Source organism: Neofelis nebulosa, chromosome 6, assembly GCF_028018385.1.
Source record: "Neofelis nebulosa isolate mNeoNeb1 chromosome 6, mNeoNeb1.pri, whole genome shotgun sequence".
Classification (NCBI taxonomy): Eukaryota; Metazoa; Chordata; class Mammalia; order Carnivora; family Felidae; genus Neofelis; species Neofelis nebulosa.
The window spans coordinates 125,410,880-125,471,827 of record NC_080787.1 but is presented as its reverse complement, the minus strand read 5'-3'; the positions used below and the strand labels follow the sequence as shown (position 1 = coordinate 125,471,827).

Here is a 60,948-nt window from a genome sequence, read left to right as displayed (position 1 = left end):
AAGCCAGCTTTCAGCTCTCAGACACAACTTTTTCCTTACTTGGAAACCACTTAAATAGGTAGAAATAATAGTGTAAAACAGAACAAACGAGTCAATTAAATTATGCCCCCAACAGAGGGGCAGGAGGTAGCGTGTGGCCTTTGTAATATCACTTCGGTACCCCATTAACTGGGTTTAGTTTTGTGATTCTCAGAGCAGTGTTCTCGTGCTGGAGAAGATACACATTTTCACTTTATCAGCTTCTGTTTTCCTCCATATAGTCACATGATACAATATTATAGTAGAGAGACTTGAGCCCATTAAAAGGCTGCAGAACCAGGAGAGGGGAGAAGGAGGGGGCAGAGAGGAGAGTGTCTTCTGGTCAAGGTTCTTGTGGAGACAGAAGGATGGTGGGGTCCTCAACAGGTCTTGCCTCTGCCTGGAATTACCCACTTCTTGTCTGCCTGTTAACTTCCTCCCCGTCCTTCCTTATCCACCTCCAAAGTCCCGTCCTCTGGTCCCTTCACTGAACTCAGGTGGAGCTCTCCATTCCCCGCCCTGGGTTTCTGCCAAGCATAGTGCCCGCCTTCGGGGTACCCACGTGCTACTACATTGTGACTTGCTTCGTGCTCTGTCTCCCCTAGACGAAGGTGAGAGAGAGAACTGGAAGGTACCCGTATCTTCCCCTATGGCTTCTGGAGATGCTTACGTAACAAACACACCGTGTACTTCTTGGTACTGCGGCCCACCTGGGTGGTTCAGAGTTCCAAAAACACTCGAGAGGATCGTGGAAAATCAGGGAATAATTCCAAAAAGAACAATTTGTTGCCTATGAGGTGAAAATTACCCTGTCGCCTTCTGAAGTATTCTAGAACTACTGGTCTTCAGAATATTGCACACCTCATGTTCATAATTTTGTCAGTTGAACTTAAAGCCTTGAGTCCTCTATTCTCACTGTGCAGGCCCTGGCGCTAGAGCAACCGCTGGGGTGCGGCGGGGGCAGTTGCTGCCAATGGGAGTACACTTGGACGCAGTCCAGGGGACTGGGCTCAGCAGGACGAGCACTGCAGAGCAGGTGGACCAGTCCGCAGGATTCGGGAGCAGGTCACATGCAGAGGTACAGTGAGGCAGGTGGAACCACAAGGGAGTAGAGTCTCTACTGCTAGGCTTGGGTATCGGATTTTAGTCTCCTTAAGGGAAACAGGCAAGAGACGATTGGTCCTGAGTTTCAAGGGAAGGGCATGAAGACCCACTAGGGCTCAGGCCGAAGTGAGGCTGAATGCCGTGTCCTCAGGAAGTGTCTCCCGCTTCACCTGCGCTCTGGTTCCAGAGTCAGGCCTGTGGCTGAGCGGCACGTGGGGATCAATGCTTGCCGTGTAGACAGGAAGGGGCTGCTAGGACAGAGGGAGAAGGGAAGTGAAGGGCCACGGCACCATGCCAAAATGGACCAGGTCAAGCTTGAATGACAAGTGGCACAAAGGTGCACCAGCTAAAAGCTAACTTCATGTCTGCTCTGAAGCTGGGCCGATTTCCGTGAGAAGTTCTGAGAAGCACCAAGTGCGCGTTACAAGTACTGGGGCCAGCTTCTCGCACTATTCTGCTCCTCTGTGTCAGAAAATTCCAGAAAATTCCCCCCTGGTGTCCTTGGAAAGTCCCTTCTGTTTAAAAGATCTCCCTTAGGTAGTCCTCTAATTAGAATCTTTTGGATTATTGCAAACTATACAAAAAGACAAAAACCTTGATTAAGCAATCCACATTAGTCTCCGTTGTTTCTGTCACACAATCAGATCTTTTTCTCAATAGCTTGGGTGAGAGAAATCTCAGTGAAGTGGGGGAGGGGAAGGGAGGGTGATGCATATTTTTGAGCATGACGTGCTTAGGAGAAAGAAGGGTGGGCTTCTAGAAGGTTCGGAAGGAGCAAACAAGACACTGGAAGCTGAGTGGGAGAATCAGGGACACAAGCTAAGAAAAGTCTGTCTGCTCTGTCTCTTTCAAAAAAATAAATACATAAATACATAAAAATAAAAATAAAATAAAATAAACATTAAAAAAATAAAAAAAATAAAAAAAAAAAAAGAAAAGTCTGTCTGGGCTGGGTATTTCCCTGCCAGCTCTCTGCTCCAGGCTCCCTCCCTGGTACTTTGAACTGTGGGGCCACAGCTGGGGTCTGCAGACCCTATCGCTCAGATCCCTTGCCAAGTGGCTTTTTGCCAACGGGAGGCACTAGGAAGAGCCTGGAAGGAGGGGGAGGGAAGAGACGCTCCCTGTCTCCAGGCCCTGTCAGCATCTCTCCAGCGACAGCTCGAGCTGCAGCCCCCAGCTGCCCTTGGCCCAGCCCGCTGTGGCCACGCCACAACCCTGCAGGAGCTCCCTCTACCCACCTCTTCTTGTGTTCCCGGGGCTCAGACATGACATCTGCTCTTTGATGTTAACTATTGTCTGGGCGCTTCAGCCGGACTGACCCTCTCTCGGCCTTCCAACACAATGTAACCATTTCCCTGCATTAGACTTCGAAATACCCACCCTGGTTTCTGGGTTCCGGAATGGACGCTGGCTGCATGTAGTGTTGTATTTGTCCCTGCATGGATGTTTCTATTTATATGTAACCAGGTATCCAACAGAAGCACCTCGAAATGACCCCACGTCAATAACACAAGATAAAAGAAAAGTCACCCGGAAAAGGAACGTTAAGAATTTCAGGCCGAGAAGAAAAATGTTTGCCTTTAAACTTCTTCCCTGCTTCTTACTGGGTGAGGAGAAGGAGCCTCGAGAACGTGGCTAAATTAAATAAGATGAGTTATAATTCCCAAGTTTCTGCAGAGGCTTTGAGCTGCAAATGAGAGAACACCAGGAGCTTGGTCCTTTGTTCATCAGACCATCATCAGAGGTCACCTTTAGATCTGCAGAGAGGCCTGAAGCTTAGGGAAAGAAGAGCCTCTCGCTTTGCATCACTGATTAGCAAGAATTTTGGAGATTATTTAGAGACCAACAAGGGGCGAGCAGGGAAGCGCTAAGGATCTAAGGTTGTGCACAGCCAGGAAACATCCCAAATGACCAATGAATTTAGAATATTGCTATCTCACATTTGACAAAATTTTAACTACAAAAGTGGCATATTGATAAAGGTTCATCACAAAGTATTCATGAAATTTAAAACTGCATGGAGTAAAAAGAGGAAAAAACCCTCACTCCCCCTGCCCTCTCCAACCCCTCAATCAAATAGGCATCCAAGGAGATTATATAGGACATATTATCCACTAGCTCTCTTTTTTCACCTAATTCCACATCCTTTCAATGGCTACATAATATTCCTTACTGTGGGTGTCACAACTAATTACCATATTCGTCAGTTGGTAGACATTTCTATGGTTTTCACAGTTTTTTTTAAAATTTTTTTAATGTTTATTTATTTTTGAGACAGAGAGAGACAGAGCATGAACGGGGGAGGGGCAGAGAGAGAGGGAGACAAAGAATCGGAAGCAGGCTCCAGGCTCTGAGCCATCAGCCCAGAGCCTGACACGGGGCTCGAACTCATAGACCGTGAGATTGTGACCTGAGCCGAAGTTGGACGCTCAACCGACTGAGCCACCCAGGCGCCCCATAGTTTTTAAATGACCATACAAACAGATGTCCTGTGACTCAGCTACTTGCACCAGAGCAAGAAATTCTGTGAGAGAGATTCCTAGGCTTACCAGACTCCAAGTGGGCACATTTAAAATGTTGACGCTTCCGGGGCACCTGGGGGCTCAGCGGGTTAGTCGTCAGACTTCAGCTCAGGTCATGATCTTGCGGTCCGTGAGTTCAAGCCCCTCAGGCTCTGGGCTGACCGCTCAGAGCCTGGAGCCTGCTGCATATTCTGTGCCTCCCTCTCTCTCTGCTCCTCCCTTGCTTGTGCTCTGTCTCTCTGTCTCCCCAAAATAAATAAATATAAAAAAAAATGTTGACAACTGCCTGGTTGCCTTCCCAGGTGTGTTGTAAGCCCTCCCACCCTGGGAGCCCACGGAAGAGTACACGCTGCCCACGGGGGATGTGTACTGTCTCTCACTGGGGAGACAGGGCATCTCTCTGTCCTTCACGTCCTTTGATTAACAGTGTGGCCGAGCACCTCTCATACCTTCATTAGCCAATCGTGTCTTGCATCCCTTTTGCTACGAATTGTTGTTATTTGGTTTTGGTTTTTTTTTTTTTAGCCTTTGCTTATTTTTTTCAATCGGGCTGTTCATTTCCCTCACCAATTTATAGAAATTCTTACACACATCACAGATATGAATCCCTTGTGTGTTACACACACCATGCATATATTTGGCTTGTGTCTTTATTGCCATGGCACATCTGGCTGGTAAGCTGCTGGTTTCGGGATGGAGGAACCGGTCAGAGAGAAGGCAGGCAAGGTCAAGAGAAACAGATGAGTGATGGAGAGAGGGAGTCTGTCTTCAGTTACCTCTGTGGGGTGAGGGCAGTGATGTGTGGAGGAAAAACATGATTAGGAGAAAAACGGATTAATGGTCATTCCTTACTAACTGCAATTTTGGACAAATTGACTTCTTTGAGGCTCAGTTTCTTCTACAATAGAGGGGATTTAATGACACTTACTTTATATAGGGTTGCTGTGGGGAATAAATGAGTACATTCGTGTCAAGGACTTGCTTCAGGGTCCGGCCCTCAGTGTTTGAGCAATAAAGCTTATAGTGTGAATGCAATAAAAGGAGATACACAGATACCTTCTGACATTTCAAAGGGCCATGAACACATAAGCTGATGTTAGTTTACCAGGTTATTATCCCCTTCTCAAAATGTACCGGAAGTCTGTGAAATATTCCAGAACTCTCTTCACTTAGAGTTGGGAGACTGGAAGGCTCCTGAGTGTCAGGACGCCTCCCACATTCTCTGATTGGTAAATGAGGACGTCAGGGCTGGAGGTGAGGACAAGGCAAACTCAGGGTAGGGAGACTCCCTCACCGGTGGGGAGAAAGACAAGAGTTGTCTCCACCATGGCCGGAACAAAGGCACTTCTGACGCTGGAGAACTTCATTAATGGAAAGTTTGTACCTTGTAGCTCATATATCGATTCTTATGATCCGTCCACAGGGGAAGTATACTGCAGGGTGCCAGACAGTGGAAATGAAGAGGTGAGTAGTTCACTTAGGGAGACTGAAATGTACTTGGTGTCTTGATGATTACATGTCACTTACTTTTTTCTAGGAGCAAGGGGAATTGGGAAAAGGTGCCCAGTTGTTAAACATCGGCGGACAGGAAGATTTTAGTTCTGGGAAGGTTTGCTTTGTAATCGGACTCCTAGGATGTAGGTTTCCCCTGCAATCCGAAAAGAGAGCCTTCCTACGACACCTGTGGAAATGGCATAAAGTGCAGAGTCTCCTCCACTTACTGAAAGTTCATGTCATGCAACTTTGCTTTTGGGAAAGAAGTACAGACTATGGTAATGGCTCTTTTCCTAAAAGTGAAAATCCTCTTCGGGTTTCTTTTGGTTAGCGAAAACAGGTGCTAAGGTAAAAGCGAAGCAGTGTCATGTGACCTTTCAAAAGGGGCTACCTGGGACGCCTGGGTGGTTCAGTCGGCTAAGCTTCCGATTTTAGCTCAGGGTGGTCTCACGGTGCGCGGGTTCGAGCCCTACATCGGGCTCTGCGCCGACAGCACGGAGCCGGCCTGGGATTCTCTCTCTCAGCCCCTCCCCCCAATAAATAAATAAATAAACTTAAACAATATTCTTAAAAGAAAGGGGTGATATCTGTCCACGGAACAAAGCCCAGGTGACTCTGCAGAAGCAAGTTATTAGTCTAGGCAGCTTAACACACGGCTGCATTTCTCAGACATTCCTTAATAGGTGTCTACTAGAAACTACTAGTTGTTAAGAATGATCAGTATTACTGTTCCCTTTTCTCTACCAAGTGTTGCCTAAACTTTCTACTGTATTCATGGTTTTCTAAAAAACTTGTTATTTCTGGGGCGCCTGGGTGGCGCAGTCGGTTAAGCGTCCGACTTCAGCCAGGTCACGATCTCGCGGTCTGTGAGTTCGAGCCCCGCGTCAGGCTCTGGGCTGATGGCTCGGAGCCTGGAGCCTGTTTCCGATTCTGTGTCTCCCTCTCTCTCTGCCCCTCCCCCGTTCATGCTCTGTCTCTCTCTGTCCCAAAAATAAATAAAAAACGTTGAAAAAAAAAAATTTAAAAAAAAACAAAAAAAACCTTGTTATTTCTCTAAAAACAAGCAAAAGTAAAAACCCAGGGATTTATTTTAGGTTATCCTTTTTAATGTTTTTAAAATATCTGGTAAAGTAAAACTGATCATTTGAACGGTGAAATGCAAAATCAAATTCCCATATAGTTTTGTGTTTAAATTTAATAGCATCCTTTTTCTTACTCAAAGTGCTTAATGGCACACACGTTAAAATTTTTTTATTGATATTGAATTAATTTTATTTGAGAAATTTTATAAAATGGTGGAGATACATTTGATTAGTTATCACTTATTGTATTGACAATGTAAATGTGTCTGGGGTGATAAATGTGGCTGATGTACCTATGCTCATCTAATGCCTAATGGATTTTATTTCTTAAGGCACAAAGAACTAGATTATTTAAAGGATTAATTGTAACCTTCATATATTAATATATATAAACAAGCCTTCATCTATACTAAGCTATTATTTCTCATTTGTTAATAATATTTTAAATCTGTCTTGCATTAAAAAAAACCTTTAGACTTGTGGATTAAAGTCTGCAAATACTGGCTAATCTATTGGTTAAACTGTAACCCACAATTTTGTTTGTTTCAAATGACCTGGGATAGATGTGGGAAATCCAGCTTTGTGTTTTCCAGTCCTCCTGGTCTCAGGGTGTTTTCTAAACTGAAGTTAAAAACGACAAATAAGACAAGTTCATTTGAAATATTTTCTGCAGCTAACGGCTCATGCCTTTTCAGAAGACAGAATGTACTATGGAAGCCCCTGCTGGTAGACGAATAAACATTTTGGATTTCCCTGCAAATATTCTCTCTGATCCCCATAAGTCCCAGCTTTTTCTGGCTTGAAAACTACGGTCCACATACAACCTACATGCCCGATTTTACGGAAAGTCACTCACAGAAAGTGCTGCTGGTTTTGCTAACAGCAGAATTATCCCCAATATGAGTCGTAACAGCCTACAAATAAGACTTTATCACCGTCCTTTATTCCACAGACGACAGACAGTGAGCTAACATTCTCATCTCTGATGCTTAGATCAGTGGCCACACACACACGTATGGTGGCATTTACATGATAGCTTTGCAGTCATCAGCACAGACTGGGGTCGGACCACCTAACTTCAAAGACCAGCTGCACAACTTAGTGTGTGCGGTCTTGACTTAGAGCTGAACTTCCGTGTTCCTCAGTCGCCTTACCTGTAAAATGGGGATAATAATAACACCTTATAGTGTTGTTCTAAGGATTAAACAGACTGGTAGATGTAAAGCCCTTAGTGTTTGGCAAATAGTAAATGCTTCCTAAGTCTTAGCGTATGCTCATGTTATATCCACATGTACTCTAAGACAACTTAGAAAACATGGCTGTACTTGAGTTCTCTGCGTAGCGAAAAGCTTAGCTTTTACACTGACAAACCTCAGGGAGAGGACGTTTTGTACTGACCACAGCAGGAATGAACCCTCCTCCTGTTGGCGGGCACCCAGGCCTCGGCCGGACGGCAGCTTCTGGTGCCCACATTCTTCCTTCATCGTTTCTGCGGGTCCACATTAGAGATTCAGCTTTTGAAATGAAAACACCATTTTTTTTTCCCAGAAATGTATAATTAAAATGAGACTCATTTTATCCTTTATTCAGCCCCACTGAGAGGGACTCTGTTTGCATAAAGAAAGCAAAGGAGGAATGTACGTCAGGTTTGGGGGGAGAGGGCAGCAGAATTGTCAGATCATGTGACATGAGAAAGATGCTTGTGGTGACCTGAAGCCTGTGGAAAAGGATTCTGAGGCTGGGTCTGAGCCCAGGGGTAGAAGCAAGCTGTGAGTTATTATAGTCTTGTCATGTGTGTGAGAGGGGAGACGGGTGAGACCCAGGCTATGGATTTGCTGTCTCTGGAAAAGATACTGCTTAGACTTTGCTAAGGGGCAGACAAAGGCAGCCCATGACCTGAAGACCCGTTTCACCTTGCATGAATTGGCCTTGCCCGTACCTTCCCCTGTATATTTTTGGATTTGGCTCCAAAACCAGGTCTCCAGACTATCTGTTCAAACACAGATATCCTCCTCCCCAACAGGCCAGTAAAAACTGGGCAGAGCCCGGCAGGGGCAGGGACTGAGGCTGTGCCACAGAAGGCCAGCCATGGTCTCGGGGGCCACAAAGATCTGGGTTTGAATCCTGATACTGCCACTTATTGGCTGTGTGACCTCTGCTAAGTGACTTGAGCGCTCTGTGCCTCAGTTTCCTCATCTGCATAATGGGCATAGCAATAGGCACGGTTTAGAATTTTAGAACAGGTTAGATGAAATAATTTGTGTGTCTAACATTCCTTTATATAGAAAAATTAGTAAATGGCTATTATAATTAGTCATTCAGAGGGGAAAGACAGGTTGTAGATATGATTTCAAGCAAAATTTTAGACTTTCTCAGATGTGTTGGAGCTGGATTAAAAGTTTAGAGATTCTACATGTCTAGATGAGTTTCCCCTCCCTATGATATTAAAAAAATATGTATTTTGACATGATTGAAAACGTGCATCTGTTAAAATTAAAATGGCTTTTATTTTTAATGTTTATTTAATTTTGAGAGAGAGAGAGGGAGAGAGAGCGAGCATGAGCAGGGGAGGGACAGAGAGAAAGAGGGAGACATAGAATCTGAAGCAGGCTCCAGCCCCCGAGCTGTCAGCACAGTGCCTGATGCGGGGCTCGAACTCGCGAACCACGAGATCATGACCTGAGCCGAAGTCGGGTGCTTAACCGTCGGAGCCACCCAGGCGCCCCTCAAACAGCTTCTTTTTAATAATCTGATTGCCACATCTGCACACCTTGGTCAAAACGGATCCCTCTTCTTTGTTTTTGTGGTGCCCTGATTCACCGGTCACAAAAACACCACTTTGCAGGTAACTCAGCACTAGCAAGCGTTGCATATTTGAAATTAGGCTGAAAAAAATTAGGCATGCGTGGAGCTGTGGTTTCTGGATTCCTGGAACCTCAGGAGCAACAGTCCTAAGGTGATTGTCTTCCTGATGCTCCTCAAAGATCGAAGCCGCAGTGGAGGCCGCCAGGGCAGCGTTTCCCGGCTGGTCGGCCAGGAGCCCCCAGGAGCGCTCACAGGTGCTGCACCGGCTGGCGGATCTGCTGGAGAAATCCCTGGAGGACTTGGCCCAGGCGGAATCCAGAGACCAAGGTGAGCGCAGCCGCCTCTTAGCAGTGCTTTATGGCAAGTGCCGTACAGCTACTCAGACGCTGGAGATTCACACCCTCGTTCCGGTTGGGCAGGGGACCTCTTGCCTCTTAACCACAATGGATGGGACTCAGGGCACCTTCTTCCCATCAGGCTAGCCTGCACGACGCTTCTCATGGGAGAGGTAGAGGTGGAAAGCAGAACCACCTGGGAGTCTGGCATCTGGCCCACGTCTGCCCCATTCTGATGGCCACAGCAAGTCAGAGCTGAGCCCAGGTTCCAGGGCAGGGAAGCAAATACATTTTGTCCATTTGGTGGAAGGCACGGTGGAGATGCTTGGCAAAGGGCACGGATATGGGGGGAGAAGAAGAGGAGGGCTGCTCCTGCAATTCTCTAGTCCTAGGCAGAGGGGTTCTAAGCGCGGGTAATTGAAGAGCAGTAACAGTCAAGTTGTTCAGAAAGAGTCCGACAGGTCAGCGTTCCGCTCCCAAAGCAGCTACCGTCCCAGAGGTGTGGATAATGGAGTAAATGCCCATAAATCCTTGCAGGGACGTCTGTTAGGAAAACCCAAGATCTTTTAAAATGGTATGTGTGCTATATATCAGCTTAAACTTAGGAAGCAGCTTGAGTCTAAGCCCTTAAGAAGGAGATGTTTCCTGCTGGTGCTCCTGCTGCGGGGAGTCCCCCGGAATTGCCAAAGAGAATAAAGGAAAAGTCCGGAATCTCTTTTTGTTCAGTCCAGGAGCTAGGTGGTGCATGGGGCACATGGTGAGCGAGCGTCACATGCCAACCCCCGGATGCCATTGGTCGCTCTGTCACGTGCCCATCTGAAGGTCTCTGCCACGTGCTGGGGGACATTTCATGTACAGCGAATGTCTGTCCGAGGGGTTTTATGGTGTCGTGCAGATACAGCTGTCCTAACACCCATTACTCCAACCCCTTTGTAGCCTGCACAAGGCACGGTGATTTTGAATTGAAAGAGCTGATGTGAGCGGAGTGGTAGCATCTGGCGAATTCATGATCGCTATCAATTGTTCAACCCTTCCCCCACCCACAAAGATTATTTGACTCCGTTTTAATCCCCCCCCATCTTATAACGTCACACCTAATTATTTCACAGCTTTTTTTTTTTTTAATTTTTTTCTTCAACGTTTTTTATTTATTTTTGGGACAGAGAGAGACAGAGCATGAACGGGGGAGGGGCAGAGAGAGAGGGAGACACAGAATCGGAAACAGGCTCCAGGCTCCGAGCCATCAGCCCAGAGCCTGACGCGGGGCTCGAACTCACGGACCGCGAGATCGTGACCTGGCTGAAGTCGGACGCTTAACCGACTGCGCCACCCAGGCGCCCCATATTTCACAGCTTTATGAAACCATGATCAGCTGTCCGTGTAGTCAAGGGCTGGGGTCCGGGGCTGGAAGGCACCAAGGCTACGTGAGCGTGAGTTAGGATGCAGGTGCGGTGGTGTCTCCACTACACTGACTGTGCCTCCTGTTGCTGACTTGTTACAGGGAAAACCGTAACGTTGGCAAGAACCATGGACATCCCCCGGTCTGTGCAGAACTTCCGGTTCTTCGCCTCCTCCATCCTGCACCACACATCAGAGTGCACACACATGGACCACGTAGACTGTCTGCACTACACCCTGCGGGCCCCCGTGGGGATCGGTAGGTGCTGCTGGGTGAAAGCCTGCACTGGGTTGGTGCCGAGGGACGCCCCGTCGGTCCTGCAGCACCGATCGAAGGGAACAGACCCAGAAAAAGGAAAGAGCTGATTTCTTCTACTTGGACTGAAAATTAATGGGCCTCAAAAATCTATTTCGAGGTTATTTTTCTTTGTGTCAAATTCCCCACTTATTCCGAAAACATCGTTCCTGGGAAATTACCAGGAAAAGAATAATACCGAGAGGAAATTCACGTACAAAGATTTTCCCCCCATACACCAAAAAAAAAAAAAAAAAAAAAAAAGTTTCTTTCCAGAGAGGCTTGTCCTTAACAGCATGGATTTTGGATATGTGCAGGGTCAGTTTTGTTAACATTTGTATATTTCACGATTCTTATCTGAAAAACTGAGAGAATAGTTTAATTTTATACTTATATATTTTAACATGGATTAAATGAATTAGTAAGTGTAGGGCACTTAGAACAGTGCCAGGTAAGTGAGCCTTGACTGAACGGGCCGGCCGCTTCTTGCTTCCTTTTGGAGGACATATAAATATGAGCAATGTCTCAAAATATCCACTAGATGTCACTGTTCCTCCGAGGAAAAAACCCACCAACCTCCCATATTTATAACATTTTATGACAGGATAAAATAAATTAAAAGGAAAGAAAATGGGATATTTTACCACTGTGATTATTTGAACCCTTTGGAAATCACATTTTGAAGGCATTTAGGAGAAGCTCAAACCTTCCTCTAAGAAGCATGATGATATACAATGCTGAAAAAATACTGTTATCCCCTAAAGAAAAGATTTTCCAATGAGAAATATAATAATATAGAGTGTATGTTTACTTTCACAGCACAGGTTTGAGGGAAGAGTATAAAATAAAATGAATCCATTTACTTATTCATAAGGTAGGTTGTGTGTGTGTGTGTGTGTGTGTGTGTGTGTTTTATGGTTAGAAGCCTACACATGGTTTCAGTATCGCATGGGAACAAATTCTAGATGCTGGTTCTATCACTTGTTTAGCAATCCTATCTGCTCATGATACAGGTGAGAACCTAGAGAGAATTTTTTATTAAAAAATCCCCTGGCTTGCCAAAATGGATTTCGCAGTCTATGCATCAGAATTCATCAGCCTTACTAGTAGGAGGCCCCCACAGGGCACGCTCATTACTGATTTGTTCTTATTTTACAAATGATTCTAAAAAGCTTGAGACTTTATGTCTTAATCCACAACAGATTAGAAACAGTGATGGAAAACCTTAAGTAGGAGCTAGACAGTTTGATGATGAAGGAGAGAGAGGTTTAAAAAAATGTGAACATCGGACTATAAATCTCAAAACTCATCACAGCTGGAACTGTTTAGTGACAAGTGACAGCCTCTTGGTCCTAGAACTTATATTGCTGTTTGTTCATCAATACAATTGTTACGACATCAAGAAAAGAGTAAATTGTATGGATTTATAGTTTGAAGAGGCACAATGGCATATGATACGTTTCAGAATTCTTTTCCTGAAGGTGGCTACCAATAGCAGAATTGGGGATTTTTAGAAGATTAAGCTTCACTTTGATGCAGGAGGGAGGAGCTCCATGTGAAGAAACCCAGTGTGGCCAGCCTGCTTTGAGGGGCATGCCATTGCTGAAGGTGCTTCTGTCCTCTTGCAGCTGGTCTGATCAGCCCCTGGAATTTGCCACTCTACTTGCTGACCTGGAAGGTGGCTCCGGCCATTGCTGCCGGCAACACCGTCATAGCCAAGCCCAGCGAGCTGACGTCAGTGACGGCCTGGATGATGTGCAAACTCCTGGAGACAGCAGGTGATTTAGCTATGGGTCCCGAGAGGCACGGGATCGGCTTTGGGGTTGCGAGTTTTGCGGGCTGCGGCCACCTCCGCGTCGCTGACGTTTGAAAAGTTATTTTGGATGGAAATCCGCTCAGAGCAAGATCGATTCCATCGACATCTTTGCTTGTTGTCTCCCTGAGCTTTTCCCGAGAAACCCCTCTCATCACACTGCTTCCTCTCTTGGCCCCGTGTACCGAGCTGCCGCAGGAACCCTTCCGCCAGCAGGGGGCAGGCAGTACAGAGACTTGTACAATCGGGGAGCCTCAAGCCCGACAGCAGCGGGCCCCAGAGAGTGTCTTCAATGGTCAATTTAAATCTTCTGTTTGGACTACGTGTTAACCTTGATGAAAATAAGGCTACTGTTAGGCACTTTTCTGTATGGTTATAGAGTACCTGCTCAAAATAGCCCATTTTCAAGAGATTTGAATATATATCCCTCAGTTTCCCCAGCACTTGGAGCCACTATGTGGAAGCTGATGCAATATGGTTCCTTGTCCTTTTTTTTTTTTTTTTAATGTTTATTTATTTTAGAGAGAGAAAGAGAGAGAGAGGACACAAGTGGGGGAGGGACACACAGAGAGAGGGAGACACAGAATCCGAAGCAGGCTTCAGGCTCTGAGCTGTCAGCACAGAGCCCAATGCGGGGCTCAGACCCATGAACTGTGAGATCATGACCTGAGCTGAAATCTGACACTCAACCAACTGAGCCACCCAGGTGCCCCTCCTTGCCCTCTTTTTGTGAATAGTGTAATGTTTCGCATTCAAGGTATGTTCCTGGTTACATTCTGGGGTATAACTCAGCATGGGCACAGGGTTAGAGGGGAACCATCGGGAGGCCCCAGCTTGTAACCCACAGGAAAGCCCCTCGCTATTAGGTCCCTCAGCTCAGGTCTCCATACACACTCTGGGCTGGGATGATGGGTGATGGTGGGAAACAGGCTGTGTTTCTGTCAGTCTCCGCTGTGCATACGTCCTTCAAGCCCACAGAGAAGGTAGCTGGGCTCACCCATATCTGTAAAGTAGGTGGTTGGAAAGAGCCCATCCCTCCCCTTCTGGATATCTCATATCTCCAAGCAAAAATATACATATTGGCTTCTAAAGAAGTTGAGCCAGTTCTTGACTCCAAGGTTTAGATGGCAGGTTGAACTGTGGCCTTATGACCCTAGTCTAGCTGCCCATTTCCCTTGTATTGTACAGAGGAATGAGGCCCTCCATCCTCAGTCTTTGAGGTGACATTTATGGATGCCCTAGGCTCCTGGAGGGTGTGTGATAGAAAGATGGTGACCTCTCCTACGCCCCACCTGTCTGTCATTCCTTCCTTACGAGGGATCACATTCTAATGCCCTTCTTTGCAAAACTAAGTGCCTAGTGTCTGCGGGGGTCCAAGGCAGTTCTTCCCTGCCTGTTGACTGTAGGTCCCCCGAGTGAACAGAAGTGGGACCTAGGCTCTGCTGTGATCCATGTCGGGGAGGGAACGCATGGAGGGGGCGTGGGCCACAGAGCTGTGTTCCCAGAACCATGCTCTCTTGAAGTCAACTATGTCTTGATCTAGGATGGTTCCTTTCCCTCAGTACTCTCCCCTTCCATACACCCAGAACCTGGTCTGCATGAGAGGTTTATGTATCCATGTATTTGCACAGCATTGATCTTCTTTCTTGTGAACAAATAAACTGACTATACCAAGGTGGTCCTTCTCTCCTTCCCAGCCTGGGCTGGCTTTGCTGAACTTCCTTCCTCTGGCCCACTGAGAGCATAAGGCTCAAATATCACCTTAAAAAAATTATTTTAGAGAGAAAGAGAGGGCACAAGCAGGGGAGATGGGAAGAGGGAGGGGAAAAAAGAGAATCTTAAGCAGGCTTCATGTGCAACGCGGAGCCCGATGCGGGGCTCGATCCCATGACCCTGGGATCATGACCTGAGCCTACATCAAGAGTTGGATGCTTAACCGAGTAAGCCACACAGGCGCCCCTCAAATTGCACCTGCCTTAAGCCCTCAGTTTCTCCACTGAGACTGTATAAGAGACACTTTTAATGGTGTAAGAAAAAGAAAGCTAAAATGACCTGCTGGTGCGTTCTGGATATTTAAAGAGCCAGTCCTCTAGTCCTGAGCCTTCAAACAGACTTGGCAGATGACCTTCCTGTGAAGTGCAATCATTTAAAAAAGCACGCAGCGAGTAACTCTTTGCAAGTCCTAGAGTATTCGCTTCTTCTTGGGGGCACCAAATGTTTGCCCTCGTTGTTGGAGGGTCTACTGAAAGTGGATTTCTGGCCTTCCTATTTTTTTTTTAATTTTTTTTTAATGTTTATTTATTTCTGAGACAGAGAGAGACAGAGCACGAGCGGGGGAGGGGCAGAGTGAGAGAGGGAGACACAGAATCCGAAGCAGGCTCCAGGCTGTGAGCTGTCAGCACAGAGCCCGACGCGGGGCTCGAACTCACAGACCGTGAGATCATGACCTAAGCTGAAGTCGGTCACTCAACCGACTGAGCCACCCAGGCGCCCCTGGCCTTCCTATTTTTGTTCTGCCCAATTTAAGCTTGTTGCCACCCTGCCACATCCTAGCATGGGAGGGATCTTGTGCCCTTTCTTGTCCATTAGCCACCTACTCTGAGGTTTCTCGAATTGGTATTTGCCGACTTGGCTGCCTTCTTCCTTTGATAACCAGAATATCTTAAGGGTAGAGGGCGGGTGTCTCTAGAAAAATTTCATTACTGCCTCCATCGAATGGCAAATTGGTACTGAGAAATAATGGCCAGTATGTAGCTCTTAACATATTAACACCAGAGCTCAAGGAAACGTAAAGTGTTCGCGCCGTTGTGTAGAAGGCAATTGGCCTGGAAGAAATGAGCCCACTTTCCTGGGTTATAAATGTGTGGTGTTTCTAAGTTTTCTTCACTCTTCGTTAAAATGCTATTGTAAACGTTAGAAGGGATTTGATCCATTTTTGCCTTCAGGATTTATAAAGCCTGACCAACAGCCCACCTTCTCTTGCCCCCAAACTCCAATCAGAAAACATTGGGCAGGGGTGCCTGGGTGGATACGTCAGTTAAGTGTCTGACTTCGATTCAGGTCATGATCTCGTGGGTTCGTGGCTTCGAGCCCCGCGTCGGGCTCTGTGTTGACAGCTCAGAGCCTGGAGCCCGCTTTGCATTCTGCGTCCCTCTCTCTGTGTCTCTCCTCGGCTCATGCTGTCTCGTCTGTCACTCAAAATAAATAAATAAACATTTCAAAAGAAAAAAGAAAGAAAATATTGGGCAAATATTCACATGCCCAGTAATAATTGATGGAGATTAAGACCCCTTCTTGCAAACGATGGGGAACCTGTCCTTGTTTCTCTCCCATCAGCCTCCATGGGGCCCCCCCTCCTGAACCTCCTCTTTGTCCCAATGCAGGGCTCACCTGCATTCACACGGTGTCTGGCCCTGGGTCTGCCCTCTGTGGCAGTGACCTGTGATCCAGGATCGAGCCAGACTAGGTTTCGATAAGTGTGCACATGACTGTAACGGTGGGGCCATTAGAGGTGATGCTTTGTCAGATGCCACGTTGATTCTTCACACCTGTCCCTGAGGCTCACCTGAATGGGGCCTCGTTTGTCCCCTCAAGTGATCTAAGACTCTGGCTCTACGGGAAGGTGTTCGCGATGATAATGGATCATTGATGAGAACTTATTATTTATACTTTAAAAGCATATTCTTGAAGAGATGGTTGTAATCCCATGAAGTATGTTTCTATGAAGGAGAGAATGGCCAACCTGGACGGAAAAAGATCCTAGCAACAGGGTAGTTCAGGAACCTTACACGTTGGAGGTTTTCTGTCTCTGTTGCATTTCAAGGCTGAAGAAATACAGGCAATACATTCAGCTACCTCCAAGCAAACCTAAGAGCTTCCTGGACACATCACAATTGCACACAGATTTTCTTTCTGGGCACTTAAAGCTTTCAAACAAAGTCAAGATATTTGTATTTGGATGATGTATGCTAAGTATTTGTTCATTCATTCACTTAATTGCTTATTAATCTTCCGCACCCGGTTTTGCCTCGTAATGGTTGCCGTTTAACCTCACTTTGCCTCAGTTTGGGTGAGGTGAAGATATTAAATCCTACCTGCATCATCAGTTGTTGGGAGATGGGATGGATGTAAATCACTTGCAGCAATAACTGACCCGCAGTGAATGTGAGCGTTTAGCAGTGTTAATCTATATGGCAAACTAGGCCATGGCACGGGGAACAGAGTGGGGAGCAAAACACAGACACCATTTCTGCCCTTAGTGTGCCTTCCAGTGTTGGATACGTAATAAACAAGAAAAGCCATAAACACATAAAAAAAAAATACACGCAAATGTAGGAAGGTAGGGTCTCATGATAGAAAGATTGGGGCACCCATGTTCGGGTGTCCTTGGTGTTTTACGTCAGTCCAGGAGTGTAATGGTATGTCCATATTATGAGACACAGGACCTTTAACTCAATACTCACCTTCCCAGAGGAGCCTCCCTCATGTCCCTGGGCCAGGATAGTCTAATCTCTTTTTCCCTCTACTTAACGTGTTCACACTGCGTTGTGACTTCTGGATGCCAGCTAAGAGCAGGGCTTCTCTACCTTAGAGGGCCTGACCTGCCTGATGATATCTCTGCGTCCTCAGCCCCTGATGCCTAGTCAATATTATGGAATGAATTAATTAGAATGTTCTCATCTTCAGGGCGACTGGGTGGCTCAGTCAGTTAAGTGTCCCACTCTTGATTTCGGCTCCGGTCAAGATCTCACGGTCTGGGAAATCAAGCCTTGCATGGGGTTCTGTGCTGACAGTGCAGAGACTTCTTGGGGTTCTCTCTCTGCCTCTCCCTATACTGGCTGGCTCTTTCTCTCTCAAAATAAATAAATAAACATTAAAAAAAAGAGAGAGAGAGAGAGAGAATGTTCTACTCTTTGTTTTTCTAAGGCAAAGCGCATGGAGCTTTGTTATTAAACTAGAGGCGGCCATAGACATTTCCTCCCACCCATTCAAGCTATTGAACTTTCCAAGAGAATGTCTGTGTAACAGAAGTTCTCAACATACTGAGAAGAATTAGTGTAACTGTCACTGTGTCCCATCCAGGTGTTCCACCAGGTGTGGTAAATATTGTGTTTGGAACGGGGCCCAAGGTAGGCGAGGCCCTGGTGTCCCATCCAGAGGTACCCCTGATTTCCTTCACGGGGAGCCAGCCCACCGCCGAGCGGATCACTCAGCTGAGTGCTCCCCATTGCAAGAAGCTGTCCCTGGAGCTGGGGGGCAAGAACCCCGCCATCATCTTTGAGGATGCCAACCTGGAGGAGTGCATTCCCACGACCGTCAGGTCCAGCTTTGCCAACCAGGTACGTCCTCTGGGTTGCTCTGTTTGTTTTTATTTGGTTTCGTTTCATTTTTGGTTTGTTTATTTTTAAACTCTGTGACCCTGTCAGACAGGACCTCTTTCATCACAGTACAAAGCCAGGAGTGAGCGGGTCAATCTGGTGCTATTTCAGTGAGAAGAGGTTGTTACATTGTGTTATTCCGCTGACTGTTTTATCTCGATGTCCATCTGTGGTCTTGTACAGTCACAGCTTCTGTTTAGCAAGCTCCTCTTTCTGAGCCACAGCTTTTTGTCAGGTACTGGCCATGGGCAAAATGATTGATTTTTTGTTTCTCCAAGCTTTTCTCTCCCTTAATTCATAGAGTCACTCTCATTCTCTTCTCGCTGTCTCAATGTCCTATCTCCAGTGAACCTTTGCTCCCCCAAAGCATCCTAAATGCACCACACACTTAGAAATAAATGCCTAAACCAGCCTAAAGCACCTTTCTTATGTTGGAGTCATGGGTGTCAGGGAGTCGTGGCAACTTTTCATCTCCTGAAATTGTGTAAGCAGTTGTTTTTCTGGAGGCGACAGTTTTTAGCAAATTCTTCGATGGCATCCCAAAGGGTTAGGAAAACCAGCCCAGACAGACCAGACTGGAAGCATCACGAAGAGGACACCTGTACCTGCTTTGGGGGCACACTTGACCTTCAACAGGTATACAAAAATACTGAATGATTTTCTCCAAAGGGTCTGTTTTTATTTTATTTTTATTTTTATTATTTTTTTTAATGTTTATTTATTTTTGAGAGAGACAGAGTCAGAATGCGAGTGGGTTAGGGGCAGAGAGAGAGGGAGACACAGAAGCAGAAGCAGGCTCCAGGCTCTGAGGTGTCAGCACAGAGCCCGACGCGGGGCTCGAACTCACGAGCTGCGAGATCATGACCTGAGCCGAAGTTGGACGCTCAACCGACTGAGCCACCCAGGTGCCCCTCTCCAAAGGGTCTGTTTTAAAAAAAAAAAAATTAGCAGAGGGCAAAGAATTAATGAAAGAGGACTGTCATAGAAGGATGAGTAGAATGAGATAGATCTTTATTTAACTTGAATAAACTGCAAAGCCTTTTGAACCTTTGTTTCTTTACCTGTAAAATCACGGAAGCAAGAATGATGCCTTCCAGTAGGGTTTTCATGAGTGTCGAGCGAAAAACATTCTTGACGGTGGTTTTTCAGGATCATTACAATTGTAATGATTTCTCTCGAAGTAATTCTTAGAGAAAGTGGTTTGATTACGTATCTCTGTCCGCACCTCTATATACAGATATATCCGTGTGTATAGAGTGTTTCTGAATCAATAGACTTCAATTTCAGATTTGAGAAAATAGACTTGCAATTTTATGATACAGCTATTTTAATCATTAAAACCAACAAGGATCAAAACGAACAATGAAATCGAGCATTTGGGTGGCTTAGTGACAACAGTGCGGTGGGGGGACAAACCGTGGCCTGAGACATAGTTGAGGGGGTGTTCAGTGGCCTCTGCATGGTGGCAAATGCACTCCCAGTGCACAGAAGGACTGTGCAAGAACTCGAAGTGCTCAGACAGCCTTCCTCTTGGGGGGAAGGGGGGGGCGTGTATTTTAAATGCCGGTGGGAAAGGACATGAACCCAACTGGCTAATTCGAGACAACAAATAGACTTTAGGCAAAATAGAGGGGCTGTTTTCTTTTTCCTTGGCCGAGAGATGAGTCCCACCTAGTGAGCACTTCCTCCTCAACTGGACACAACGGGCTCCTTCGAAACATCTCCACTGTGTGTACTCCCCTTTGGAGTGGGGCACACTCATACTTAAGACACGCCGTGGGACTCGGAGGAAACGAACGCGGACTTCAACATCACTCAGACTGAAGTTGAAACTTCCCGTGCCTGGGGGCCTTGGGCCTGTGTTTGGTCAAACTTCATTTCCTAATTCTGAACTGGAAAAGCTAGTACACCACAGGAGTATCATGAGGAAAGCATCCCGCGCTGTGCCTGGCGCACAATGGGCACCCAATCAATAAGATTTCCCTTCTCTTATTTCCTCTCAAGTCATGCCATTAGGGATGCTAATCTCACCTATGCTTTCCCGGCACTAAGTAGTCAGGAAAACCCTGACTGGTTAACCCCTCAGATCTCTTTACCACTCCCTCCCCTGCCTCCCGCACATGGCGGAGGGCACTCGTGTTGGGAGATTTCCCAAGCCAGGTGGGCAGATGGTTCCAACCGTGATCCTGGCTGGCAGAGAGAATTTATTGCTCCCAAACAGTGAGTGTTTAATTTGGACAGTGCATCTTTGCACAACCAGCAAGATAATTGGAAACGTTCTGTTGTTAGGATTGTTGTGGAGGTCAAACAAATATATATGGGACAAAAATAGTTGTTCATGCGTCCGTGTGCTTGTCAAACCTCTATAATGCTTTGATGTGTCTAGAATGGTGTTTGCGAACGATGGCGTGGCGTAGCCAAATGAGAGTAAGGATGACTTTTCATTCAGGCCCCTGTTAGCCCCTCGGCCCAGGACACTCAGTGCCCCTGCTTGGGTGACGATTAGGCGTCTGAGCCTTACCTGTGAGAAGCAGAGCTTCCGGTTTCCCTCCCTCTCCTTTCCCTGCAGCGCTGATCTTCTCCCTGCCATGGGCTCGCCTTCCCAGGGAAGAGCACCACCATCTGCTCTGAGGCTCCATCAAAAACCTGGGAGCCACCCTGACTCTTACCCTTCCTTTTCCTTCTGTCTCAATAACCCATCAACCAGTCTTGTCGGTTCAGTTGTTTTTTTTTTTTTTTTTTATTAATGTTTTTGTTTGCTTTTGGTTTTGCTTTTGGTTTTTGAGGGAGAGACAGAGCATAAATGAGGGAGAGGCAGAGACAGAGGGAGGGAGACAGAGGGAGGCAGAGACACAGAACAAAAGCAGGCTCCAGGCTCTGAGCTGTCAGCACAGCTGTCCAGGCCCTGAGCTCCAGGCGTGGGGCTCAAACTCGTGAACCGAGAGATCACGACCTGAGCTGAAGCTGGACGCTTAACCAACTGAGCCACCCAGGTGCCCCGCAAGGATACATTCTGAAACCCATCTGTTCTGCAGAGCATCTATACCAGTTTCCTTGCGCTTTTGGGGTCCCATGTCCCTTTTCGAGTCTGGGAACGTCAGTGGACGCCTACCACTTCTCTCATGTCCACTGGGCCTGCCCTGGTCCGAGCTACGTCCACTTATCCGGACTTCTGGAATACTCTCTTAATTCTACTCCAATCCTGCTCGCATTCCCTTCCGTTCTATTCTCCACACAGCTGCTGGGAGGATCCTTTCACAACGTGAACCCCATCACATCATCCTGCTGCTTAAAGCTTAAAGGCTTCCACGGTCTTTTCATGATGCCAGGAGCAAGGTGCAAGCTCCTTGTGAGCCTGTGAGACTGCATGATACTGCCTTGCTCCTGACCTCCTGCCCTCATTTCCTACCCTCCCCGACCCCATTCCTGCCTACACTCCCACTCAGCCCTGCTCACGCTGTCTTGCCTTGCCTCGCACACCGCTGTGGTCCTCATGGTGGGACTTTGTCTGGTTTGTCACCATCTCCCGTTGCCTAGACCAGTGCCTGGCCACTGCCAGGTGCTCACAATTGCCGCGTTGACCTATCCACGAAGGAGGGTGTCTTGTCATTGTCCTCACATGTCATTCTTGGCAGGGTGAAATCTGCCTCTGTACCAGCAGAATCTTTGTCCAGAAGAGCATCTATAGTGAATTTTTGAAGAAGTTTGTAGCAGCTACCAGAATGTGGAAAGTTGGCATTCCCTCCGATCCATCGGCCAACATGGGAGCTCTGATAAGTAAAGCTCATTTGGAAAAAGTAAGTACATCTGTGCAATGTGAGTTTGGGCATAAGCTCAGTGTAGGACACAGCACACATCCATGGTTTGAAATGTTGTTAATTACTGCCTTATTCTTCAAACATTCAGACCTGTATAGGAAATGGTCTCTGAAATATTAGATATGAATACACAAATGTAGTCCAAGTTAAAGCAGCATCTACACGGAATGAATGAATCTAGGAAGTCAGCATGGAGATAGAATCAAGAGTGAGGAAGTCAAATTTCAAAACATAAGGGTCACTAATAAGAATGATGTAGACTAAGGGAGGCAGGAGTTTCCATAGATAAAAGTTCCCAGTGGAAAGGATTCTGCCTCTGGCTTACAGCAGATGGAATTCTGGAAGGGCCAGCATGCATGATCCTAATTAGGTGGTTCGTAATTGGTAAGGTGAGTGGTGGTCCATGTGGGAGAAGCCATCGATGGTCTTTGGGTGGTTTGTGGAATTTAGGTCTTTAAGGTCATTTTAACTTATTACCTGATGTGACTCCCAAAAGAAGTCATAGAATTTGGGGGCTAGGGGACCTTGTTTTCAGCTGTGGTGACTGAGGGCCACCAAGGAAGATATGCTCCCATCAGTTAGCCTCTGAGGGACAGGGCCTTTACCTAAGTTTCTGGAAATCTTTGACATTGCACAGATGTGGCAGATTAACTGCATTTTAACTTTGACTTTCACAATATTGTGAAGCAGAGATGCACATAATGGAGGGTGTAGTAGCTTGAGGGTCTCTTCTTATTTCTTCTATTTTCTCCAGGGAAGCAGGAAGCAGGAAGCAGGGTGAGGAGGGGAGAATGTGTGAAATGGTTCTGCGGGAGAGATCCCCATGGCTTCTAGCGTAGCCACAGAAGCTGTGGACAAAGGGCAAGAATCCTAACGTAAACCATGCGTGATCTTTAGTTTGTTTTCAAGACTTGAGCCACTGACAAGGTTTTAGGCCCAGTATGGCCGCCCAGAAATGCCATCTTCTGTGAAACCAAATTATGCTGGCAAGACGGGCATTTATTTAACGTGGCAGTTGGATTTTGTTTTCTTACTATCATTTCAAGGTAGTTACTGAGGTTCCATGAATAACCCTGAGAATAGTGACGGGTACAGTTACCAGTTTTTTCCTGACCGCATTCAAACATAAGCACGTATTTATCTTTCAAACAGAAGTTTTCGAACACTCCCGAATATTTTTACCCTCATGAATGTTTTCTATCTCCGTCAAATAACTAAGAAAAAAAATAAACTTTCTATTTTGGAATAACTTAAGATTTATAGAAAAATCTCGAAGAGAAGGCAGATGGTTTCTATATCCACTCACACAGCTTTCCCTTTGTTACCGTCTTACATGTCCACGGTGCAACTGTCCACACCAAGAAACTGACGTTAGCACATTACCGTTAGCCAAACTGCAGACTTTTCAGCCAACGTCTCTTAATTTTCTCCTCGATCCTTAGAGAAAATAATTTCTTAGCTACTTTCCTTATTAAAATAAAATAAAGTTAATTACTTTGCACTCATCTTAGAAAGTTCCATGACCCTACTGCTTTTAAGGAGAAAGATTTTGTACACACAGTTAAAAAAGTTTTTAAAAAGGGGTCCCTGGGTGGCTCAGTTAAGCGCCCAACTTCGGCTCAGGTCATGATCTTGCAGTCTGTGAGTTTGAGCCCCACGTCGGACTCTGTGTTGACAGCCCAGAGCCTGGAGCCTGCTTCAGATTCTCTCTGCCCCTCCCCCACGCTCTCTCTCTCTCTCTCTCTCTCTCTCTCTCTCTCAAAAATAAACATTTAAAAAATTAAAAAAAAATAGTTTTTTATCGTTGGCCAATTTATTTTATTTTCATTTCTCTAGGGAAGCACACTAAAGATGTTATTCCCGTTACCCCACCACGTATCGATCTGCTGCCGTCTATGGAGTCTCTCTTGTTTGTGGTCCCTCCTTCCTTGTGTAGAGCACCCCTCAGATGGACTTACGTTTCCTCCCCTTGTGAAACCTTAGGGCAATCCTGCGGGGGCTCAGAGGGTTCCTGGATGTCTGCCATCGTCGCTGCTCCACGTGGAGCAAGTGTGCCCAGATGCAAGGAATCACAGCGTCCCTCTCTGACTCTCCCACCAGGTGGACCCTTGACAGGTGCTTTCAGATCACTTCTTGTGCGAAGGCCCTGGGTAACCTCTGCCCTTGACGGGGAGCTCATGGGAGCAGCTAGGGAAGTGTAAATGTGGCCTTTCCGGTGGGACTCTTTTCAGTCCAGTATGCCAAACCCTCCAGGACGGAGGAGGCAGCGGACACGTTCCACTGGTGGGCATCTTTCCTCGCCTCTCACTGGAAAGCTTGGGGGGCTGCGTGCTAAGGAAGGTCTGGCTGCCATCTTTGTTTTCTTCTGCAGTTTGTCTATATCTTCTCCGAATCAAATTAGCCCTGCAGCGTCTGGGGTCTTTGTTCCCTGCAAATTAGCCCTGCAGCGTCTGTGTCCATCTTACTTCTATGTGGCTGTCGCGATAGGTGGCGATTCAGGGACAGAAGAATCCCATTAGAACATGTCGAGGTTGTCCTGTAATGGCAAAGGACTCAGAACCCACAGAGACATAGCATGCTCCTTAGAGGACCTGTGACTTTTCAGGTTCCCAGAGACCCAGGGGATGCATAGGTAGCTGCAGGCGACTCTGTCCTCCCAGGAGTGAAGAAAAGGCTCTTCGCCTATTGCACGGCGTTGCTTTTTGTTTTCACTTTTGTTTTTCTTTTTACCCCCTTGAATTCTTTTCCACTTGACTGTCTGGAGAATCTGGCTATATGCCAGCTTCCCCAAAGCTGCGGGTAATTGGAGACGGAATTGTTGAGTGTTGACAGTGAGGCTGGGGGAAGCTCAGGGGATCCTGGCTGGTGCCCTCCCCCGACAGGGCCAGGCTTCAGGCCTAACAAAGGTCCACTTTGGCAGTTTCCTGTCTTCTTTTGTCAGGTTAAAAAAACCCGACCTGCAGGGTGGGAGCATCTCTGAAGTCTCTTAGCCAGTAAGCATCAGATCGTGTGTTACACCATCTCTTTCTTCACCAACAGCACCGAGAGCAGCTGGCATCCATAAGACTTACTGCGTACCGGACGTCACGCTAAATATTTCACATGCATGATTTTCTCGAATCCTAGGAAGGGGTGGGAATGTTAATCCTATTTTTCAGAGGGGAAACTGAGGCACAGAGCATTTGAAATCTCTCCACGAGTAAGTGGAGGCCCTGGGATTTGAACATTTGGGTTCCCCAGCACTCCCATCTGCCCTCTGTGCTCTGATTTACGTGCAAAGCTACGAAGTAATAACTACTCTCTGTTCTCAAAAAAGTTTCGTAATAATAGTCTATTACATTTTATGGCATATTACCAGTCACAATGTTGTTTTCTCTTTTCAGATTTTACTGAAAATCTCAGTTCCTGAGCTTCTAGTACAGATAGTCTATCATCCAGTAATATTTTCCCCAGAAAATAAATTCAGTTTAGTGTGAGTCATCTTATACATTAAATATCTTGAAAAGTTCACAGTTTGAAAACTGACGCTTTCACGTTTTAGAGCCAAGAACCTCTAAGAGATAGATAATCATGAAATTCTGGGTAGAGGAGACAATCTAAAGCCAGAACGCTCTGAGTTTGAATCACTGAAGAAAGTTCTGGTCCTGCGACCAGCAGGGGCCCCTGGGGACCTTTGCCTCAACTTCTCCTGTTCACGCAGGATGCGACCTTTGGCATGTTTTAGTTAATCTGGGTGGGTTGCTTCAAGAGGAGTAAGAGAATATGGGAAGGAGGAAGGAGAAGTCCAGACCTCATTTAGTCTCCACCCACAAACTAGACTAGGGCTTTTCAGGAAGAACACTGAGATCCCTGCACGGGTTGGGGGGGGGGAACGGTGTAGCAGCTTGGAATGCAGAGCTGCTCCAAATGTTCTATTTTTTGAAAGTGTTTGACTTCATGGCTTATTAAGTGTTCCATAAACTAGAGCGAAACGAATCATAGAACAACATTACCTTTTTATTTTTACAGAGCAAACACATAGCTCTACGTTGAATACAGTTCTACGATGAAATATTAATCTGATACTGGGGCAGAATGCTCAGATAGATAGGTGATAAGTAAGAAGCCAAAGTATGATTTCAACGTACCCAGCCTTTGATGGACCACCTCACTGCTGTTCTACGCTTTTAATTTGGGGGATTACTTTTCTACGGCTTCTATGCTTATCATACCCTTCAGGGGCAGGATAATGTTGTGACCGCAACAACCCTTCCAGACATAACCATATGTATCATTTTATAATGAGTCATTTCTACAACCATTATTAGTAAACATCTGTCATTGTCCCCGAGTCACTGGGTTTACTTATTACATAATTTATTTTCCATTATAGTTAGCTATACTTTATTGCCTAGATATATTTTTAGAATATAATCGGTAATGAGACTAGAAGTTAGAAATTATTTGTTCTGGAAGCCTAGCTACCTTGGCCATTAATGAAATCTTATACACCCTTCAACTTCCCATATTCTGCAGTGGACACAGTCCCTCCCAAAAGTGAGCAACTATTCTTTTGTGTATTTACCGATTATACCAGAGTGTGGATTCTGGCTTTCCTGTTTATTCGTTGTATGGACCATCTACCCTTTTTGATGCTCAATTTTGTCAGCAAAGAGGGGATAATAATACATAGCTAATAGAGTTTTGAGAGAATTAAGTGAGAATGTCTGAAAAGTGTTTATCCATGTGCCCAGCACGTAGACATTAAATAAATGACTCCTCTCCTCTAACGTATGAGGGCTGGATGCCCAAATGATGGTCAGAGCACTTCTGCCCTCAGGCTTAGCAGCTGAGCAATAAGGTAGTCAACTTTAGAGTTCTTTTTTTTTTAACTTTTTTATACATTTATTTATTTTTGATAGAGACAGAGCACAAGTGGGGGAGGGGCAGAGAGAGAAGGAGACACAGAATTGAAGCAGGCTTCAGGCTCCTAGCTGTCGGCACAGAGCCCGATGTGGGGCTCGAATTCACAAACCGTGAGATTGTGACCTGAGCCGAAGTCGGACGCTTAACCGATTGAGCCACCCAGGTGCCCCTCAGCTTTAGAGTTCTTAGCAATGACCTTACACGTTTTATGTAGATGATTCAAAAATATTGAATTTTCTGCTGCTTTGTGTAAAACCAAATGGTAAGGTGCTGCTAATCATGGTTTCTACCCACTTAGGTCAGAAGTTACGTCAAGAAAGCCCGTGCCGAAGGGGCCCGAATTCTGTGTGGTGAAGGGGTGGATACGTTGAGTCTCCCCGCCAAGAATCAAGCAGGATATTTTATGCTTCCCACAGTCATAACAGACATTAAGGATGAATCCTGCTGCATGAAGGAAGAGATATTTGGTCCAGTGACATGTGTCGTCCCCTTCGATAGTGAGGAGGAAGTGATTCAAAGAGCGAACAGTGTTAAGTACGGGTTGGCAGCAACTGTGTGGTCAAGCAACGTGGGCCGTGTCCACCGAGTGGCTAAGAAGCTGCAGTCGGGCTTGGTCTGGACCAACTGCTGGCTCATCAGAGAGCTGAACCTCCCTTTCGGGGGGATGAAGAGTTCCGGGATAGGCAGAGAGGGAGCCAAAGACTCTTACGAATTTTTCACTGAAGTCAAAACAATCACCATTAAGCACTGACCTCGGCCAGCGGAGAAAGCTGTTATGGTCAATGCTCGGCTGTAGAGAATCAGTCATCCAACGTGGTGAGCAGACTCACCAGCATAAATTCTAGCCACATCTTGACTTAGCGGATTTTCTCTACCTTATCCTCAGTAGTTAGTATTTTTATCTGCTGTCAAAGAGATGCTGTCTATTTTCACTGTGGAGTCAAAGAAGAGAAGACTTCTGAACAGGAAGGCACAAAAAGGGAGCCAAGGGATTGTCAGGTTTCCTCTATGTTGTGTCTTCACTTTTTTTTTTTCATTGTTTTGATTGAATTCTTGGTAATTTAGAGACAATCTTTTTTTTTTTTTTGCTTCTTTTTTTTTAATTTGAGAGGGAGAGAGAGAGAGAGAGAGAGAATGAGCACAAGTGGGGGAGAGGGCCAGAGGGAGAAAGAGAGAGAATCTTAAACTGGTTCCATGCTTAGCATGGAGCCTGATGCAGGGCTCAATCCCATGACCCTGGAATCATGACTTGGGCTGAAATCAAGAGTCAGATAGATGCTCAGGCAACTGAACCACCCAGGCACCAACATCAATATCGATGAAGCCAACGTTGATGGTAAGCATAATATGGAATTTGTCAGAGCAGGCTTATATGGTAGGTCCCACTAAATACATCTATATAAGGACAAAGAAAAATAACATAATGACTGCTTTTGGAGGGAATTTGGAACAAGAAGAGGAAATAGTTTGATCCATTTCTAATGTAGTGTCTAATCGATTACAGTTCTTCATGTATGCATCTCATTAGATTTACAACCTACTAATCCTAAAAGAATAAATGTTAAGCAATTTTAGTAGACAGTATGACATATACCTTTTTCTTGAATTGTCCTTTATTCTTCCTTATCCTCATCCTCTTAGGGGTATGGACTTTATACAAAGTAATAAAGGTATTTCTAGTGCCTTTTTTTCTGGATCCCCTAATGATCAGAGGGGAAAACTGAGCTTTACCGAGATTAAAGTAGCATGCTCAAGGTCATACATACGGTAAGGGGCAGAGGAAGGATTCGAACCCAGGGCTGTCAGTCTCCAAAGCCATGATCTTTGACCATCTCACACTTGTCTTGGGTTCTGCTTTGGAAACAGCCACATACTTATGGCTCATGGAAAACATCGCGTTGTCTCCTTTCCATGTCTCCCTCCCTCTGCCCCTCCCTGGCCCCACTAGGCCATGTGACCCAGGAACTCCTCCAGCACAGCCTTTCCTGCACTGACTGAAACCACTTGTTTGCATATCTGACCGCCCAGATAATTGCTGAAAGCCCAGGCGGGTGCCACTGCAGGTGCTACTCTCCACTGAAGTCTCGATCCGAACACAGTGCCTGGCACACAGAAGGTGCTCGAAACAATTTCCAGGAATGCAGTGAAGGTCTTCCTGATACTCTGGGGTGTTTGTTTCATCGTGTAGGGGGGTGGGGGTTGGGTCAGGGCCGGGGGACAGAATAGTCTTTACCATTTTGTGTAGTTTTTGGGCTATGTTGGCGTGTTCACAAATGCTGGAAAACATAAACGCCTTTGAGGTCAAGCGATGGTGTGGGATCATATCTGGTCCCCAGCTTCCACCTCCCCTCGCCTCCCCTTTTCTCACCTGCCCTGTTCTCCAGCTCAGGCCCTGGCGTCTTCATTAGTTAAGTCTAGGACCAATCCCATGAATCAACAGGAAGAATTTCAGCAGCTCCAGTCTCGAAGAACCCACAGTTTTGTTCTTATACCTGGTCTAGCCCAAGCTCACCCTTATTTCTGAGACCTAAGCCACATCTTGATTCCAAATCTTGTCAAGGCTCTGGGTCCTGTATTGTTCAGGGGACTGCCTCTTGCTGACAGACATTCTGGATGTCATTTCCCAGCTTCTGGGTCTCTTTGGATCTCTAGAAGCTGCTTCTGGGCTCATGAGGCAGTCTCATTAATGCATATTTGACCAGATGCTGTTCTCTGTCACTCCAACACGGGCCCAGTTCTCCGTTGTGAACGCCAGTGGCTATGATGTCTTAGCACCCGATGGGCCTTTTTTCATTCGTTCTAGCCTACCACAGGTCAGTTTAGCTCCAAGACCTTCCCCTCCCAGACCATCCTATACTGTCTCAGGCCCCACATCAGTTAAGGGCACCCTTTGGGTCTGTGCTGGCCCCACAACAGAATCCCACCAGAGGGGTGACTCTGCAGCTGTGTGACTGCTGTCTCCCCTGTGTGCTGTGTTCAGAACTGATAATGAAAACACCGGAAGGGGAGGCACAGGGGTTTCAATTATATCTGTTGAGTTTTATTTCTGAGCTGGGTGACGGATGCTTGGGTGTTTGCTACACTATTGCACACACAGGAAATACATACCGAAAAGGGAAAGTGGATCGTGGTGAAGGACAGAGTGGAGCACGCACGGAGGAAGCTGAGGGGACGTAGGGCCACTCCTTCTGGCACGGCCCCAGAGGCTCCTGCTCGCGGAGGTGGCCTGGATGACAGCAGGACATGAGGGGGCAGGAGCAAGGACTTCGAGGAGCCGCACTTCTGAGTGTGCCTAGCTGTGCCTTTGAGTCACTGAGGTCTCTGGTTCACAGGCAGATTCAGATTCAGATGGTCCGGGGTGGGGCCCGATTGCACTTTGAGTGTCAAAGAATCAGAGGGCACTTCAGAAAAGCTCCCACTCTGAGCCTCCTCCCAGGTCTCCTTCCCAGGTCTCAGGAGCAGCTGCCTCCTGGATCTGGCCCCTCCCAGACACAAAGGAGGTGCTCAAACGCCAGTGTAGACCTTCCTGGGAAAGGCCTCCAGCGTGCTTGTTGGCACGGAGCCTGAGACAACTCAGGACCTTCACACACAGCCCAGAGGAGGTACAGGAAAGGCAACACCTAGAGAGAAACCCACCAAAGAATTTCACCATCCGGGTACCGTTCTCCTCCCTTTGATAGGAGGGCACACACTGAACTGACCTCACAGCCTGAAAAGAAGCCTGTCTCTGACCCGCTTACACAGAAATGTAGTTAGTTAATTAACACCAATTAGTTAACACCATTCAGTGACAGGTGTTGGGGTAAATGTTCCGCCAAACCATAAAAAATAACTTTGCCGACTACCTATAATAATCAAACAGCATGCTTTTTATTAAGAGCTATCACCAGTCAATCGAGGATCCTCAAATATCTGGTTAAAGAGAAATACTAAGGTGTGCGAAAGAACAATTAACCGTGGGAGAAACAGATACAAGAAAGAAGATGGGAAACACCGAATTTGTCTCAGAGAGATCTGAGGGCACAGCACATTTGTCCACAGCAGCGGGCTACTACGGACAAGGAGCGGGCAACGGACGTGAAGAGGCCTCGAAGAATTAAACGTTGGCGATAAAATGAAGTAAAATGAAAAATCAATAGAGTTGAATCATTGGTTTGGCTGAAAACTACGTGCCGATCTGGAAGATAAAGTTGAGAAAATTGCTCAGAATAGAGGGCATGACAGAAAGGGAAAAATAGAAGATGGAGCAGAGATCTAGAAAGCTGTCAATGTAATTAGTCCAAGATGAGAGAACAAAGGTAGAGAAGCAAATAAATAATTAAAAAATAACTTTCCGATGAAAAACACTCACCGTGTGCTAAGGACTATTCTGTTGAAATTTAAAAATTCTTAGCATAAGGCTTGCAGAGAGACCTGCCAGGATACCTACAAACCTTCCCCCCCACCAAAAAACAAACAACAACACAACAAACAAACACGCACACAAAAAAAACCAAAAACAAAAATACAAGCATAGGATTGTCATCATGTGCTTTTCATTAATAATACTGACTTTGGGCATACCTGGGTGGCTCAGTGAGTTGAATGTCAGACTTTGGCTCAGGTCCTGATCTCATAGTTCGTGAGTTCAGGCACTGCAAGGGGCTCTCTGCTGTCAGCACCGACTTCAGCTCAGGTCATAATCTTGTAGTTGATGAGTTTGAGCCCCGCATCAGACTCACTGTTGTCAGCACAGAGCCTGGTTCAGATCCTCTATTCCCACCCCACCCCCCGTCTGCCCCTCTCCCACTTGTGCTCTCTCTCTCTCTCTCTCTCTCAAAAAAATAAAATACTGATTTTGGAAGACAGTAGAGCAAGATTTCAAAGTTCTGAGGAAACATTATTTTGAGCCTACATGTTATAGCCAGCTAACCTGTTACTCAAGAATCCAAGCAAAATAAGCTAATGACTCAGAGTGTTTCTCCTGTTTACTCTTCTGGGTGTGACCTGGGATGTAACTTAGGAGAAAGAAAAACAAATCCAACAAACAGAAGAACTGCTGAGGAACAAAATGAAAAGAAATGTCAAATTATCAGCAGTAAAACAGGCCTAGAAAGTAATTGGCCCAAATTAGAACAGAGTAGACCGGAGATGGTAACTGACGAACACTGATTACAAAACATGTGTAACAAGCTGGAAGATCTTAGATATGTAATAATGTCCACGTATGTCTCTTCTCTCCGTTAGAATAAAGGAAATAACAACTATTCAGAAGTGATGATAAGACGAAGTGAACCGAAGTGTGACATGACCTGGAAAAATAGAAAGGGTGTAAATAAAGGGAATCCATTTTTCCCTTATTTTTTGGATGGACATTTTTGTAAATATAAAATTGCATTTACATCTTCATGGGCCTTACATATTGCTGGGTTCTGCCATGAGTGTTTATATGATCTTAATGTTATGAATGTCTCTCACTGGTTTTCAATTTTTAAAGTCAAGCTGTAGACAAAGTACAGAAAACTAACTTAAAATGACAGAACAGAGTACAAAGGTTCCAGCCTGGATCATAGTAATCAGCTGACGAGTCGCACAGAGGAAAGGGTGTGGCCAAGGCTAGGCCGTGGGGATCTACTTTCTTCCTCTTACAGAACAGAGCGTGGGTTGAAGATGCCACAGATTGATGAATCAAGAAGCAAGGATCGAGGCAGATTATTTAAAGGGACGCACGTAACCATTCAAGATCTCAAAATGTTAATGGAATTAATAAAAGTTGGAAGGTGGAATGCAGGTGAACTCAGAGTACAAAGCGTATTAAGTGCACACACCTTTCCTCGTGGGAAGATTATGTATTATTCGAAGTTGATAAGGCCAAAAACACAGGCACACACATACCGATTAGTTCTGTAGTATAGACAGACCTAAAACCAGAACTGTTTAAAAATGGTTGCTTCTCAGTTGAACAAGGACAGGCGAGGGGTTGTTTAGTATAATGGAGAGAGTTTCATGTGAATCATGAGGTACCCTTTGAGTTTATGTTTTTTAACGTGCTATGAACAGTCTTATAAATAATAGCATATATATTTCAAAGCTCTCCCAGTGATGCTTTTTTATGCATGTGGTAATTGGGACGAATGTACTCTATGCTCCAGGGTATCTTAAGCCTCCGGCCCTCTGACCTCTGGTTGCTATAAGAGAGCTGAGATCCCCGGGTATCTGGGAGACGCAGCCTGATTGCAGAGCATCTGGGAAGCCTGCCCCGGGTCAGGTGAGGGGAGGAAGACACCTCCTGGTCTCCTGTGCCCTGTCCCTAGCCTGGCCGGTCTGCTCAGCAGGGGGCTCCAGAGAGTCACCGCCCAGGAGAACCTCCTTCCCCTTGCACCTGTTCTTTCCCTCTGCCTGCACTTGGAGGGTGAGAGGCAGTGCAGGATAACTCACCAGCCTCCGGCCATCCATGCTGGATTTCCCCTAAGCCTGAGCTGGGACTTTAAAAAGAAAACTCCACAGCCTATGGTCCTTCTTGGCTTTGGATTTGCTTCTCTGCTGGGAATTTCCCATGTCCTTTTTTTCAGAGGTTACTGAGGCTGCCTGTGACCTACATTGAAGGGGGACATCCCTAGGATATCCCAGGGACGAGACTGGGGCTTTTCAGATGAGGGTTTCAAACATAGTTTTAGGAAAACGTTTTGTTCGCGGGTGTCTAAAGCAAGCTTTCTGGAAGGTGTCCTTGTGGTCATTAGCCCACCAGGTCCGAGCATTCACATCGTCCGTATCTGCTGCCACGTTAGTCAGCACCCCAATCACTGCTGACTCACCCCAGGGCCTGGGCAAAGCATCAGAGTCACTTCTCTGAGGCTTCTGCCAAAGAAATGATAAGCAGCCTTCTGGGAAGAGCCCAGTTTGCGATCGCGGCCGGCCACCCATCAAGCATCAGGAATTTGCCTGATCTTGCCTGTTAGCGGAGGATATGTCGTCGCCTCACTCCAGTTACACTTTCCCACGCTACACCTCATGGCATTCCTCATCCAATCTTTCTTACCTCAGGAGGAGTCATTCTACTCCAGCCTCGTCTTACAATGGCCATGCCAGTGTGACTCAGTTTCCAACGACGCGCTGAAAACTCCTCCTCGGAATCTTACGGACCCCGGGGGGGTCATTGAATCACAGCAAGGCAGAATTGCCAGGGATCTTGAGGTCACCCTGTGTCGCTCCCCATTTCCCGGTGGACAGTTGAGGCACAAAGAGATTAACTGACTTGCCAAAAATCTTACAGCAAATAGTTCCTCCAAGTGGAACAGGAGGTACAGAAATATACAAGCATCAAAGAGATAGGGGTATTCTGAGGACAATGAAAGATAAATTGCAAATTCTAGTAACTATTTTGGACTTCCTTCCCACAGATAGTAAGCAGCTGGCCTCTATATCCACCGAGGACAAGATAAAGGGGGAAAAAAGGTTCTTAATTACAGTTTGAGTTCATATGTAAAATTAGAAGTGCTTTATTTTGATGTTTTGAGCTCAGAAATAGTGAATGGTGGAAGAGGGTGGAAACCCGTTTTTCGGAGGGCTCCAAGCCCAGGTGGGGCCCCCGTGAGGGGGTGTGAGGAATGAGGTAGGGGAACAGCCCCGGGTTCTGTGTCGCCTTCGTTGGGGGGGGGGGGGTCGCTGCATCCCATGCCAATAGCCCGAGTGGGATTTCAGTGCCCGCATCAAATGTTGTCACTGAGGCATCTCATCAGGGTGTCCATGTGTCAGATCACGAGGTCGGCCGCGGGTAAATAAGCCTCAGGAGGGCACACATTCCTAAATAGGAGAAATCAGACTTTCATGTAACCTCCTTGAGAAAGGAAAGCACGTGAGAATCTTCAAGATAGGTAAAACCTTGAAGCTCAGCATTATTTATCCCTTTGGGGGGCTTTGGAACTATTTCTCTGATGTTTGAAGCGCACCCGCAATACGTGCTTCTTGAGTCCTTTTTGCCTGAATTTGAGGTATCTTCGGGGAAATGCACTCTCTCAGTTTGCAGTAATAACTCACCAGAAAGCAGTTCTGAGGGGTGATTTGTAACTCTCTGGGATCCTGAGGCCACCGGCTCGGACTTGGGCTGTTAGTGGTCCGCAGTCAGACTGAGCTCCATCCTCAGAATGGATATTGCCCTGTTCCCCGGGAAGCAACGCGCAAAGCGCTTACTGAAGCATTTACCCTGAGCTGAGCTCGCTGAACCTGCTCCCCTCCCCTGCTCCCTCCTCTGATATCCTAAATGAAGGGAGAGAGTTCACATCTCCCGGACGGTATTTGCAGAAAATGTACTGCACCCTTTCCTCAGGATGTGTTTAGTGCGTTCTAATCTTTCGAAAGACTAACTCCCTGAACTTAAGGTTAGAAATAATTAGACAAGAAAATCCCTTCTCTTGGTTTCTTGTAACTATCCAAAATGATGAGTAGTGGAAAAATCGCTGGAGGTCAGATCTCTCACTCTTCCTGAACCTTTGCACCGTATTGTTTATAGAAAGAATGTGACATCCCTTGGCATGATAAGGTGAGTGTTGCTATTTCTGCCTTTTGGCTGTTCGTTACGCTTTGCTATCATAAGCAGAGGGGCAGATAGATACTGAAACCTTAAAAAAAAAACTAAAAAAAATGATTACTTGGGACTGTTCGGCATGTTGCTACAGAAAACACCTCTCTTTGTTTTGGCAAATCCATTTCGGAAAAGTGATTTAAATCTTGGCACAAATAGATAGCTTTTTACATCCTATTTTGATTGCCTTAGAGGTCAACCGTACAGTAAGCAACATTTAATTTTTTAAGCTCTGAAGGGTATTAGGTGTCCCAGTCTTCTTTTTCTTTTTTAGTGATTGACATACTTTGATGCTTGTATAAGCATCGTCTCTATGCTTCACATAAAGTGCTCTGAAAATAAGTTCCAACACCCTTCCGTTCTCCAGAGTTCCAGGTCCTTGAAGTTAGGGATTGGTTTTTCATATTAGTCATGCCAACATTTCTTTTATCCCTAGGGCAGATCAGTGCCTTAGACAGAGTGGAGACTGAATACAAGTTTGCTCTTCTGAGCTTAAAAAATATAAAAATCACTGTATGATAATTTGAATAGTCTTGTGTCCTGGGGAAATAGCACGCTTATTTATGAGGACGCCCAAACCAAGTGGTATTAATTATGCTACTCTACTGATCTCTGAGTAGGCACATTCATCCCGTAATCAAGAATACAATGTATACCTGAATCTAATATTATACTGTATGTTAACTAACTGGAATTTAAAGAAGAACTTAAAAACTAAAACAAACAAAAAACCCCCCCAAAACCAAAAAACAGAACACAAAAGCCAGGTGTCCTGGCTTGTCAGACGTACAAAGTCTGAGGTCAGGTTCTTGTTTCTTGGCTGAGGGTTATAGCCCGAGTGGTGAGGGCTCAGGGCTCAGCCTACTACCCAGACAGATGCGACCTGGCCCCGTCCACTGTTCCAGTGTATTCAGAGCTCATTACATGTGACCCCCTTGAACATCACTCCCCAGAAAACTAGACCACAGTGTGTGACTGGAAGGCCACGACTGGGTCATTTATAACCTTGTAACTGCTGGAATACCTTCTAGAATTTTTGTCATGCTCTCCAAAGTGCGTGCCTGGGATCTGCAGGAGTAGAAAATACTTCACAGTTGAAAACTTGAGAGACACAGTAGGTGCCCATAAAGCAATCTAAAAAGAAACAAGTCAGTGGGGAACATGAACTGACATTTTTATAGGAGTTTAAAATCAGAAATGTACTGACTCAAGTGTTTTGGATTAGACTCACTGAAGCAATAAATTCATATCTTATAAAATGACGCCTTCTAGTAGGAGGAGCTGGCCAGTTAATGAGGGGGTGGTGACATGATGTGCCAGGAAAGTCTCTGGGGCCAGTGCTTGGACCATGTCATCTACAACTTCTACCTTTAGTTCTTAAAACCTCTGAAGCCGTCCCTCACTTTTTTTTTTTCTTTTTTCCTACATTGGTTCTATTATGGCAAATGTAAAATTTTCAATTTGATCCGCGCCCAAGAAATAAAAATTAGGTGAACATGTTTTTCATCTTATTTCTGTTAGGGAGGAAAATGTTTCTTCTGCCTTCTTCTGTTCTGTTCCTGGGGCCTGTAAATTAAACTGACAAAGGACAGATTAAGAAGAGGAAAAAGCATAAACATTTTATTTTTAATTTTACATGCATGGGGGTGGTTTCCCTCCCCACAAATGAAAACCCAAAGTAGCAGTTAGACTGGGGTTGGGGGAATTATATACCATTCAAATAAAGGGCAATAGATTGTGGAGAGGTGTCTAAATGAAGGAAAGGGGGTTTGAGCTTCTAGGGGTGAGAAATTACTGGAGGGTAAACATTCTGGAAAAACTAATGCTAGATAAGGGTTATTTAGTAAAGTTTGTTTTTGGAGAGTCACTTAGGTGCTGTCTCCGTTTCCGGTGATAAGGGCGGCTCTTTTCCTGGTATGGGAGAGGGCAGGGGACACCTAAAAAAGGGGAATTCATGTTCTGCTTTTGGATAGATAGGAGGAGGGCAGAGAGCTCTTCCTGTGTCTGTTTTTTCTCAGTTGCTTTCCGTTCAAAATAATCATTATACCAACGTGCTATTTTTTTTTTTTTTGGAAGCTTAAAACAGCACCCCTTTATTGGTTCACAGCTCTACAAGTGTGACTGTGTTCTCTTTGAAGGATAGGGCAAGGCTGAAGTCGAGGCGTCAGCCCAGCTGAGTTCTCCTCTGGAGACTCTGGTGTGGGGACAGGGAACATGTCTCCAAACTCTTTTGTTCTTGGAAAAATTCAGTTCTTTGCAGCTGGATGACTGACTTCACCCTTTCCTTGGCGGCTCTCAGCAACTAGAGGCCACTCACCTTCTTTGCCACATACCCTCTTCCCTCTTCAAGACAGTGAAGGCGCATCAAAATCTTCTTGTGCTTCAGATCTCTGGGTAGCTCTCCTAAAACCAGCCAGAGAAAACTCTGGATTATCCTTGGCTAATCTCCCTGTCTTAAGGCCAACATATTAGAGACTTTAATTACTTCTCCAAAATCCCTTCACAGCAGTACCTAGGTTCCTGTTTGATTGAATAATTGGGATCATCTTAGAGTCCTGCCCACTGTGAGGTCTATGCTTCCTTTCTTGAATCCCAGCATGCCCGTGATTGCAGCCAAAGGGACACTGCGTGACTTCCAAAGTCGTGTTTTTTGGGTGGCATATCCTGATACCCTCCACTGCCTATGTTTTCCACCACTTAAAGGAAAAAACAAACAAACCCACTCACGTCTAAGTGAGGAAATATCGGGATGGTGTGCTTGGGTGAGTATGTTCTGGGAGAAAAACACGTCCAGTGGAAAAGAGATGCTGTGAGTAATTGGGGTTTCTAAACCCCAGGACGATCTTCAAGATTCTATGTCCTCACAGAGCAGCATGAATGAGGATAAATGCAAGTCCTAGGATAAATTTCCCACTTTGGGGGTCCAGGATTAATCTAGAAAAGAAATGAAAAAGCTATGTTCCAGTGGGTATGGTTATCATTTTAAGAAGGTCTGTAGAAAAGGAGCTGATCTAACCCACCAGGAGTCTACCAACTCTTTGATTGGTCTATCCAGATCCAGTGGACAGGAAGTTCAGGTCATGAGTGTAGAATGGAATGGACAGTCTTCATATTTTTCTCAAAGTTTGTTATCTGAAAGGAATCTTTACAATAATAACTTAGAGCCAAGATCTCAAACATTTCATTTTTATTAAATTTTTTTTTAACGTTTATTTATTTTTGGGACAGAGAGAGACAGAGCATGAACAGGGGAGGGGCAGAGAGAGAGAGGGAGACACAGAATCGGAAGCAGGCTCCAGGCTCTGAGCTATCAGCCCAGAGCCCGATGCGGGGCTCGAACTCACGGACCGCGAGATCGTGACCTGAGCTGAAGTCGGATGCTTAACCGACTGAGCCACCCAGGCGCCCCATCAAACATTTCATTTTTAATGTGTCATACGTATAATATTCAACGAGAGCATTTTCAATGCCCATGTATTTGTAGGATCATACGATGGAGAACAAAAAAGCAGATTCTGAGTGCATGTGGCTTCACAGAGCTTCTAAGTGAGGGAGAATGAGAAGAACACCCAAAGAAAGGAGGCAAAATTAAGTAACACACGCTCATATAAGTAAATAACATATGAAACAAGGTGGGAATTACCAGGAGTTGTTATTTCCTTCATGGGGAAATGTTGGGAAGGTCTGAAAAAGCACAGGGTTCAGTGGACTGGTGGGAAAGAGGCAGACTGGAATTCTAGAAAAGGCAATGCATTTCTGAGCATGGAAGGAGCTTTAATAAAAACATTATTGTGGTTGTGTCACCCTTTTCTGGAGGATGATTCCATCCTTCAGGAATAGGTGACTTTCCGAGCACTTGCAAAAGAGAATTGCTCCTAAACAGATACATCTTGTGTCTCTTTGTGGAATCCAAGGTTGCTGTGAGCGAACTGTGTCCAGAGGCCAAGTGCACTGAGATTGGATAACTGAGGCAATTCATTCAGGTCCTGTGAGTCTCTGTTTAATTTGGGAACACTCACTCTCTTCTGTGGAGCTACAGTTACGATGAATTTCACAGCCCTATTTTCTTTTTTCCAGGAATTTCTGATCTCCTGTTAACCTTTAGATTCCCTATTAGATATGTATTTTATAGCATGGACTTTCCCCGCTCAGCTATATTATTCTTGACTGATTTTTGATTGAGTGTAGCTTTCCTGGTTGAAATGATCACATCCCTGAAAGCATATATCTTATAAGAGAAAGTTTCTTTTAACAACTTCTTAAATCCTTTATAGCCTACGTTTGCAAACTGTTACATTTCTCCAGCAGGGTTTACTTTAAAAATGTCAGCATGAGATTTTAAAATGCAAATATTTCTAAAGCTACCACCCACGATTTGAGCTGTGAAACGATGCACATATCTGAACTGGCCAGATTTGGGGGCGCACATGCCATGCCTAAATCCTATCTGATCTTTATCAGGCCTTGCAGACACAGTGGGTTCTCTGCTGGCTGCCTTCTGGTGGATGGGAAGGGCTGCCATTGAGGCTTCCTGGGACTACCCATGGTGGCTCAGAGGGACTTCCTTTACCAAGGTCTGGGCACTGCTGAAGCAACTGGCAAGCAGCTTTAAGCTTAAGAGAAAATGCAAACCCGAGCTGGATTAGCTATCTTCAGCCCCAAATCCTCCCCAGTCGGAAGGACATCAATGAGCTGCACTGGGCAACCATGGGGTGAAACAGAAACCACAGCTCCCGTCTTTGCGTCCAGAGCTTTTCCCGTCCCGGTGACATCTGCTTGCCAAAGTTGAGCAGGTGGGGGTTGATTATTTAAAAACAAAACATTATTAAACTCTTTGGAACCAGACGGCTTGCGGTGACAACTGTCATGGTGAGTGTAGCGCCCATGTGGGCACTTCACCCCAGAGGAGGGATGGGGGGGTGCTCCTTGCTTTGTCTAATTTGCATTCCTTTCCCTCCTCCTTTTCCTTCCCTCTCCTTCTTCTTTTTATTTTTTGGTATGTATTATTAATGTGCCAAGTCCGGATTTTTTTTTAAATATCTGCATCATCAAACATTTTCCGCCTCCCTCTGTCTCCCCCACCCTTAAGTATTTCCCAGATACGGTCAGAACAGCCCGTACTCAGAGTTCATATTATGGGCTCCCTGGCGATCTGTACAGGCATCTCTGTCACTGAGTACTGCTAAGTTAGATGAAGTGTTAAGATTACGGGGATTGTATTAGGTTACAGATTCTGAGACATCATGTGAGGTGGGGTGACGACTAATGTTCCCTGGCACATTTTCTGGGCTTGGCCTCTGCCACCTGTGCAGATTTCAAGGAAATGGCTGAGTGGTTTCGTTCTGGTCAGGTGGCGGGGAATGGGGACATGTTAGGAAACACTCGTCTTCCCTTCAAATCGTGCCATGGAGCAGGAACAGAGGAAAAGTCCAGCTTGGCTAGTCACCCTTAGCATTGACCTGGTGTGTGAGCTAACCAACACTGAAATGCTCTCCTGGTACAATGATCGCAAAGATGGCTGGGAAAATACGGGCTCCTTTTGAGCTAGGTGTTTCCTTCCGCAGGGTTGCTCTGTACTGGGAACAATTGATGCTGTTTCCCTCCCTGCTGCCCTCAGTGCCGTGCGTGGGGTGGGGGAGCCTGGGGCAGGAGACAGGTGCCCCGAGTGCGGAGCAGAGAACTGAAGCCATCTATAACCCTCCCCACTGGAATCCTGGTAGACTTCAGGGAAGGGAAATGCATGAGATCTGGGATCCATCTATATTCGCTGATCTAATCATCAGGGATCCTGGACTCTTGGTTTATGGCTCATGGTGTCCGTCAATCTGCAGACAGTGTGAATGACGTCAGGTTGAAGATGACTTCATTACGGATGCTTCTTGACCAGCCAAGGAAATGCATCTGATGATAATAGTGCTCCTCAAGTAATGAAAATAAAATCCTTCTCTAATCACAAATTATTTTTTACATATGAGTCAGAGTTCACAAATCCTCGTCAACATAACTCGTTTTATTTACTAGTTATAGGATGTGGATGGAGTACGAAGAGTTCTGGATTAGAGGGTAGGCTGGTGACCCTGCTGTGGTTCAGTCTGGGCTCTGGTATGACTGGGGCAGGGCCTGGTTAATTGCAGAAGATGAGAAAGAGCCAGGCCCCTGCACTACATGCCCTCAAAAGGAATAGGGCAGGTGCTGCTGGGCCAGGATGCCCAGGAGAGCTGGGCTGGGAAGTGAGAGTGCCACTGTGACAATAACCACCAGGGGGCAGTCACTGCAAACAGCTGGAAGCCAAAGAGCTCCTGTCCTACCAGGGGCTGAAGTTATACTTGGAAATAGTAGGAGAAGTTCCCGAACGCTGGCAAGCTGGGGGTGGCCTCTGGACATGTTGTTGAAGAGAGTGAGTGCCTGCTGGCACTCACAAGTGGGGCTCTGATTCCCAACAGGAAGATAGGGAAAAGCAAGACAGAACCCTGATGCTAGCCGGTGCTGGGAGCACCAGGAAGGTTACCCAGAGCGGGAGCTGTCACTAGGCCTGCAGACAAAATAGTCTTATCTCAGTGACCTGGTTATCAGCACTGAGGCACAAGGTCAGGGTTAAATGAGCCAGCACGGGGACTTGAGCCTGGAGCTCTTTAATCTCTTATTTTTCAGCGTAGGCGATGCTCAGCCCCGCTGGGCTGTGCCTGTTTATTAAGTTCCAGTGGATGGTCCGGGCGTGCGTGGAAGAAGGGAAGGAAGTGGATGGAGAAATGGGCTGCAGAGGCTGGGACCCAGTCCAAACCAGTCTAACATGGCTGTTGTGAATTCAACGTTAGATATGGTGCATTAAAGCGCTGAAACAGAAATCCATGTGAAAACTATTAGGTAAAATGAGAATGAAAGAACTGAAATTTCCTGAGACAGAGATGCCAGGATGTTTCCAAGCATCTCTGCGCAAACCCTCAGCCCACTGCTGCTCCACTTAGGCAACGCCTATTTATTCTATTTATCTCCTGAAATTAATTTCCGTCACCCTTTCCCTGGGGAAATCTTATCTGCAACCCAGACTAGGTGACATCCTCCTTCTAAGTTTCTCAGAGCACTTAGCTGAGTTAGAATGTTAGAGTTTCGCTTCATTAGTTAATTACCTTTGATCTGTCTCCCACTAGAAGGTGAGTTTTACGAGAATAGAGAATATGTCCTGTTAGCTGCTGGATGCCTAGAACCCAGCCCAGTACTAGGTATATTTCAGGGATTGAACGATTATTTGTTGAATGAATGAACATTTTGAGAGAAATAAGAATTTTTTCTTTTGTAGGTAGGCAATAACAGAAGTATGACTGTCGTATTTGGTATTGGAGAGCACTGATGAAAATAGACCATTCTGTAAACACATATCAATGCCCCCCAAGTCATCTGGGGATACCAGATTGCAGGGAGTTGCAAAGCCTCTGGATACTGACGATTAAGTCCTTATACCATAGGCCCAGGTTTTGACATAAAAACAAGTGAAAATGAAGATCAGTAGATTCTTTAAGGAAATTCGAGTTCATCTATTGGGCAAATACATGGCAGCAAACTCCTAGCTTAGTTTCCGTTCTCCCTACTCCTGTGTTCACAGATCTATGTAAATAAATAATATATACATATAAAAAACACATTTTTTTTAGGGGAAAATAACTCATGCCAACAGCCAGAATGGAGGCGGTGGAAGTGGGGTACCCTTCATTTGGTTCTGATGAATGTTAGAGTTCTTTGATTTCTAGCAGCAGACTCTAATACTGGCTATTGTGCAAATCATAGAACCAAAGGGAAAGCTGAAAGCCTGGGTTTGGGAATAAATATGAATTGAACCATTTCTAGTAGTCAAAACCACTACTTAGTTGTTTTGCTTGGTTATAGGTGTGTTTCAATTTTTTAAATGTTTATTTATGTATTTTGGGAGAGAGAACAAGACAGAGAGGGAGAGAGAGAATCCCAAGCAGATCTATGTTGTCAGTGCAGAGCTCAGTGCAGGGCTCCATCTCATGAAACACGAGATCATGACCCGAATCAAAATCAAGAGTCAGATGCTTAACCGACTGAGCCACTCAGGCACCTGTATAGCTGTGTTTTAAAAAGCCATCCCATTTGTATTCTATTCATCATGTTGCTTAGGTTTCAATTCTAGGAGAATCATGTGCTTGGGTTCGTCCCAGCCCAGAACATCTTAAAGCTTCCAGTAGACTCTACCCAAAGGGAGGAGGAAATTTCTCAAAGGAAAATCAAAGTGCTATTTCCCCAAAGCATGAAGTAAGAGTTCAGAGAAGTGTCAACAGAGGAACGAGTGAACAAAATGTCGTGTATACATACAATGGAATATTATTCAGCTTTAAAATGATTAAAATTCTGATACAATGCGGATGAACCTTGAAAACATGTTAAGTGACATAAGCCAGAGGCAGAATGGCAAATAGTGTGTGATTCTACTTATATGAGGTACCTATGTCTAATTCATAGATACAGAAAGTAGATTAATGGTTGCCAGGGCCCGGGGGTGGGGGTGGGGAGATGAGGAATTCTTGTTTGATGGGGACAGAGTTTCAGTCTGGATGGGGAAAAATTCTGGAAGTGGATGGTGGTGATGTGCACAACAGTGTGAATATAGTTAATGCTACTGAACTGTGCACCTAAAAATGGTTAAAATGATAAATTTTATGGTTTGTCGATTTTGCCACAATAAAATAAAAAGAGTGCAGGATAGTCAACATCAAGCAGTGTCAAGACAGGGAGAATGAAAAGTCACGATCATGGGAAGGAAAGGCCTCCGAGGCACCTGGTGTTGGACCAGAAACCCGGACTCAAGTCCCAGTTCTTCTGTGTAACCTTCAGAGAGTCACCAGCCCTCCCTGAGCCTCCTTTTCTCATTTGTGGATAAAAACCCTGGTCCCATCATCTATCACATAGGAACCGTGTTATCTTGTGAAAGTATTTCTGTGAACTTATAAAACTCTACCCAGAGGACAGCATTACTATCGGAAGGGATGAAAAGCCCGTTGTAAATCCAGATTTCAGTGGCCTGGAGGAGAAGTGGAGACCATCACTTTCTTAGGTTAGTAAGTGTTCTGGAGACAGCATTCCCAGCAGAAGGCAAGGGTTAGGATAAAAATATGAGCAGGATAGGTTAGAATAAAAATACGTATAGGGGCTACAGGATCGAAATGGGTCTGAATTATCCTTCTGTGTTGCTGCTCCATCAAGATTTCCCAGCCCTCCGTGGAAGTCTCAGACATATTAACCAATGAAGCAGCTGGTACTTCCAGTGGAAAGTCTCTAAATGGCTTGACCACGGTGGAGCTGTTAATTGATGTCCATAAAAACCAGGAAGGGGTGTCTGTTGGATTCTTATGACCTATTTCTGGTAGAGGGTTTGGGCAAATAAAAGAATGATTGATTTCAGGCAAAATTCCAAAGATTTGGCTTTAGAAGACAATCGTCAATTTCTATGCCAACCACTTACTTGCTAACGTGAGATGAAAAAAACAGGATTAAACAGGTTTGACTGCAAGATTCCTCTGGTTTTGTTGTTTCTCTAGATCAAAACCTTCAGAGGGAGTCCAGTGGAGTTATAACTTGATCAACTTCAAAGGTTATTGGAAGGAATGGTGGTAGCTTGACAAGTTTTGGGTAGAGTGTTTTGGTCACTCCACAGGCACTTGGCTTCTTCACCCTTGGCTGTATGCAAGGAGGCTCCTTCCAACCACCTGTTGAGTAGGGCGCTTGGGGATTTACCTCTAGAACTTCAGTCCTGAGGAACATATCTCCTCCCAGCACACCTGAGTGTTATCTGGCTTCAATGCCTTTTCACAGCTATGTCCTTGAAGGTCTCATTCTCAAGAATTTCCTTTTTTTGAATTTTGAATTTGAATATATATATATATATATATATATATATATATATTTTCTTTTTTTTTTTTCTATGTGTTGGAAGTAGAAGGGGTACTTCCTACGCATGCTCAGTTTTCCACCTCAACTGAGAAAGGAGTTGGAAATTTCTGTTACTAAGTTCTGATGATTTTGATACTTGGACATCCATGGACCAGGGAAGCCAGACGGTGCTGCCTTTATGGAACCAGGTATCTCCTTGCTCTGGTGATCTCCTGGCAGACAGCTTATGACCATTTAGACTCACTACAGCCTTTTAGGAGGAAAGGACAGGCCCTACTCATTACCACAGGACTAGTCTTTTTAAGGCATTGAAATGTTTGACTGATATTGATTTAAGTGACTTCATTTCCATGCATCCAGTAATAGACCAGAGCTGGGGTTGAAGATTCTGGAAAGACCTATGGTAAAGGGAAAACTATGAATGAGATAGAAAGAAGAGCAGAGGGAAGAATAAGAATGAAGACAAAGAAAAGGCAAAGGAGGGGGAAATTGAATGGTCTAAGAGAAAGAGTAAGAGAGGAAAAGGAGTGGGGGCGGGGATAGGGAGAATACTGCCTTCCTCTGTCCTGTTCTCTCCGGAAAAAAATGAGCTTCCTGCCCTACAGCTGGCGGCTTCCAGCAGGAGCCAAGCTGTGATCACATCTGGAGGTGACAGCTGACAGGTGCATGCACCCTCAGACATGTCCTCTCTAGTGCCTTGTCTTCCTTTGTCAGGCACAAAGTCCAGCTCGGACTCTGGAGCCTGCTTCAGTTTGACCTGAGGGAAGCTCATTTTCAGGGAATACATCACCTGCGAGAGCAACCCGTTGCTATTTTTTCACAATTTCTAGGTATTGACTTTAGGGCAAGGCTGCTATTGCTACATTTGTTTTCCTTTTTTGAGCCGGGGGCGGTGGCATGTTGGGGAAAATTTTCAGCCAACCCACTTGCTGTGTGACAGGGAACATCAGTGAAAATCCAACATGCAAAACAGTTGTAATGAAAGGATTTTGACAATGTTCTTGAACGTTCTTGAAGATCTGAAGAAGCAATCTATCTGACTGACCGACCTCCTGCGTTTCAAATTATCTGCCACACAGGTTTTGCTCCAATGCACAAAATTAATATGGGACCTTGGAATTGTGAGATTGATGAATTCTAATTAGTTCTCTCTTTAAATAGCAATGTTTGCTGTGTGGTGCTACTTAGAAACTTCTATCGCCCCATTCTATTTATAAATTGCTTTTATAAGCATAGGATCTAAAGGCTGAAAGAGACCTTAGAAATGCTGTAATGAAAAGAGCACTTTCCAGTTCTAGCTCTGAGACCCATTTGTGCGTGACCTTGAATAAATCACTTAACTTCTCTGTGTCCGCTTTTCCTTCTCTGTAAAATAAACTGCTTGAACTGACTGAGGTCAGCTTGGTTCTCACATTCCTTTGTGTACCATCCCGCTGCTGCTTCACGGCGAGAAATGGAGGTTCTGAGTTGTAAGCACCCTGGCGGGGGGCTGTCCCCTAATGAGGGGCAGACTCACACCCATCCCGCCACCTGCTCTTCCTGCAGGATGTTCCGCACCCTCTGGGGTGCCTGCCGTCTGGCTTCCATGCCCAGAGAGCCAGAGCGGGCCCACATCAGCTCTAGAAAGTCAACTCAAGGCTGGGTGGGAAATGGGCCTGTTTTCCAGAACTCCCCATGTTGGTTCTGGCTGTATTTCTTCCAAGAGCCTACTATCTGCTCCATAGTGTAAAGCTCCAGTCACTTTAGAGGGAATGAAGCCTTTTCAGTCTGAATACAGATGTTTATCAAACAAATGGATATTTCTCAAGATTCGCTCACCTGTACCTTCAGGCTATTTTTGATCTCCTCAGCTTCTCTTTATAAAGACAGACTGGGCGCATCCAAGTAGGTAGGCCTCGGGCCGTGACTTGCCTTGACTGACACTGACCTCATGACTCAAGCCATACCCTGCCCCAGCTGCTTCTCTTTGCATGTTTTCTATATCCATTCCCACGGTCCATGGCACTAACATCTACCGAGTGGCCCAAGCCAGATACATCTAAGTCAATGTTGCAGGATTTTTTACCACAATACTCTGGATTCGTTGTCTTGCTGCTTTGAAGAATGCAGAGGTGGACATGAAATGAGCAGCAGGCCAAAGTTTATTAGAATATAAGATTAGAAAGGAAGAACAGTAGGAAAGCTCTCCTTACAGAGAGGGGACATCGGAAAGTGAATGCCTGAGGGCTATACATAAGGGTCCTTGTTTTATAAGGTTCTGGTGAGCCCTCCCCCAACCCTTCCCCCAGTTTCTTCTCAGGTTCTGCTCTTATTGGCTTGATAGCTCTGGGTGCTGGGTTGTCCATTCCTGATGGGCTCTTTTCCATTGCACGAGGGGGGTCTATGGCTGTACTTAGGTCTTTTGTCAAATTCCTGAAGAGAAACCTGAGGGGGCAAAGGTGGGGTCTGTTACATTCTTAAGAGGAACCTCATGCCTGAGGGGGTTTGCTGTGCTCAGACACTCCCAGCATTGTTCTCAAATAGGTGTTCTAACCACCCAGGGACCTCAGGCCCTAATCTTTCCCTCTCTGCCTACTGAATCCTATTTTCTCCAATCATATTATTGGATTTCTTCCTCTTCTTGATGTCTGCACTGATTGGTCTCTGTATTAGCTTCCTAGGGCTGCCTTAAATTACCACAGACTTGTGCCTTAAACTAACAGGATTTATTCTCTTACAGATCTGAAGAAGTCCAGAATCAAGATGTCACCAGAGGCATGCTCTGTCTGAAGGCTCTAGGGAAGGATCTGTTCCATTCCTTTCTCTGAGTTTCTGATAATCTTGACATTTCTTGGCTTGTAGATAAAATGCTCCAATCTCTGTCTCTGGCATCACATGATGTTCTCCTCTGCTTCTGTGTCTCTTCTCCTCTTCTTATGAGGACACCAGTCATACCGGATTTGGCACTCACCGAAATTAGTGTGACCTTACCTAAACTTGACTGTATCTACCATAAGACTATTTCCAAATAAGGTCACATTCCTGGGTACTGGGGGACTTTCATATATCTTTTTGAGGGACAAAACGCCTGGGTGACTCAGTCTGTTAAGCATTTGACTCTTGAGTTCAGCTTAGGTCAATGATCTCATGGTTCGTGAGATGAAGGCCTGTGTGGGGCTCTGTACTACTGACAGTGTGGAACCTGCTTGGGATTCTCTCTCCCTCTCTCTCTCTGCCCCTCCCCTGCTTCTCTCTCTCTCTCTCAAAATAAATAAATCAACATGAAAAAAAAATTCACTCTGCGGCAGCCTCTAAATCCTATCAACTGTCTCTCACGTCCTTCTCCTCCCCTTCATTCTCACCACCACGCTCTGTTCCAAGTCCTTATCTGGATGGATTCAAAGTCTCCCGACAACCTTGGAAGGATAATTTTGTCTTGTTTTATAAGATGCAGTGCTAAATGTGGGATTACTAGGTGAAAAAGCATTATGTCTACCGTTTTGATAGGTCCTACTAATTTTTCTCTAAGGAAGATATTTACACTTGCAGCTCTAAATATAACATCTGTGAGTGTCCTTTTCCAACCTACTCTTGTCGACACAAGATTTTCTGAATTAAAAAATTGTTTTGCCCACCCATCCAATGACGGTGTCTCAGTATTTGCGGCTGTATTTTCCTAATCGCCGGCGACTCAGCTCACATACTGCTGCTGTGCTGACGGTGGGTGGGCCCTTCCCCTGGCACAGCCCTCTCTCCTTGCTCAGCCTCCGTGGGCCCTGAGCAGCAGCAGGTGAGCAGTGAAAAGCAGATTCACATCTTTGTGTGCTCATAGGCTGAGGGACACAGAGCAGGCTCTTTCATGCGGTCCTGTGGCTGAGTAAACATGCAGGTTGGCACTCTCTTCCCTTATGACAGGGGCTCACCGAACCCTCCCTATATGGATTGGGTTGGGGACTGGAGCCCAGCATCCCCGATCCTGCCAAAGCACCTTTCCCCGGGCTTGCAGCTCACTATCTGGGTGATTCCCTTTTTCCTTCCCTGAGCCTGACCTTGTGCTTCTGGAGGATGGATGGAGTGGTGGGATGAGGGTAGAAGGACAAGTCTGGTTAACTCTATGAGGCTGAAGGGAATTGGGGAAGCTCCTATTTACAAGGAGTGGCTTTGTTGAGATGATGAGCCTCAGCTGTGTAGCTTTAGCTAAGATTTCAAGACTAAAGGAGAAGACTCATGCCCCATTTTGTGACGTATATGTTACCGTTGCGTGTGTGCATGGGCACACTCATGCTGTTACTCTGGGGGGAATGGAACACCTGTGACTTTTTTTTCCATGTTACTGTCCATGCATGGGGCCACCTTTACTCTGCTTAATATGGTTTTATATTGCTTAAGTTTTTTTCAAAATTTTTTTTAAGCTTTATTCATTTTTTCAGAAACAGAAAGACAGAGCGTGAGCAGGGGAGGGCCAGAGAGAGAGGGAGACAGAATCTGAAACAGGCTCCAGGCTGTCCGCACAGAGCCTGACGCGGGGCCCGAACTCATGGACTATGAGATCATGACCTGAGCTGAAGTCGGATGCTTAACCGACTGAGCCACCCAGGCGTCCCATATTGCTTAAGTTTTTAAAGCAAATGTTTGTTACTTTTGTGTATACAAAAACTTAAACATTAATAATTCACTGTCAGGTATCTTTTTACTAGGTTGTAGAAAGTACAGGTATGAAAACATTGAAAGATTTTTCTTTCAAGAAGAAAGGTCTACTTTTTTAAACTTTTTAAAAAAATATTTATTTTTGAGAGAGAGTGAGAGACAGAGCATGAACAGGTGAGGGGCAGAGAGAGGGGGAGACACCGAATCCAAAGCAGTTCCAGGCTCCCAGAGCCCAACGCGGGTGAGATCGTGACCTGAGTCACGATGGGATTGAGAAGCCCAATCCCTTCTCACGATGGTGAGATCGTGACCTGAGTCAGTCGGACGCTTAACCCACTGGGTCACCCAGGCGCCCCAGAAAAGGTCTACTTTCAAAATTATTTTCTGAATGCATGTCCTATGCACACCTTGGGAACACAGCTTGTTCTATTTCTTGTTTTGAAATCCCACAATACCTTGTATAAGTATTCCTAAATAGGAGGCTGAAGGCAGAAAGGAAGAGGAAAGGGAGGGAAGGGGTGGGGAGAGGTAAAGAGGGAACGAAGAAAGGAAGGAAGGAAGCGAGGAAGCAAGGAAGGAAGGAGGGAAGGAAATTGACTAATCAATGATAATAGAATCCTGAGGACTGTTCAGAGGTGAGCCACCCTGTCACATTCTCAAGACTCCTCTTTAACTCTACACAAGACTTCTTCGTGGCTTAAATTTATCTTGCAAAGATTCTATTGCAAGCCTGATGTTTCGTTCAGTAGAGAGGTACTTGTCTGATTATGGCCTCCAAGGCCTCCGAGCTGGTCTTTCTCCTCAGAAATGACACAGAGAACTATTTGAAGTTTTCTATTAAATTATGTGTCCAAGGGCTATCTGTACCCAAGAAATTTGATTGTGCTTCAAGTGCTGGTCGAGTGCTTGAAAGTGATGGAGAATGATCCAGAACTGTCTCTGACCTGAAACACAACACTCCAGTTTGCTTTCCTCGCTGGTCCTTGGGTTCCGAACTCTACTTTGAGCCTGAACTCCAAGAGCAGAAAGCGAGCTAAAGCTTTCTTCTCAAAGATTTTGAGAAAAAAACAAAACAAAACAAAAAACCCAAGAGTTAAAGACGGAATAACATAACAACACACGTGGCCAGTAAATATAGAAAAATTATCCAGCCTCATGAGTATTCAAATAACTGTAAGTTTGAACAATGAATATAATTTTCCACCTTTCAAATTGACAGGGATTTTATTGTATATTTATTTTATTTTTTCACAAAAATTTTAAAAAGGGCATGATCCAATGACTAAGGAAGCAAACACCCTCATATTCTTGTGCTAAGAGTTCATCAGAACAAAATTTTTAAGAGTGTGCTTTTTCCATCTGTATACATAGGTGCATCTGTGTGAGCCACCAGGAACACTTTTAGGAGTTTATTTCAGAAAATATCCTAAATGAGCATAATGATTTAGTTACATGCTGCCTACTACAGTCTTATTTATTTATTTATTTATTTATTTATTTAACATTTATTTATTTTTGAGACAGAGAGAGAGCATGAACAGGGGAGGGTCAGAGAAAGAGGGAGACACAGAATCCGAAACAGGCTCCAGGCTCCGAGCTGTCAGCACAGAGACCGACGCGGGGCTTGAACCCACAGACCGCGAGATCATGACCTGAGCTGAAGTTGGACGCTTAACCGACTGAGCCACCCAAGTGCCCCATACTACAGTCTTATTTACAATAAGGAAAACTGGAGGCGCCTGGGTGGCTCAGTCAGTTGAACATCCAACTTGGGCTTAGTTCATGACCTCACAGTTTGTGAGTTCGAGCCCCACGTTGGGCTCTGAGCTGACAGCACAGAGCCTGGAGCCTGCTTCGGATTCTGTGTCTCCCTCTCTCTCTGCCCCCCCCCTCCCCCCCCCCCCCCCCCCCGCTCCCACTCGGGTTCTGTGTCTCTGTCTCTCAAAACTAAATAAACGTTAAAAAATTTTTAAATAAGGAAAACTGGACATGAACTCTAGGTCCCACAGAGGAAATATGTTTGAAAAGGCATGGTTCATCCATAAACAGAATGCTGCTTAGCCACGAATGTGGATGTTGTGACGATTACCCTTTCAACCGTGTTCCTCAGAGCCCAGGGGTCTCAGGCATTGATCTCGGGCAGGCTGAGGGTGGGGGGCTCTAAGCACCTCACACCCCTCTCCAGCCAGAATAGCAACATGATGTGAGTTCCAGACGGGAGAGCTACTGGCAACACAAAACATGAGTCTTCATCCAAGGAAAGATGTTTGTGATGTGATGAGAAAAAAAGAAAAAAGCAACAAAGCACTGCGAACACCGTAAGTTTTCTTCATCAGTGCCACGATGATTTGGGGTTTTCCTCCCCAGTTTTCCCTTCCTGAAGCATGTCTGTCTCCCCGGAGAGGCAGGATACACACAACGCATAATAGAAGGGAGTCCTCCTAATGGAGCTCAAAGCGGGAAGAGGGAGTCTTTCAAGCATGCTAAGGGGGAACAAGTAAGAATTATGCTAAGAAGTAGTGACATTGGGCAGACGGAAAGATCTGTTTTTAGGGTTTTTTTTGGGTAAATGTTGCAGTTACCTTTCATCAAAATTAGAACGCTGTCTCTCATTCCTCAGGACCCACCGCATTAACTAGCAAATCTGACACGGGAATCCGTCTGATGTGCTCACATGAAGGTCTGCGGGGCAGGGGGTGGGTGTTGGGGGGCACGCAGAAACCCAGAGCACATTTTATGTGGGTCTTGTGGAGACAATGTCTCTATAGTTTTACAGATGCTGGTTGGAAATTTCAGTCTAGGTATCATGGAGGGTCCACTGATGGTTTCAAGGGCAAACTACCTTGCCTGTGAAAGAATTTCCCGTGTGCTTGGAACTTGACGCAGCTTTCTTAAGAATGTTGAAAAACTTTCAGAGACCTAAACTGGCTTAAAAAAAATTATCAAGGCATATTTTGCATATCAAATATTCACCCCCTTCAAGTTTTGTGTGTGTGTGTTTTTTTTAGTAAATGTACCAAGTTGTGCAGCCCTCAACATCAATCTGTTTTAGTACATTTTCATCACCCCCAATATGTGCATTTACTGCTAATCTTCATTGTCCAGCATCCGCCCCCCCCAACCTCCCCAGCCACGATGAATCTACTTTTTGCCTTTTGTGGATATTTTGTATATACAGGAATCACATAACACGCGGTCTCTTTTGTCTGGCTTTTTAGTGAGCACAGTATTTTTGGAGTTCATTCATGACACAGCACGTATCGGTAGTTTGTTGTTCTTTTTTCTTTAACTGCTGAATTACATTCCATTGTGTGGATGTACAAGTAGATTGTCTCTTAAGTACACGTATAGTTTCAATAAATGATACAAACAAGAAGAAAATCTACCTGCTGAAATTTTAGTAGCATCGTACGAATATCTTTCTGAGGTGCTATTTCCAACGGGAATAGAACATTCATTTTATAATACATTATCTAATCCATCTATAATGTGCACTAACACTTTTCAAGTTAATTCATTAGCTCATGCCAATTGCTACGCCAGGTTTTGGTGAAATGTGCATAATAAGACATAATCATTACCCTGAACATACTCAGATTTTTATGGGGAGATAGAGCTAGAACCTAAGGGGAAGAAATGAAAAAGTTTTGCTGTTGGTGGAGTAGCAACACAGCCAAACTTAAAATTCTAAATTGGAACATTAAATATTTATTAAATATTTACCAGGTTCCAATTCTAGTGCTAGAACTGAGCTGAAATGTTGTCTAAAAGGAAAAAAAAAAACTTCATTAAAAAATGAAAATAAAGGGGTCCCTCGGGTGGCTCAGTCGGTTGAGCGTCCAACATCAGCTCAGGTCATGATCTCACAGTTTGTGGGTTCGAGCCCCGCATTGGGCTCTGTGCTGACAACTCAGAGCCTGGAGCCTGGTGTCCCCCTCTCTCTGCCCCTCCCTCCCTCTCTTTCTCTCTCTCTCAAAAATAAATAAACATTAAAAATTTTTTTTAAAGAAAAAAACTTCATAGGAAATGACATGATGTATGCCATAGGTTTACCACAATCAAGTGCTCACGTACAGGACTGAAGTGAGCTTGCTCACCAGGAGTAGCTAATGAACAATCCTAGCCATGAGTCCAGCTCAGACCCAAACTGAGTGTACCGCAGGCTCTGGGTGATGCTGCTGTCCCGTTTAGCGCTCTGATTTCTAGAGCATTTCTACACCAGTGTGCTCAGTGCTCCAGAAAGACATTGGCAAAATAGTCCAGACTGATCGCGGTGATCTAGGGAAAAGAACACGTGTTGGGAGGTGTGGGAGTAAGATCTGATGCCTGCCTTTGAGTGTTCGCAGAAGTCTCCGGCTGGCCCACCGGAGGGAGGGTGCGCACGTCACCGGACACAACACGGATACTGGAAAGCTGTTTGGGAGGATGTACTGCGTCGAGAGGCAGATAATTTCCAAGTTTCCTTCTTGCCCAAACCTGTCTAATGAAAAAACATTAAACAGTTAACCGATCAGGTAATTCATTCATTATTTATGCATTATCTACAATGTGTAACCATGTCTAACCAATGCTTTTCCAGTTCTTAGCCTTCTAGATGTTTCTGCGGCCTTAACATCGTAACTGCTTCTCTCAAGCTTTGGGTCAGGATCCTTTTCCCTCTATAGTAGTTCCTTTCTGGCTTGTGTGTGTGTGTGTGTGTCCCTCCTTTTCTTCTTCCTTATTGCATAGTGGGCACCCACCGGGTTTGATATTCAGAATAATTTTAAGTTATTCTTTGATACAGAAAAATATCACAAAGCCAGATTTCTTTTCTGCGTTTAGGTTCACACTTGTGGCCTTGAAAAATTTCCTTTTTCACCTCTGTGGGGCTTTTTTACACTTTCAGGGCATCTTTTCACATCTGAAAATCATTTCATTCTGTGTCTGATTGCCAGGTGAGTCTTAACACATACTCCTGATCATTTTATTTTCTTTCCCGGAAATCTCCAGTGCTTTTCGATTGCTTACAGGAACAAGCTCAAACTCCGTATCCTTTCATTTACGAAATATCTCATCATGTCTCAATTTCCCTTTCCTGTCTTATCTCATACTATTCTAAAAAGTCTTACTCAGGTTCAGTTAATCTTTCTGGTATTTCTCAAGCACATTTTATTTTATTTATTTATTTATTTATTTATTTATTTATTTATTTTTAGCCCAAAACTTTGAAACATGTTTTCTGCCTCCATGTTTTGTGCTTGGCTCCATTTTTCCCATCATCCCTGAATGTTATCCAAATCCTAGTAATTCTGCATCTGCGGATCGGGAAACTCTTCCTCTATAAAAGCCCCACTGGCTGCCTGCCTGAAGCATTTGTTCTCAAAGCAGTTATGGTCCATTCTACCCTGGGACGGGGATTGATCAGAATCCTTATTTACTTTTTATAATTGCTACTTATGTTTGTATATTTTCATAACAATTCTCTACAGTGACAGGTCAGGAATGCATCCTATGCCTCTACCCCTCAGTATACAAAATGCCCCATGTTCAATAGAACTCAACAGATAACACTATTTTCTCCAGGAGGCTGAATTTTAGAGATGGAAGAGATTTCGAGATCTGACTGGTTGGTTGATTGATTAATGGAGTCTGAACTGAAGGACACTTGGGACCTTTGAACCTAGCCACCTACTTAGAATGTCAGATTTTGACTAAGTGGCTTTTAATAGCACATATCATTGAAGCTGATTTATAAAGAAAGATACGTAGTAGCATGGCTGAACAGTTTGAGGCAAAGGTAAATCTAAAACAGGGCTAAAATTAACCTGTGGAGAAATCTTTCCACAGTCTGATGGTCTTGTCAAAATCGAAAACCTCAGCTTTTGATTAAGACTGACGCTCCTGATTCCATACTCAGGAACGCCCCAGACTGGAGATTGGTTCTGATTTAGATTTATCAAGTGGCATAGATTTATGCCACTGAACAGCAGCAGGTGGCGCTGCTTCTCTGCAGAAAATTTTCATGATCCACTCTAGCCTCTCTCTCATTCAAGTCGCTCCTGCAAAGGCCTGACCCAGAAAAGCGACTTGAATATTTTATGCTAGGGGAAATAAGACTTGCTTACGTCTGTCATATATTCCTTGATAGACAAGAGTTTCAGAGAACCAGGTCTTTACTTATTTTTCTCGTGGCTTCCATTTTCCCATTTCTGACCTTGGAAGACTTGGTTCCTCATTATCTTTGAGCCCTTCCCACACTGAGCTGATCTTTCAGATCTTATAGCCAGTTGAAACTGAGAGAACTTGAGCAGGCACCTCCTTTCTTCAGTGAGGCTCTTAGAGCCCAGATCCCTGGTCAAGGTCATTCATGAAGTCGCAGGCAGAGTCACGAGGCAAACCCAGCTGTTCTCCAGTCTTCCTGGCCTCCCCATCCTGCCCTGATCTTTAGCACTCCTTGCCTCTTAGCATCGGGCATGCAGGGCCACCAACTGTCAACACCGGTTTCCATCGGAGAAACTGCCAAGGGCAGTCCCCAAATAGGAGTGTGCTACTGAGTGTGAGTGAGTGTGTGAGTGTGTGTAACAGGGATTTTGTGCAATTATCTCATTCTTTTTTGTAGCATCTGACCTGAGGTAAGCCCTCAACAAGTATTTGTTGAATAAATGAGGGATGGGAGGAAATGAAGAAAGCAAAGAAAGTAAGAAGGAAGAGAGGGAAGGAGGAACAGAAGCAAGGAAGGGAGGAAAGGAGGAAAGGAAGGGAAGGAAGGAAGAGAAAGAAAACAGAAAGGGAGGAGGACAGGGAAGGAGGAAGAGAGAGAAGGAGGTAGAGATGGAGGGAGAGAGGGAGGAGGTGTGGAGGGAGTGAGGAAGTGGGACAAGGGGGAAGAGCTGAAGGAGGAGGAGGAGCAGAGGGAGGGAGAAGAAAAGGGAAGGAAAGGGGAAGGAGAGGGAGGGGAGTGAAGGGGGTAGAAGCCCGGTGAACTCGCGGGAACTCTAATGGCCAGTGACATCTGGTAGATCCTGAGATGATTCAACCTGGTTTAGAGAACTCTTAGAAATTAGATAACACTTCCAAGCCAACTGGGTTATTTTATTAGCTCTCATTTCATGCTATTTTGACTCAGGCAGTAAATTAAAAGGTGAATTCAGCCCTCACTTCTCTTGGTGAGGATAAGTCTCCATCCGCCATTGTTGTCAAATGTGGCAGCAGTGAGCAGGCTTCAGGCATCTCCCTGCCTTCCCTCGGCTGACATCATGGAAATGACCCACTCATGAGGGCAGATGGGACATGGACGTTTTTGGGAACAAGTCCATATTCAGAGTCAGAGAAATTCCGGGAAATCCAGACACATGGCCTTATTAGATTCATGTCTAGAGAGAGAATTACCGTTGTTAGTGGAACCAGAGCATCTAGGCGATGAACTGACACAGGAAGTACAGCTTTCCCATTTCTGACTCAAACCTGGATGATCGGCTTTTCTCTCTTTTGATCCATCTAATTCTAGAGGCAACGCCTAAATGCCGGGTTTTATTTCTGTGACTTTTCTTTCAGATCCTGTCCTTCCAAGGGGTAACATCTTATGCCATGGATCTCACTTGACCTAATCGGCTGTCAAAACTCATTTGTCTCATGTCCCATCCAGAACCTTGCCGATTGACCAAATACGTTGATAGGACTTGATAATTCTTGTCTTAGGGGAGCCATGTTTGATTTTTAAACACGGGCCTCCTGGAAACATAATGCATCAGATCAGGAGTTATGTCTCTTCTGCCAGGGGACATTTCTGGCATTATATCATGTTGGGAGGGAGGGAGGTTCAAACCGCTCCTGGACTCCATTTGGTTGCCTGCCAGGCCTACTGCCTGGGCGGCCATATGTTCTAGCAAATGCACGAGGAGGTTGCATGAGAAAATCATCCATTTAGCAAACATGATTGAAGAGCTGCTAGGTGCCAGGCACTATGTTGTCAGGGCCTAAGGCACAAAGATGATGTGAAGGTAGGTCTGTGCCTTTAAGGAAAAGACAGCCAAGGGTTTTGGTGATTAAACTGCATAGTGCTGGGTGCGGCAGGTAGGGAGAGAAGTGGATGGAGTTCAGGGTTGGAAAGGGGTAGACTGTAGCTCATGGTGGCTGCCCAGTGCTGATGGAGAGGGGGAGGAATGAATCCAGGGTGACTTCCTGTTTTATTTTGGAAACCAGGCAGGTAGAATAAAGGGTACTAGGGAGTGTAGTCGTAAGAGGAGTCAGAGTTACACGAGGTGTGTGTGTGTGTGTGTGTGTGTGTGTGTGGGTGTGTGTGTGTGTACAAGAAAATGTGAGTGTGTTGGCAAGTGAGCATGGTATATTTTCAGCTTAGGGATGAATGACTTTGAGCCTAAAGAAATACAAGCATCGAGAGACCTCACTGTTACCAACCAGGATTACAGTGCAACATCACAATCTGTCTCATTGTTATAATATTTCAATTATTAAAAGACCACGTTTGATTTTCTCTCCACCCTAGAGGAGGTTAAATCTGCAGTCCTTGCAAATGAAGCTCTATGGGTAAGGAGGACCGAACCGGTAAGGACCGCAGGTCAGCTGAGCACACACAGAGCCCCAATGCACAGGAACAGGAAACGCGATGGAGAACTGAGGGAGCCCTCCTCTGCCGTGGGCTTCGCTCAGCACTGGAGCAGGGCTCCTAAATGGGTTCGTGTCCTACACTGGTCGTTCCCTCACACTTCCCAGGGGCTAGAGAATGACCCTCACTTACTTTATCATCTACAAACAAAACGCGTTGGCAGACCCTATGGCGTTCCTGGCAGTTGCTCAGGGCTGGTAGTCGTTTGGGAGGTAGACAGAACCGTGCGTGAAGGCGTCTGAGGCTCCATCGGGGCCTCCCTCTGGCTCCATTACACCTTCTCTGTGCCACACGTACAGGGGTCGTCAACTTTTTAATAGCCTACGAGTACTATGTCTGAAACTAAGAAATGAAATTAGTGAGCAGAAACATTGAGTATTCGGTGTGCTCCAAATGGTGTTGTATTTGGCTTTGGGCAGTCGGAAAGTTTGCGGGAACTTTTCAGTCGTTCTGTGATGTGCTCGGGATGAGGAACGTCAACATGAGTCACAGGGGTAAAGACTCTTCAAGGGTCTGTCTGGAAACTCTCTCTAGGACTTATTAATGATGATAAAGAAGCCAGGGTGAAATGCCCAGGGTCCTGCTCTTTTTTTTCAGAGAGTCCAAAGCTTTGGGGGAAAGATTGCAATATCTTAGAATGGATTTAGGGGCGCCTGGGTGGCTCAGTCGGTTAAGCGCCGGACTTTGGCTCAGGTCACTCAGTTCATGAGTTCAAGCCCCGCATTGGGCTCTGTGCTGACAGCTCAGAGCCTGGAGCCTTCTTCAGATTCTGTGTCTCCCTCTCTCTTTGCCCTGCCCCCACTCATGCTCTCTCTCTGTGTCTCTCAAAAATAAATAAACATTAAAAAATTTAATTAAAAAACGGGATTTATAATGATGATGAGTTTTGGTAGTTAAATCAAATTCAGGAAAATCCCAAGCCATTGAAACTACTCCATAAAAAAGACTTCAGCCATTTTGTAAGTTTGGGAAACCCTCAGAACCTCTTCTTCCTAATAGGTCATCGACATACGAAGGGTCCTAAGAATGTATGTGGTAAAGATGCCCCTGGAGGACTTCAGGCTAAATTAAAAAAAAAAAAAATCTATGGGCGAGTGTGTTAGTTATTTGCTCTGTGAATGCATATTGCCATCTTTCTCTTTTATCTCCTGCACAGAAGCTTTAGTAAATTCAACAATGCACCAGAATTCTTTGAGGCAAAGCAAAGAATTTTGCTTTTGGGCTAATGTCTCAAGGTGAACATGCATCATCGCCGGAATATGGTGAAAGGAAAGGCTTGTTTTGGGGGACAGTATGGGTTCATACAACGCAGAATGAAAAGCAGAGCAAGTAAAAAGAGACACTGTGGGGGTTCAGAGGGGGGTTTGAGTAGGTCAGAGAAGGCGTCCTAGGACGATGGCTAAATGGAAACCCGAAGGGTGAATGGGAGTATCCAGGTGCCCCAGTTACTGCTGCTATGGAACAAATTATCTCAAACCTTGGAGTCTCAAAATAACCAATTCCTTTTGCTCACAGTTGGGGGGGGGCAGGAAATCGGAGGGTTGGTGGGCAGTTCTTGGAGTCTCTCCTGTTTGCAGCTAGATGCTGACCAGGCTGCAAAAATTCGAGGACTAGCGTAGTGCCTTATGAGGGCTGCCATCATGAAGTGGCACAAACTCTGTGGTTTGAAACAACAGACACATATCTTCTCACAGATCTCGGGGGCTAGAAGTCCAACATCAAGGTGTAGGCAAGACCGTGCTTTCTCTGAAGAGTCCAGGGTAGGGTTATTTCTTGCCTCTTCCCAGCTTCTGGTGGATGCCGGCAATCCTTGGCTTGTAGATGGAGCCCATCCATCTCTGCCTAGTTGTCACATGGCGCTCTTTCCGTCTCTTCGCAGGGTCGTCTTCTCTTTGTGTATGTCACGGTGTCCAAATTTCCCTCTTCTTGCAAGGACGCTGGTCATTAGATCAGGGACCACACAAATACAGTATGACTTCATCTCAACTTGGTTATACCTGCAAAGTCCGTATTTCCCAAAAAGGTCACGTTCATGGGTTCCAGACATGAGGACTTAAACAAATCTTTTTTGGGGTCTATTATTCACCCCATAATAGCTAGTCAGGGCTGAATGTTTAAGATGGCTCACTCACATGCTGGCAGTTGAGGCTGGCTGTCAGCTAGGAGCTCGGCTGGGCTGTTGACCAGAGCACCTAAGTGTGGTGGTCTGAGAGCAGTCGAACTTCTTACCTAATGGTTGTCTACTTCCACCCACCCCCCCCAAAAAAAAAATACCAACCAACCA

At 45.4% G+C, this 60,948-nt stretch overlaps 1 protein-coding gene and 1 long non-coding RNA gene across 2 annotated transcripts; one reads left to right on the top strand and one right to left on the bottom strand.

Annotated features, from left to right (window-relative positions):
• Positions 1 to 4,886: 4,886 nt before the first annotated feature.
• ALDH8A1 (aldehyde dehydrogenase 8 family member A1) lies at positions 4,887 to 28,551 on the top strand. Its single transcript, XM_058735354.1, has 7 exons — positions 4,887 to 5,108; positions 9,205 to 9,352; positions 10,862 to 11,017; positions 12,682 to 12,831; positions 17,949 to 18,205; positions 21,880 to 22,041; positions 27,266 to 28,551. Exons 1-7 carry the CDS (start codon positions 4,971 to 4,973, stop codon positions 27,716 to 27,718), a joined length of 1,464 nt encoding a protein of 487 aa, XP_058591337.1. The 5' UTR covers positions 4,887 to 4,970; the 3' UTR covers positions 27,719 to 28,551.
• Positions 28,552 to 34,421: 5,870 nt separating this feature from the next.
• Positions 34,422 to 35,338, bottom strand: LOC131514896 (uncharacterized). The gene is made up of 2 exons (XR_009263323.1): positions 34,984 to 35,338; positions 34,422 to 34,749 (listed from the first exon to the last, which is right to left on the bottom strand). It is a non-coding gene; the product is annotated as an uncharacterized LOC131514896 (long non-coding RNA).
• Between the last annotated feature and the right edge of the window lie 25,610 nt (positions 35,339 to 60,948).

Excerpts from the sequence above, each read along its gene's own strand:
- ALDH8A1 (XM_058735354.1), top strand. The coding sequence starts at position 4,971 with ATGGCCGGAACAAAGGCACTTCTGACGCTGGAGAACTTCATTAATGGA. Across the intron at positions 9,353-10,861 it reads GGCGGAATCCAGAGACCAAG|GGAAAACCGTAACGTTGGCA; the intron begins GTGAGCGCAGCC and ends GACTTGTTACAG. Across the intron at positions 12,832-17,948 it reads CAAACTCCTGGAGACAGCAG|GTGTTCCACCAGGTGTGGTA; the intron begins GTGATTTAGCTA and ends TGTCCCATCCAG.